This window comes from Camelus bactrianus, chromosome 27 (genome assembly GCF_048773025.1).
Source record: "Camelus bactrianus isolate YW-2024 breed Bactrian camel chromosome 27, ASM4877302v1, whole genome shotgun sequence".
Lineage (NCBI taxonomy): Eukaryota > Metazoa > Chordata > Mammalia > Artiodactyla > Camelidae > Camelus > Camelus bactrianus.
Window position 1 is genome coordinate 21396587 of NC_133565.1, and position 70707 is coordinate 21467293.

The 70707-nt window shown below is 48.9% G+C and overlaps 1 protein-coding gene across 3 annotated transcripts; it reads left to right on the plus strand.

The window, feature by feature from the left end:
- The first annotated feature begins 20522 nt into the window (after positions 1-20522).
- Positions 20523-51658, plus strand: FAM174B (family with sequence similarity 174 member B). Of its 3 annotated transcripts, none has more exons than XM_045522564.2 (4): positions 20523-21052; positions 39218-39349; positions 45067-45172; positions 50339-50544. In XM_045522564.2, exons 1-4 carry the CDS (start codon positions 20706-20708, stop codon positions 50402-50404), a joined length of 651 nt encoding a protein of 216 aa, XP_045378520.2. In that variant the 5' UTR covers positions 20523-20705; the 3' UTR covers positions 50405-50544. The 3 variants fall into 3 exon arrangements, with proteins under 3 accessions (XP_045378520.2, XP_074209984.1, XP_074209985.1); XM_074353883.1 differs by having other exon boundaries at positions 20534-21052; positions 45067-45140; positions 50339-51658; XM_074353884.1 differs by lacking the exon at positions 45067-45172 and having other exon boundaries at positions 20539-21052; positions 50339-50478.
- Positions 51659-70707: the final 19049 nt, after the last annotated feature.

Consider the following 70707-nt stretch of genomic DNA (forward strand, 5'->3'; position numbering starts at 1 on the left):
GTTGGGGAGAATCACAAACTCTCTCTTGGACGTTTTGCATACGAGAAGCCTTCAGAATCAGCCAGTGAAGATTCGAGCCGGGAGTGGCTGCACAGGTCCAGAGCTCAGATGTCGGGCATCGTTAGTGTGTAGGTGGAAATTAAGCTGCAGTGTGGCTGAGATGGCCCAGTGAGAGATGTCAGGGGAGCAGAGAGGAGGTCTGGGCCCAGCCTTGGGGACACCGGTATTGAGTGGTTACGTGGAGGAGAACGAATACGCGAAGGGGACAGAAGGAGCCACTAGAGTTGCAGGAAAAGAAGCAGAGAGCGGGCACCTTGTTCATGGAGGCCATGGGAAGGACGAATTTCAAGATGGGGATCTTGCTCAGCTGAGAGAGAGGTCAGGAAAGAGGAGGAATGAGAACTGTCTGCTAAATTTAGCAGCATGGAGTCATGACCAAGCTTAGTGCCATTTCAGTCAGGAGATGGGCTGGAGTGTGGTGAGGTTGCGGAGGGAGTGGGAAGTGAGGGGATGGGCACTTTGGAGCCTCTGGGCGGCGCTTTCCAGGGGCTAGGATGGTTCCACTGCCATGCTAGCACACGCGCGGCTTCTGCCCTGCTTCCTACTTCCTGCCAGGGACCACGAGGAGGACGAGGAGGAGGCCTAGAGGCCTCGCTGCCTCACACCTAAGCTGCTGAACCCTCCCAGCTCCGGGTATTTCTTTCTATGAGAAAAATAAAATCTTACTTGTAGTTTGCAGCTGAAGATCATTTGTAACTGACAGAGCATGTCACCTGCATGGTCTCATTTCATCCCAGCCATAGCCCTTTGAGGTGGTGCTGTTATTATTCCTATTTTACAGACAAGGAGACTAAAGCACAGAGAGGTTAAGAAATGAGGGCGGCACAACTCAAATGGCAGAGCTGAAATGTAAAGACAGGGTTTCTCTCTAATTCGAAAAGATGCTTGCACCCAGTTGTTCAGAGCTGCACTATTTACAACAGTGGAAGTAACTTAAATGTCCATCTGCAGAGGACTGGATAAAGAAGATGTGGTATATGTACACAATGGAATACTACTCAGCCATAAAAATGAAATCATGCCATTTGCAGCAACATAGGTGGACCTGGAGATGGTCATTCTAAGTGAAGTAAGTCAGAGAGAGAAAGAAAAATACGGTATGATATCACTCATATATGAAATCTTAAAAAAGGACAAAGGGATTCAGACATAGGAAACAAACTTATGGTTGGAGGGGGAATCGGGTAGGGAAGGTTAAATTTGGAGTTTGAGATTTGCAGATACTAACTACTATATATAAAATAGATAAACAACAAGGTCCTACTGTATAGCACAGGGAACTGCATTCAATGCCTTGTGATAGCCAATAATGACAAAAAATATGAAAAGGAATGTATATGTATAAATGTCACTGCTGTACACCAGAAATTAACACAACGTTGTAAATCGACTGTACCTAAAAAAAGACAGGGTTTCTGGCTCAGGACCGTGTTCTTAGCTGCTGTGAGGTTCTCAAGACCTATTACTGGCGATGCTGTAGTTGTCAATGCTGTTGACCATCTCAAGGTCACTGGAGACGTACTGGGGAAAACCCCATCCTTCTGTGTGTGTCTTCTTTGCTCTCACACAACTACCACACTCACAACGCTTCTGACACCGGACATGTGAGTGTTTTCCCCCTCCAAGCAAGTCTCTGACACCAGCTGGTTGTCCTACAATTTAACTCAGTTCTGGCACTACCTCCCAGGAGGTAGCGTCAGAGCCCATGAGGTTAAGGGCTCAGTCGCACAAGACTGCCCCCCACTTCAGATGCCAATTGCAAGTCGTAGGTCCTCAGGTTACCCGCTAAGCTGTAAATTGCATGTTCCAATGACCCCTTCCTTGTGTTCGATGAATTTGCTAGAGCAGCTCACAGAACTCAGGGAAACAATTACATTGCCGGTTTATTAAAGGCTATAATGATACAGATGAACAGCCTGATTTAAAGATACCTAGGGTGAGGTCTGGGCGGGTTCTGCATGCAGAAGCTTCTGTCTCCGTGGGGATGGTGTGTATCACCCCCCTGGTGTGGGTGTTTTCACCCACCCAGAAGCTCTTCAAACCCCGTGCATTTGGGATTTTTACGGTGGCATCATTGTGTAGGCATGATTGATTATGAACTCCATTTCCAACCCTCCTGCCTTCTCAAGAGACTGGGGGCTGGGCTGACAATTCCAAGCTTCTAATCATGGCTTGGTCTTTCCTCCAGGAGTCATCCAGGAGCCCACCCAGAGTCACTCCTTTAGAACAAGAGACACTCCCATCACACAGGATATTATAAGGGTTTTAGGAGCTCTGGGCCAGGAACTGGGGGCAGAGGCCAATATACATGTGTTTTATTATCTCGCAAGAGAATTAACTATACAATAATGCTAAATCCCCTTTCACCGAGGTAGGCTTATAGTAGGTACTTAATACAGGCTTTTAAACACCTAGCAATTCTTTGTGTGCCTCATCTGGTATGTGCTTGTGGAGATGATGTAGGTGGTAAGGATACAGATAGTTGAGGTAGAAAGTAATTTCTGAAACGATAATTCTGCAGTTCCACTATGAACACGCCGTGGTGTAGCTCATATACGAAAATATCTTCCAGCTTAGGATCACGGGGGAGAAGTGCTGAGATCAGAGAATCAGAACAGTCAGTGCAGGGGGACCCGGCGTCATTTCCACAGCTGTAACCCTCCATCAGGCACGGTGAGGAATGCGCACCCTGGGAAGGAATCAGATTTATCGTCGTCCTGTTTAGTGTGGTATCTCTAAGGGGGATTGCAAAATCACCCAGTTCCAAGCAGAAGAGAAAAATCCGTCCAAGTTGTGCAAATATTATTTGAAATCCTAGCCATCAGCCATGAGTAGAATCCCTGCAGTCATATCAAAGAACAGAATAGTTTTCAAAGATGGTTTTTATTACTGAAGTTGTTACTGCAAACATGCTTCCACTCAAACAGAGCCAAAAAACATGCAATTTTCTGAAAATCAGAGCTGTGAAATCAGTTCCCCGGAATTTATAATTACTGGTGGTGATCCACGTATCAGGATTTTGACCTGCACCGTGAGGAGGGAGGACCAGCTCGCCACCGAGAGCACGTACCAACAATTAGAGGAGCTACTATCTTGTCTTAATTTAATTAAAATCTAATTTGAGAAAGAAAATAGCCTGATGGTTTATACCTTTAAAAAGAAGGATTGAATAAAACTTAGAATTTATTAATGCATTTACATCACTGGTAATACTTTAAGCCTTGGTCTAATACATACAAATGAAAATGTTGCAAATAATACATAACAAGTAACTGTGTTTTTCTCCCCCCAATATTAGATTAAATAAAAAATGGACATTTACACTGTTTTTTTTTTCTTTTTCAATCATTGCCCATCAATTTAGAACAAATGAAATTCAATTTATTTCACATTCTGTACCGCCATCACCTTGATCACTGAGAGCTTATTTTAAAAGTGTGTCCATGATGAGTTTGCTGCTACACACATTATGAAGTTAGAGTGAAAAGTTGGGGTGATCTGTGTACCTGCTATTGCTCATCTACTCTGGTTATTCTTGGCTGTTACCTTCCGTGAACAATGCTTTAGAGTTGGTAGGGGGCCGAAATCATTTCTACCAGTCTTGTAAATCATTCGTTTTGGATTCAAATACTAATTACCGTCGCCCTGCTTTCAATATCCTGCATATTTTAAATGGTACATCTCCCTGCAATAGCTGGAATGGGACACCAAGGAAATGTCCTTACTAGGAGAATCTGTGAAATTACACTGTATGCTTTGAGCCCCCACTGTGTGCTAGGAACTTTGGGTTTATTATCAAGACCATCACAACCCTACGAGTAAAGTTTATCAGCTGGGGAAACAGAGTCAAGGTGAAGAAACTTGCCCAAGTTCCCACCCCTAAGAGGGGCCAGAGACATTACTAAGATCTCCCTGTGCTGGTGTGTTTAACACAGAAAGGAGCTACTGGTCGAGGTGATAAGGAAATAAATAAGAGGAGAAAGTGTTGGAGAGGAAGAAATAAAACTGTTTACACAAGATATGAATATCTACATAGGTAATCCAACAGGATTAACCATTAGAACTAAAAGAGGACTTGGCGAGATTTTGCTGCCTACGAGGTCACTAAAATAACATTTCCTACATCAGTCATATTCCATTAGAAATTTCAGTACAAATAAGATACCATTTACAGTATCAACCAATATCTAGATATTGGCATGTCTAAAAATATACATGATCTTTCCAGAAAAAAAAAGTAAGCTTTGAGCATCAGAGGATCATCTGTGGAGATGCAGTCCATGCTCTTGATGGGATAATTTCATATTGGCAAATTTCTGTTAATTAATTTCTAACCTCAATGCAACACCAATAAAAATTCCAGTTGGATTTGTTTATGAACTCAATAATCTATAAATATAAATGATTTAAACTGATATAAACTATCAAAATACAAGGGAGAACAAGGGACCACAAAAAAGTCAGCAAACTAAAAAAGCAAAGAATTGAGGTGGGGGTATGCCCATTAGATATTAGGACAATTTCAAAGCCTTACTAATAAAGGTAACATGGAATGGACTTATGGAAAAATGAATAGACCAATAGAGAAGAGAGGAAAGCTGGGTGAGGGAACCTTGGTATGTGTGGGAACTTAATCCAAAAAAATCAATGGGAAAAGGATGGGCTGTTTAATAGCAGGTGTTGGGAAAACTGGCTCATTACACAGAGAAAAATAAAACTGGATCTCACATAACACTGCATACAAAGGTAGATTCCAGATGAATTAAATATGTAAAATTTAAAGGTGAACAACAAAGTCAATAGGAGTTGATGGTGGAAAGTGTCTGTGATTTAGAGAGAAAGACTTTTTAGACAAAACTTCCCAGTGCAAGACATAGTGGATCATATTAAAATAAAGGACATCACTATAAAGTTAATAGAAAACAGGACAGAGGGAGATACTTGGCAATGCGTAACATGTGACAGGGACTAATATCTAAAAAACTTGAGAAATTCCTACACAAGAAAAAGAAAATACAGGAATTTCCATAGAAAAATGGGCCAAGGATTTAAAGAAGCAATTTATAGAAGTGGAAACCCAAAGTTTACTATGAAAAGATGCTGCAAATCATTAGTAATAAGAGAAATACAACCCAGAACAAGAATGAGTTGACAGTTTATACTTAATAGAGGCAATATGAGACAGGTGGATTTTGCTGCCTGTCAGCAGGGATGTGGGGGACAGGGACTCACGCACTGCTGGCGGGATGCTGACCTACGCAGACTCTCTGGAGAGCAATCTGACATCTTAATCAAATTAAGGATGTGCATACCAAATTTATACATCCAAAAAAAAAAAAAAAGATCACACAGGTCCACTGGGAGGCACAGACAGAGGTGTCTATTGTGGCATTGTTCATGACAGTTGGGAGTTGGAGGGGACTGCGGTGTCCTCATGGGGCCACAGATAATACAAAGTGGTACACAAACATGGTGTTCAGTGTAGCAGCTAGAATAAACTGACAAGGTGTGAAAACAGCAACATGGATGGGTCAACTTAGATCTGAATGAAATAAAAAACGAATTGAAATCTGTAGCATAATATTTATGTAAGTAAGAGTTTTCACTTTACACAGGGTTTCCAGATTAAGCAAAACACACAACAGAAACAAAAAACCCAAACAGAGTGTCCAGTTAAAGTTGGTTTTCAGATAAAGGATGAATAATTATACTAAAAATGATTACTTGTACTGTAAGTTTTTTTTTAACATTTTTTATTTATTTATAATCATTTTACAATATTGTGTCAAATTGCAGTGTAGAGCACAATTGTACTGAAAGTTTTTTATTGTTTATTTGAAACTCAAACTTAACTGGATGTTCTGTATTTTATCTGGCAGTACTAAGTTTACAGGAAAAATACAGAAATCACATAAAAATTCGCATAAAAGGCATTAGAATGGTTGTTTAAGCATGGCAGGTATATGTATGCAAGTGTTTGTCGGTAGGGAAAGGGATAAAAAGGGGAAAAACAAAACAAGAAGTGGTGTTGCACTAACCCAGGATGATATTACGTCTTAATTGAGGTGTGTGATTAATTCAACCCCTGTATCTGAGGTCCAGCTTAAAAAAAAGTAGTGCAAGAATCCAGTCACCATTTCTCCAGTGACAGGCGCCTATCTTTGAGGCCAGATGGAGGTGGGAGGGGCCTTGACCCAGAGGAGTAGGGAGCCAGCGACTCTGGAAGGGAAAAGCTTATCAATTTAATTTCTGAGGCAAGGAAGTTTCTATAAAAGCAACCAATCAATCAATTGAAGAGCATTTAGAATTTAAAAGAGCCAGGGGGACTGGCCTTAGGAAGTGAAACTAAACATCCCGCAGCCCAGGGACGTGTCCTCTGCTCCAGACTCCTGCCTCTAACCGTCGTTTGCCCGGAGCAGGACCTGGGGGCCTGAATTTCTGACAGCGCCCCAGCTGATTCTCATCGCAGCCGGGACACGAGTTCCAGACCAGGAGGGAGAACATGATAGACGGCTGATGTCAATACCCAGAATTATTTTATCATCTCTTAATGACGGATAGGTATAAGCTCTTTATTCTTACCACTCTTGGGCACCTATAAAACCAAAACCAAACTTACAAATTAGAAGCAAAAGAAAGTACATGAGCACAACACCTACACAAGTAACATTATTTTGATGGAATTTGTGATGAGGCTGTATTAAAACTAAGTCACTATTGCGGGCTTAGTCATGGAAAGATGTGTCTCTGGATCTAGTTTTACAATCTGTTTTTGTATTTTCACTTTAAAACCACTAACACAAAGACTGTTCTCGTAAGAATGAGGTACAAATAATAATAGCAAGACTGTATTGGGCATGATGTGGCCAAAATCTGGCCAGTGAGCAATTCCCAATGGCTGATTTTAATGAGATGTTACCTGGCCAATCTGTAGATAACTCACACCGACTAAAAGTTGCAATTAGCTTTATTAAAATCTGCTTTAAATTGGGCTTCTGTTCCTATTGTTTTTGGAATGGGAAATTAAAATACTCTAAATGTAGATTCACTACTCGTTGCAAACTGTTACGTGTAGGCAGGACACACAAACAGCACCCGTTTCTGCAGCTAATTGACACTAACAGCTACTTGCTTGTCACTTCAAACCTGTTTCTACTGCCCTGTGCCTCGGGAGGACCGGGTTTCCTGCCTTGGAACCTCTATTTGTTCAAAATCTGCATATGTGCACTGCGTTTTGTCTACAAAACACAAACATGAGCACTCAGATTTGGCAGGTCGCTTACAAAGGGGCGACCAGATAACGTACAATAGCCATATACTAGCAAATTGAAGATGCAAACGAAAAATTGTCATGCAGAACTGGCAGATCTCTGAGATGTCTGTGGACCCCAGTTGGAGAAACACTGGCTAGAAAATGAAACCATCTGTACCCTTCGGGAAGACACAGATAAAGTGACCTCTTTTTCATTTCCCCAGACTCCTGTGAGGATATCAGGCTGGTTAGACTCTGAAAGGCAGGGAGCAGCAGGTGCCTGGGTGAGGGCTTTGGGAGGGAGGGTTCCAGCCTGGACCAGTTAAGATGAGAGGCAAATACCACTCCCCTCAGGAGGGCAGAGAATTCTCCAGTTCTTGCCCTGAAGACAAAGGGAGGGGGACAAAGGGACTCAAGCACTGGGTGTTGACAACAGCTAGATTAGGGACAACTGTGTGGAAGGACCCAGTACAGCAATTAAGAGTTAAAGAGCAGTAATCCAGTGCCCTAAGGCAGAAGTTCTCAACCTGGTCGCCTATTAGAATCACCAGGGGAGCCCTTTAGAGGAGCTGGTGCATGGATCCATCACTAGAGACTTGAATTAATTGGTCAGGGTTGGGCATCAGTCTTTGTAAAAGCTCCCTGGGGGATTCTAATGTGTAGCCAGGGTGGCCGAACCACTGTTTTAAGGAAAACCTTCTTTGTGGTATAATTACATTTAAGGCCACCTGTATTAATTTATTTAATGGGGGGTGGGGAAGGGAACCAACCCTTATTGGATGCACTGTGCTCACCGTTTAAATAATAATAAATAATAATAGCAGGCAATAACTTATTGAAAGCTTGTCCTATGCCAGGTGTTATATTAACCACTTTCCATCCATTTAATTTTCACAACATCCCTATGAAATGGATGTCATCTTCATTTTACAAATGAGGAAACAGGCTCAGCAAGACCAAGAAATTTGCCTTAAATCATTCAAGGACAAACAAACAAATACATAAAATGAAAGTAATAACGTGCCCAAGGTCATGCAGGAAGGAGGACAGGGTTTGAACCATGGCCTTTAGCTCTTCCACTGCCCAATTAATTGCTACTTCAATGAATATATATATATTTATTGAAGTTCAGTTACAATGTGTCAGTTTCTGGTGTACAGCATAATGTCCCAGTCATGCATAGACATACATATATCTGCTTCCATGTTCTTTTTCATTAAAGGTTATTAAAAGATTCAATGAAAGTATTTAATAAATGTTTATTAACTGTAGACCAAGACAGATGTTGGGGGTGCAAGTGTGAATGAAAAATGTTGCCTGCCATATTAATAATCAAAGGATGTTGCAGCCATCAAGCCATCACATTGCAGTCACCCCCAACGGTGTCTCCTGAGGGAACTCAGGTTGGGAAGCACAAGATTCTGGCTCTAGGGAGCTAAGGTGCATATCAAAGAAATGATTTCAATAAGCCCAGATTTTACATCTTCCCGTACATGGAAAAGTGCTAAATTCCTTAACTTGAGATATCTGGTTCTCTTTAATTAACTGTAATCTTTTGATGTTACGACTACCTGGTCTTTGTTGCAAAGACTCCTGTATATCCTGGCTTCTCCTCTACCTCGTCGGAGCAGTCCCACAGAGTGATCTGAGAGGATGTCATCCTGGGCTTAAGTCCTCAGAAATGTCCGCCGAATAAAACTAACTCTCAACTTTTAGGTTGTGCAATGTTTTATTTGACAAGGATACAGCAGTGAACAAAACTGACAAAATTCCTGACTTGATGGCTATTACGTGTGTGTGTGTTTGTGTGTGTGTGTGTGTGTGTGTTGGGAACATGAATAAGCAAATGAACCAGTCAACGTCACTTACTTGTGGATAGCTTTGGACTCCGTTTCAAGGAAGAAGAGAAAGGATTTGGGGATGTGGCAGTGAGGAGTCAGGGAGGAGTTGGCGGGAGGATCCACCAGTTGTCTGGCTCTGCCAACTGCTATGCAGTGTCAGCAGAGACGTGGAGCCCGGGAGGTGGAACAGACCTGGGAGGAAGAGAAGAGCCCAGTTTTGGACATGTTGCATTGAAGTTTCCTGGGGTCAGAAGCTCTTAATTCTTCATGTGGCAAGTTGAGAGTCATTGAAAGCTGGGGCCATGGTTGGGGACTCAGGGAGGGGGGGCATCATGAGAAGCGGGTCTCAGGTGGAAACCCTGTGGACTGAGCTAAGGGCAGAGGAGAGGAAGACAGGTCAGAGGCAAGAGGGAAACCTGGAGAGAAGGAGGTCCTGGCCCTCCGGGGAGCAGAGTTCTGAGGCAGGAAGACTCAGCATCACCAGATGCCACTTAGAGGTCCAGGGAAGGAGCAGCTAGAGATGCTGGGGGCGAGGACAAGACGCACAAAGTTGAAGGGATTTTTTTGAAAGTGGTAAGAAACCAGAATGGGATGCTTCTGGTGGAGGACTGAAGGCACAGGATCACGTGGAGGCAATCCGTGGAGCAACGCCTTAGAGGAGATGGACGAGACAGGATCCAGAATGAAGGTGGAGGGGAAGGTCTTGAATGAAGGGCATATCCCTGGACTGGAGAAGAGCAGGGAAAGATGGGGAGAGATGCAGAGCTGTGCTTCTTGGGGAGCAGGTGACAAGTCATTCGTGAGATAGAAGGGTTTAGAGTGGGGCTGAGAGGCATCCAGAGAGATGTAAAAGTTTGGAATTCAACCAGTGGGGGTGGGGAGAGGAGCCGTTCAGGACCACCTCAGAACTTATTTTTCTTGTGTCCCACTCCCTCAAAGAGCTCTGCTGGGACTTCAAACATGAATTTGTGCAGATGTGAAACCTAATTCCAGCCTTCACTGAGAGGCTGATGATGCCAGTTGTGGGATCACAGTAGGACAGGCACAGAGGGGATGTCTCTGGACCTGGGGGTGACCCCCGCTTGGAACTGTAGACCCTGAAACACACAGAGACGCTGTTGCTGGTGTGTTTTCACCAAGAAGGCTGGAGTCTGCCTCACATTTGCTGTTTATTTTACAAACAGCCATCGGGAGGGTGTACTGCCCCCCTCCCTGCTCTCCCGCCTCCCCCTCTGCTTTTCTGGAAAAAGAAGTCTGCAGTCTGTTTAGTTCTGCCCAGCTGGTCTTCTCCTCTCAAAATCTACATTTTGAGAAGCAAACGAGTGCATGTGACTTTGATGCGTACAAGACGGATCACTGAACTGCGGGAGGGGCTGTAGACAGATGGTCCGCCGTCAGGTCAGAGACTGGGACTCTTTCCACACATGCACCTCGGGACTTTGTGTCCTATCAAAATCCCATAAAAAGTGTCTCTGTGGGTGGCACTTTTTGCTGCAGCAGGATTGGCTGGGAGGGCTCCATCAGCCAACATTATGTCATCACTCGTTGTTAGCGGGCTCTCCTAGGGGACACTTGAGAAACTTTGATAGAAAAATTTCTCTTTGGCAACCGTCCGCCGTTTCCATGGTTCGACAACACTAACCAGATGTAAAGGAGGCCAGCAAAGACGAGGTGTGCCTCAGGGGAGAGAGGGTCCTCACACACTCATGTCCAGCCCTGGGCAGGTTAGATCACCTGCTGAAGCCCCCTTTTCCTAGTCTTGGAAATGGAGCAATAGAACAAACCCCAATTACCTCTTGTTGTGAGAATAGTGTGAAAGAACTTGGCAAAGTTTTGAGTACTTTTGTAAAGAGTAAATGACCTTGAGAGCTTTTGGGGAGGTTCTGGCAGGGCAGCACAGCTACCTGTACACCTTTGACTGAGAAGAACGGTCCTCCTCTATCGGGGAAGAGCGTCGTCTTCCACTGAGCACCCAGCTTTGGGAGGGACGCACCTGGAGTGGTGAGGGAGGAAGGGGACACCTGCCTAGCCAGCGAGATCAGCCCAACCAACCCTGGAGATCAATGGGGTGACAGATGTCGCAGCCAGATCGCCCTCATATCCTGTAAAGAGTAACTGTAAAGTCCTTTGAGGGTATATTTGAGAAACAAATAATAAACAAAGCAGAACGTAAATGTAATGCTGTCAATTGCACGTGGGCCTAATAAACTATTTGCTATTCTTAGAAATCCACTAATTTTTTTTTATTTAAGTACAGTTGATTTACAATGTTGTGTTAGTTTCTGGTGTACAGCGTAGTGGTTCAGTTACACATATATATTCTTTTTTCATTATAGGTTATTACAAGATATTGAATAAAGTTCCCTGTGTTCTACAGCAGGGCCTTATTGTTTATCTAGAGGTCTACTAATTTAAGTAAAAAATCCTCTTACCTGATGTTGACAGAATATTTTTAAGCTGATTTTTTGAATAGATCAGAAACTCACAGGGTTTAATAGTCCAAACGTGTGAAAGGGTGTAGAGTCACTGTTTTCTCCCCGACCCCGTCTCAGTGACCCAGACTCCCTCTGCATAGATAGGGTGACCAACTGGTCCTGGTTTGCTTAGGACTTTCTAGGTTAAACACTGAAAGTCCTTAGCAAACTGGTTGGTCATCCAATGTCATAAACAACCGATATTATGAGTCTGTTGTGTGTCCTTCTGGTGGTAATTTGATAAGAACAATCTTAGTATTAAAAACATCACAGGTGATGAAACAAAGATGTTGAGAAAGACTAGTGCAAAATATTGGGGAAGGGGGAACCTGTAATAACACAGAGGTGCAAATCTTATTGGGTAACAATTATTTTTAAGAATTTCCAGCTCTGGCATCGCTGTGGCTCTGCAAAAGAAATCTCCCTGTCAGTTTTGGTGAAAAGACTCGTGTACACGGTAACAATCCATCGCCCCATTTCCCAGAGCCGTGGTTGACCAGAGGCTCCATTATCCTCTTGTATATAACTTATTTTTGTGCAATTAAAAAAAGCATTTGTGTACTGGGGGTTTGGATTTCATAAATATGCCTATTTGCCAAGTTATCTTTTAGAGTTCCCTGTGTGAATGCAACTGATTTGGGAAAGCCTGGTTTCAGAGAAAGCATAACACTGTCCTATCATGTATGAAATGAGAAAGACATGGGGAGGCCTTTTCCAGGCTAAAAATAGACCTAGAACTCAGTATATTTTAGCTTTGGGACTTTTACAAACTGTCTGGCAAACCAGCACATTATTATTTTATGAATAAGGCACCAGCGTTCCTTTTAAATGTTCTAGCTTCAGGCTACTTTACTTTTGTGCAATAAAAAAAAGAGATGAATTATTTATAAAAATAGGCATGAATATCATATGATAATACTCTCATTTCTAGCAGGGAATAAAATGAACTGCAGCTGGTGGGCTGTCAGCTCCCCGGGGAGAGCTGAGCGGGAGGGAGTTGAGGATGGGTCTGATTTCTGAGATGCAGCCCGTTCTGCTGGGAGGACGGTCAAGTCTTCCCCTCCCTCACTCATGCTCTGTCTTATCCTCCTTCCCTGCCTCCCTCTTTCTTCCTTCCTCCTTTCCCTCCTCCCCTTCTCTCTCCTTCCTTCCTTCCTCCCTCCCTCCCTCCTTCCCGCCCTCCATCCCTCCATCTCTCTCTGGCAAACTCTGGAAAGCAGAGAACAGAGACCCTTCCTAAACTCAAATGTGGGTGGAAGCTGGTTTGATGGAACTATTTTGTATACAAGTTATTTAACTTCTTGAAGCCTCAGTGTCTTCATCAGTGGCAGGAGGTGATAACTGTGCTTCCCCCCCAGGCCTGTGTTGAGGAGTCAATGAGGTAAATACGTAAAGTGCCTGACGCTGAGGAAACAGGTCATGTGGGCTGTTAGCAGAGCCCGCCCTCCTGGGAGCACACAGGGTGGGGCGTGCATGCGGCAGGGCAGGGCTCACAGCGCTTGAGCACGGGGAGTCTGGGTAAAGTGACCAACTCGTCCTGGTTTGTCCAGGACTGAGCCTGGTTTATTATTTTTAATTTGAATTTGCTTTGAGAATGACTTTTAATCGAGGTAACATTGGTGTATAACGTTATGTAAGTTTCATGTGCACAGCATGATAGCTCTGTATATGGTGTGCCCACCCCCCCAAACTTAGTTTCCATCCATCGCTATACAGGTGCCTGGTTTTATAAGGGAAAGTCCTGCATCCAGGGAACCCTCAGACCAGACACATTCCTGAGTTAGGCTGAGTTGAACGTGCCCTCTTTGAGTCCTCCCCTCTTCTTGGCCGGAGACAGCGTTACACGGCCAGAGCTCCGGCACCCGCTTACCTGTCCTCTGACACCAACTCACCTGACACACAGAAAGGGGAGGAGAGAGCCCTCTTACCTGCCCGGAACCAGCTCTGCATAACTCCCTCTGCCCCGCCTGGCCACTTGGTCATTGAGCATTGCGACAGGTTGACGGTGAAGCTGAGGCATCCTTCTCCCTGCCATCCCCTCCACCCCCAAGTGGGGTTACTCCAAGCCTGCCAGCTGACCTAGGAGAAATGGGAGGAAGTTGTGCAAGCACTTAAACATGAAAGAAATACAATTCCTGTTATTATGTGGATAGCAAAAAATATGTGCAAATGAGCCCATTTTAGAATTTGATTCAAACACAGCATTTCACTGGTCTTCTAGCAGTATGTTTTATACCAGTGCCGAGGCCTGTGCAAAAGAGGTTTTGAACAGGGTTCCAGAAGTTTCTCCCTCTAAGCCAGCCCTGCTCTCCTAAACACACTCTGAGATTCACTGCCTGGTGGAGGCTTCAGTAGCAGAGAATAGGGCACTTCTGATGGAGCAGTGGACGGTGTGGAGAGGGTCTCCGCTTTACTAGGAGTCAGACGGACTGAGGGTAGAGACCTGGCTCCTGGCCCCTGGTGCTGGTGTGACCTCAGACAGTCATTGGACCCCTCAGGCCCTTACCCACCATCCTCCTGGGGTGAGGAGGCGGGGCAGACCACAGAAGGTTGCTGTCAGGGCTAAAGAAATGACATGTGTGAGGTTGAGCCTGGTACACAGTGGGCACTCAATAAATATTAGTTCCCAGTCTGAACTTCTCTAGCAATGATTGTGTCGTACACTCAGAACCTATTACCGACTCTCCCTGACCTTTTCCTCAGGGGCCTGGAAACTTTATTTCCTAGTGATTAGATTACCAGCCAATAGGTCTTGCCTGCAAATTAGAATGGCTTTCGTTAAGGCCAGAGGCCACATGTCATATAGTTCCTCATGCCCTATGCTGCCGAGCCCTTAAAATATCTGGAGCTGCGGTAAGAAGCCTTCCAGAGGATGTGAGCTCTGCTGACGTAACAGAGTTAAATGAAAAACTGACGCAGACACTGTGGGTTGCCTCCCCCTCCAGGTTTCTGGCTGAGTTGCCTCTACTTCTTTGCCACAAGTGCCCCTCAGGAAGATGGGCGGTCACCTGCTTCTCCAAATTGGACTAGAAATAGCTTCCCAAGGCCTATAGAGACCCCCCGCCCCCCAGGACAGACCTCTCTCCCACTGCTGAAGCACATGGTCCCTCTCAAGTCTGTAAACTGAGAAATGGTGGTGAGCCTCAGTTTCCTCATCTGTAAAATGGGGTTGGAAGGTTAAGAGCAATGACGCGTGTAAAATGCAAAGAATAGTGGTCGTTATTATCTGGAACTTCTTTACCCCCATTAAGTCTGTCCTTAAAAATTATTTCTACTGAAGAGTGTTTTGGGGTGTGAGGTGGAACAGGAGGGGAGGTGGCCTGCTCTGAGGTTTTCAAGTCTGCCTTTCACATTTTCCTTATATGCACTCTGAAGTCTGATCTCTGGTCCTCTTTGTAAACCTTTCCCCCAAAAGTTATATTCAAAAGAAGGTGATTTGTGAGGGGAGGGTGTAGCTCAGTGGCAGAGAGTGTGCTTAGCATGCACGAGGCCCTGGGTTCAATCCCCAGTACTTCCATCCAAAAAAGAAAACTGAAAAATAAAAGAGAAGGTGATTCATGTCATTATCCGTTTTAGGCAACAACATCGTTCAGATTAACATATATACTACATGTTAAAAAGATGCCCAAATTAATACGTGCTCATTGTAGAGGCTAGAAAATTCTGGTAGGGAAAAGAAGGAAATACAAATGCCCCATGACAGCGCACTTAGGGACAGCGGCTGTTACCATGTTGGTATATTTCCTTCTAATCTTTTTTTTTCTTGGGTGTCTTTCCATTTTAAGCCAGCAGTTAGTCCCAGAGAATGGAGAATGTTTATCTTCTGAATGGTTAGGTTACTTGCCTGAGACCAATTTCCTTGGGGCTGACGTTTGTAAAACCAGCCAACAGGTGAGAGCTGTCCAGTGGTTGTTCCTGCTCCGGATTCAAAGCGGTCTAGACACAGTTCACTCAGGCAACCTGTTTTGTTTCTCAGCTACTGTCCCTGGAGGCATCCCAAGCGGGATGTTGGAAACTCTCTCCCTTGGTTATTGGTGAGCTTTAAAGGTTGGAAAAACAGTTTACAGTTAAATATTTTCTCCTATTTCAGTGTTCCTTCATTGCTTGATACCTTAATAATTAACAGTTGCTGAGCAAGTAACATCTCTTAGATGCTGTGTTAAGCATGTTACAAGTATTAACTCATTTAGTCCTGGACATACTCTCATGAAGTAGGTTCTTCCTCTTTTTTTTTTCCCCAGTTTTTTACTTTTATTTTATAGTTGATTAACAATGTTATGTTAGTTTCTGGTGTACAGCATAGTGATTCAGTTATACATATATATATATATATATATTTTTTTTTTTTTCCATATTCTCTACATTATGGTTTATTATAGGATATTGAAGATAATTCTCTGTGTTGTACAGTTAGGACCTTGTTGTTTATCTATTCTGTGTGTAATAGTTTGTATCTGCTGATCTCAAACTCCTTGTTTATCCCTCCCCAACTTCCCCTTTGGTAACCATAAGTTTGTTTTCTATGTCTGTGAGTCTGTGATAAGTTCATTTGTATCACGTTTTATATTCCATATATAAGTGATAGCACATGATATTTGTCTTTCTCTGGCTGACTTACTTCATTTAGTATGATAATCTCTAGGTCTATCTATGTTGCTGCAAATGACATTATTACAATATTTCACTCTTTTTTATGGCTGATTAATACATATATATATCACATCTTCTTTATCCATTCATCAGTTGATGGACACTTAGGTTGCTTCCATGTTTTGCCTATTGTAAATAGATGAGATAGAGTCTCTTAATATCTTTATTTTATTGATGAGGAAACAGGCATAAGAGATTTAAGCAAGGTGACACAGCTAATAAATGGTGTGCTGGGATTAAATTACTTCTCTTGTGTTGGCATATGAGGATTATATCAAGGATGCAAGAATAGATTATCATTCAAAAACTACTGTGTTTCATAACATTAATAGACTAAGAATATTATTTATTTCAATAGAGGCAAGGAAAGCATTGACAAGGTAAAGTATACATTTTTGATGAAATATCTCAGCAAATTATGAATAGAAGGATGTTTTCTCAACCTGATAAACGCATCAATGACGAGGCCATAGCTAATATTTTATGCCTTAGAAATTTAAAATGGAAAAACCTTTAAAATATCTATTAATTCAATTAGAAACAAAGTCACAAATATAATAACATGTTAACCTTGACACATTGTTATGAAAATAACTGTATTTTCTCAAAAAATTAGAAGAGTGGCATTGTTTTAACACTTTTGGGTAAACCTCTTAATGTCTAAAAATAGCTGGATTCTCATATCTGCTTTAAAAAATATTTATTTATTTATTTTTTTGTGGGAGGAGGTAATTAGGTTTATTTATTTATTTATTTTAATGGAGGTACTGGGGATTGAACCCAGGACCTCATGCATGCTAGCTAGGCATGCACTCTACCACTGAGCTATACCCTACCCTCCATATCTGCTTTTGCATTCAATCTGCTGCAATTGGTAGTTTTGGTTGAAAAACATGAAGAAAATCCAGCCTCACCCAGATATGCAGCTGGAAAAGGGAGAAGCATTTTAGTAGCCTTTTGATGGTATGGATATATTTCTTTAAATAGCAAAACTTGCAAATAGTAATTTGTTAAAGATTAGTTGCAGTGTAAAATCTGGAACTGTATCAATGAACCACTGTACTCTGTCTCATCAAAATCCATTAGTCTGTCTTGCACTTTGAATGAATATTCTTACCCAAGCGCAATTATGTAACATTGTGCTTTGGCCATGTGGAAAAATTGTTTTGCTGATTTACACAGATCTTCCAAATTTTGACTTATTTCATCATATAATATCAAAACCCCCCATACTTTTTAGTATCACCACCGAGCTCATCAGAAAAGTCTTGAAGTCCTGAGAAGCAGTCCAGCTCACAGCAGAAAGCATCCTAATTGACAAGTTTTCTTCAAATTCAGATTTTAGCTTGAAGGTTCAGATTTTATCATTGACTACAATACTGTCAGTTGCTATCCTTGAAGTGACAGGCTCATTCTTGTTCCTTTTTGAGAAAGTGCCTGCCAAAGACGAGGTCTGAAGTTTGTCAGGCACTCTTTTGATTAGAAATAGTATCCCATGAAAAAAGTGGCTAGTTCAGTGTGAGACTCTGAGAACTGTACATGTGCTTTTTCTCAAGACAGTTCAAAGTGCCATAGAAATGACTTATGCCTACTTCTCGTTCATCACCTCTAATAGTAGTAAAATGTTCTGTTCTCAAGGGTCAAGATTTAATAATTTCATGGCTCTACTAAAAACACTATAAAGTGAAACTGGATCTTTTTTATTTTCCTGTTATGCATAGTTGTGAAGACTACAGTTACTATGAGTAGGGTTTGTCTTGATTTGTGCTAAGGCACCATCAGTTTTCATCATCATTGCTTTTGTACCATCAGTGAAAAAGTCAAATGACATCTTACTATTATGATAGAATTAGTTTTGACTTTATAGTTTCCCTGAAAGGGTCTTAGAGACCCCAGACCACACTTTTAGAACTTCTACTCGAACTTACAGTTGATTCTAGAAGCAGACCAACCTGCTTCCAATAAACTCCCTTTTTCTGAAATCAGCCCAAGTTGGTTTCTGTTGTCTGTCACCAGTGTTCCATGTTAAAAATGTCTTTGTTTATGGTTTGGGTTAATTTAAAATGTTTAAGCAACTCTAATTTAGGGCAGTTTGTAAGTTAATTCTTTGTTGTGATGATTTGCACAGCAAATAAACAGGAAAAGTGAAAGATTCTGAAGTTTCACTTTACTAAAAGAAACTAACACTTATGCTTCCTACTTTCTTGGTGTTAAGTCAATATTAAACAGTTGAGCAAGTCTACCACAGTCCATGAATTGTGGCAAAAGAAGACAAGGATACTAATGTTTTCTCCCTTCTTCTGCATGCTTCCAGTGACTTTACTGAGCTAAGTATGATTGTCCTCATTTTAGACGTTAAAAAGACTTGGATTCTGTGGTTTGTCTGTGGTCAAGGCCACTCAGTGGTCAAACCTCTCATCCTGGCTGAGAGGCTCTAAAGCCCAGGACCTATTTACCATGGCATGAATTTCTAATGAGGACTAAAATATGATCCCGTGATGTCTGAGGTTTATGCCTTAGAGGGCAGTGCAGCAAATGCATGGACGCCAGCAGTGGTTCTTTAAGAAATTTCTTTTCTGAATTCTATCATGATAATATGATAATACTGGCTTTTTACCAGTGTAACATTTTTGACATAATGTCAAGTGGTATTTTCGAGTTGGAAGAGACCTAAATCATGTGACCTCTCCAGATTTCTTACCACTAAGGCAAGCTGGACTATTCAACGTGCATTTCAAATAGTACCTCCTGGGTGATGACTTCTGATAAGCTGATTATTGTTCATCCCACTAAATCAAAATGTATCACACTGTATGTGGCAGGCACCTTCTTAGATGCTCCAGTAAATCCTGCTTCCTGATTTTCACACCCTTGTACCCTCCCCTTTCCCTGAGTGCAGATGAGATCTCTGACTTGCTTCTAACCAACAGAATATAGACAGCGTAGGTGTTGGCATGTCACTTCTGTGATCAGGTTTCCTAAGATAGTGACTTCTGTCTTACTCAGAGAGTCTCCCTGTTGGCGTCTAGACTTGCACATACTGATGAGGACAGCTGCCATGCTGGAAAGGTCCACGTGGCAAGACATCCTTGAGCCAACAGCCAGTGGGGAACTGAGGCTCTCAGTCCAACAGCCCATGAAGAGCTGAATCTGGTCAGTGACCACTGATTGAGCTTGGAAGCAGATCTGTCCTCAGGTGAGCATTCAGATGAGACCCCCAGCCCCAGATGATACCTTGACTGCACCTTTGTGAGAGACCCTGAAACAGAGGATGCTGCTATATGCTCAGATTCCTAAACTACAGAAATTGATATAATTTATGTGTGTTGTAAGCCATAAAGATTTGGGATAATTTGTTAGGCAGCAATAGCTAACTAATACACTGTACTATCTTTATTTATCTGCCACTTTCTCTAGTAGGGCAAGGAGTGAGTTGTTAAGGTCACTGAGTACTTGTCATGTGTGTTTACCTGTTTACCCGCCACTGAAGAGCTTCCTGCCAGGATCCATCCTCATGTTGAAAAGTGGAACTTGAGGACCTCAGTGTAGTTCCTAGTGCTCCAGGAAAGCCCTCTATGCCCTCCATCAGTTCCCACCTTTGGGCCTCACACTAGAACCTCTATAATTGTCTTTGTCCACTGAAGCATAATTTAGCTTACGAACCAGAGGCAGCAAGGCAGTTGCACCCTGGGGTCTGAAACTTCAATCCGGGAGGGAGACTGTTAATTCTGTGAATGCAGAAACACACATCCTAATCCAGTTCATAAGCAGAGGCGCAAAATGTCTGAAAAATTGAAGCCATGAAATAAACTCTTTTTGAGAAAAAGAAGGAAATTGAAGGTATATTGAACTATATGCACTGCACAGGGAATTGGGCAACCCACTTCATTCACTCTCGAGGCATTAGTTTCTGAAAACTGTAAAATGGAGGTTTACGCCAGGTTGCATAGTCTTTGATTCTTAGTCTGACAGAATCTGGGTTGCTGTGAGCCAGCTCTCTGGGTCCTAAATCAACCATTAAAGGAGGATAACAGAAATACCTGTCTCCTAAGGGAGTCGTAGATAAATAGAAATAGATAAAAAACGCAATGTGCAGCACGGCACCTGGCCATCATTACTTCTCCAAGGGGTCCCAAGTCCTGGGGGAACTGGGGCCGCCGGGAGCGCAGCGCGGCCCGCACCCGGCCTGGTGGCCGGCCCCGCCCACGTGGGGCCCCGGCCCCGTCGAATGACTCGGTGCAACGTGTTGGTGGCGGCGGCGGCGGCGACGGGCGGCGCGGACTCTTCCGGGCGCCGCAGCTTCCTGCCGAGCACCGCGCAGCCGCCTCGCTTCGCCGCGGGAGCCCCCGGTGCAGGCCTCGGCGCGGGTGCGGGATCCCGGGCTCCGCCGCCCGCGCCCCGCCCGGCCCCGCGCCTCCCGACCGCACCATGCGCGCCGCGCCGCCGCCTCCCGCGCGGCCCCTGCGGCTGCTGCTGCTGCTGCTCGCGCTTCTGGCCGCGCCCGCCGCCCGCGCCAGCAGAGCCGAGTCCGCCGCCGCGCCGCAGCCCGGACCCGAGCTCCCGCCGCAGCCGCCGCCCGGCCCGGGGCCCGGGAACGCCACCTGGGCGGGATCCGGAGCGGCGGCGGGCGGCGGCGGCCCCAGCAGCAGCGGCAACGCCCTGGTGACCCGCATCTCCAGCCTGCTCCGCGACCTGCCCACCCTGAAGGCGGCCGTGATCGTGGCGTGCGCCTTCATCGCCCTCCTCATCGCCTGCCTGGTGCTGCGTGTCTTCAGGTGGGTCCGCCGCCCCTTTCCAACCCCCGCGGGCCAACCTGCGCCGCCAACCTGCTGTCACCGCCCGCCCGCCGCACCTGCGCGCAGGGATGCTCTGGCCTGGCGCCTGGGTGCGCTCAGACTAGCCAGAGTCTCCTGGCCTTGCCCCGCAGGGCGGCGCTCGGCCGGCTTCCCTGCTATACACACTCTAGGAATTTTCTCGCCTTTTAACGATATAATATAAATTCCTTTATACATAATTCCTTTTAACTCTTCGGTAATGCTTTATACTAACACTAGCGCTCCGAATTCTGACATCTTACACGGAATTTACGGTTATACCCATTTCATAGATGAGGAAAAAATTTCCAGAGACTTATCCAAGTGAACTCAGTGGTGGAAGTAGGATTTGAACCCAGGTCCCTCTGACTTTAACCTTACCCACCTTGCTACTTCTCCCTCTGAGGGCACCTGCTCCACCTGCCTTTTTTTTTTTTTTCCTTTCATTGGTTCTGCTACCGAAAGAAGCAATGTCTAGCGTGTGGGGATGCCCCCGGGGAAACCTGCTGGAGGCAGCTTTGCGCCAAGGTTTGGAGCTGGGCTCCAGAATGTTTGGTGACCTTTGGTGGCCTCAGGGAATTTCTGCCTACACCCCTGTCTGAATGAACTGCTAGAATGAAGATTTACAGGGTCATAAGGCATCTTGGAGAGGCTTTTGTAGGTTGCTCAAGTTCAGGGAGAAAGTGGGAAGTTAGGAAGGATGGCGGGGGTTCCTGGAGTAGTGAGATGGAAGGGCTACACCCCTGGGCAGGTAGGACATTATCACCAACACCTGGGAAATTCTGGTTTTGCAGGAAATGAACCAAATGTGTCCTGTTACTCAGGCAGGCCGCTGGGAAATCTGGGTGCGTGCGTGTCTGTGTGTGTGTGTGTGTGTGTGTTTGTGTAAATTACTCACAGCCAGTTCCCTCCCCTTCCAAGTGTACACAGTGTGCTTGAGTGTTTGATCAGCTGTTGGAGGTTTGAGGCCAGGGGCTTGCTCTCTCCAGGGAAGCATTTGCAGAGCAGGAGCAGAAACTAGATCTGGAAAGGCAGGATGGGGAGCTGTCCCTTGAGGTTTGCTGTTGGTTGCTGTGTGACTTTGAGTCAAGGTGTTTCTTTGTGGATCTACAGGATGAAATGTCAGTGGTCCTGAGAAAATGGAGAAGGGGGACCTGTGGGCCCACATCCACCCCACCATCCCCTGTCCTGGCTCAGGCCACATTGTTCTTCACTGAGCTGGTCCCTGATGTGCAGCAGGCATTGAATTGACCTCTTTCCACCCCATCCTTCCCACCGCCCTCCATCCTCCGCTACCAAACCTCCATGGCTCCTGGTAGCTGCTATCTGGATATGGCATTCAGAACCCTTGCAAACTGGCCTGAGTGCACCTTGTGGACATTAGCCAGCCCTTCCGAGCCTCCCCTCTGTTGCTTCCCTCCTAACGCTCCACGCAACTGGTGTGTGCTTTCCTGCTTCGGGGCCGGTTCCCTCCGCACACTCGCCGTGACTGCCTGCAGCCCCAGGGCCCCGCTCCCACACTCCTTCCTCTGGGTAGTTCTCCTGGACATCCGAGCCAGGCTGTTGCTTCCTCTTCTGGCCTCCCCCAGCCCCGGCTTTGTGCATCCTCTGCGCAGCTGGGCGTCCCGGTGTGATGCCCAGCACTCACGCCCAGCAGGCAGTCCTGGAGGGTGGGGGTGTCGGGTCCCCGTGCCCGACACTGGCCTGGCATTCAGTGGGTGCGCCGCAGTCCTCTGCTGACTTCCTGATGGTTCACTCGGAGTAAACGTTGATGCCCAGAGCAGCTCTGAGCCTGGAGGTTTGAAACATTTCGCTCAAAATAGGCCATCAAGCCCACAAGGCGGTGTACTGTTTAAGAAGGTATTTGAACTATTTTGCCAGTCTGCTCCTTATTATCCAGGAGTGGGGGAGAAAAGCAAGCAGCGTGGGGCCAGATGCGAGGGTACTGAGCCGCGTGTTTGAGCAGCAGGGCCGGCGCTTGGGACTGGAAAGGATGGGTCCTTGCTGGCCTTGTGAGCTGTGTTGAGAGAAGGTCTGACTCCTTAGGAGAAGCCGGTTATGGACGTGATCTGCTGTTTTTCCCCAGCAGGGTGTTCTGATTGGGGCGAGTTTGCAGGTGGACAGCTGCCACCCTGGGTTCTGATGTGGATAGGAACTTACAGCATTTTACAGCTGGGAAGGGCCTGGGTGGTACACAGTCCCCATGTGCTCCTTTGTAGAGGAGAAGTTTGCATCCCAGGGAGTGGAGTAAGTCATCCAGTGGATTCTGTAACACTCCCAAGTCTGTGGCCGAGGTAGGGCCAGCGCCCCATCTCTACCCCATGGTCTGTACTGCAGCCTTTCCACAGTCCTCTGAAGGCTTCCTGAGGGCCCGCTGCCCTGGCTGGATCTTCTCCCCACCTGCTCCCTCTCCTAGCACACAGTCTCCATGTCCTGGCCATTCTGCCCCGAGAAGTCTCCCTGAGAGTGTCTCACCTGTACCACCCCCTCCCCCACAGGAGTTTCCCCACCTGCCAGCGCTTCGGCCTAGCTCGCCTCCCTCATCTCCAGAACCACAGCATCTCCTTCATACTGGTGCCAGCCTTGTCCCCGCTCGGTCCATCTTCCCTCTTCTGGTCTCATCCTCTTACTGCCCACTCATCCCTCCCAAGCACAGGCTCCTTAGCTTTTCATGAGCAGGGCCCTGCCTCCCTCCTGAGCCCCCATCTCGACTCTCCCCACCACCCCATCCCTGCTGGACCTCCAGGCATTCTCCAGAGGCAGCCTGTGGTGTTGGTGCTGCATGTCACTCTGACCCTCTGCCTGGCATCCCCTCTGCCACCAAGACTATCTGACCAGCCCATTGCTGTTTGCCTGCCTGTGTCCTCTGAGATGCCTCCCAGCCAGGCCCCCTCTCCCCCAGTGCTCCCAGAGCTCACTCAAGGTTTGAAGTTTCTACTTGGAGTCAAGAGGGTCGCTGAACATGCCAGGTGGAGGGCTCCCGAGAGCAGGGCCTGTCCTTCGTCATTTGTGTCTCTCTAACACCTACTGGGGCTCCAAGCACAGGCTGGCATCTAATGAAGATACCTTGAGCAAATGAATGTTGAATTCCTAAGGATTTTACCTTCCTGATGCTTCTCAAAATGTCCTCGTTGACTAGACGTAGGACTGACGCTGGGGACCTGTGAGGTAGGGACCTGTTTGGATGGTGGCCCTCTGTTTCCTTAATGATGGATACAGAGAAGAGAGGAAGGTAAGGGAGGAAGGATGTCATAAGTGTTACTCCTTATTAATAACCCTTGCCCAGTTGTCTGTTTTCCCTGAAGGAGTCACTTTGCCAGACAGCAGAAAAAATGTGGATCCAAGGAAACTGTTCAAATTAGGAGCAAAGAATGTGTGTGGTGGTGAAAAAATATATACCTTTGATAAGCAACTCCATTTCTAAGGCATACACATTTTTCACTGTGATACCTATTCTTTGCTTCTGACTTTATGCAGTAGAAGAGGAAGCAAAGATGCATGAGCAGTGAAGTCCAGAGCAGTTCTGTTTGATAGTGAAAAGGTTTAAATAACCTCACGATCCAACAATTGGGCATTGGTTAAATACATTACGGTCATCCTGGCAGTGCAGTACTGTGCAGCTGGTAAAAATGATGATGGTGGTGGTGGGGTGCGCATAGCTCAGTGGTAGAGTGTGTGCTTAGCATGTACGAGGTCCTGGGTTCCATCCCTGGTACCTCCATTGAAAAATTTTTTTTGAAAAGTGGTGATGTTAGTACTTACTATATATTGCTGAGTGGAACAGGTTACAAAACAGTTATGTGTAGCGTCAACTCATTACAATAAATTACATGTATCTCTACATATGAATGTGCAAAGCAGTTTTTTTGTGTGTGCACATGTGTGACTGTGGGTGATTCTTACTTATTTATTGGTACTTACTCATTATTCATGATGTGTTTCTACATTGTCTGAATTGCCTTACAATGGACATTTTTTCAGTTTCTCTTTCCCTGTCGGTACTCTCAGATCCTTGCTGCATCCTTAGACGTGCCTTCCCGAGGACCTGTACAAGAGCGTCTGGGGTGCACACCTACGGGTGGGATGTCTGGGTCCCAGGGGTACTCATACTTGGCTTCCTTGAGTTCGTACCAGTTTGTCTCCTCATCGGCAGTGCCTGTGGGTTCTCAGCTCCTCCCATCGTATCTGACACTTAGCATTATCTGACTTTCTAACGTTTTCCAACCAGATGGGTATAGCTGAGTATCTCTTTGCTTGCTTTTGCTGACCTCCATTTCCTACTGAAGTTGAGCAGCTGTCTCTTCCCAGACTTATTAATCTATCTGATGTTCCCATCTGCGGAATCATTTACAGCTTTCTCATGTATTTTAATGATTAAGGAAAACTATTTTAAGACTGCAGACAAAATTGGAAGGAGGGAAAGGGAGTTTGGAGGCAGATGCCCTCCAGCGACGGTACCTTCATGCGTGTGTGTATGTGTGTGTGTGTGTGCGCACGTGTGTGTGCGTGTGCATGTGTGTGTGTGTGCGCCATTTTGCCTGGCTCCCAGTAGGGCGGTCCCCGCTGGGGTCTGTTACTGGACATGTTTGTGAGAGCTGGAAGGGAACGAACACAGAAGCTGTGTTTAGGAAGTAGAAAACAGCACGTCCTCCAGTTTTTGGACGTTGGGAAGCACCTCACGGGGTTGTATGGATTCAGGGATGACACGTGTAAGCCAGTGGCTGCTTTTCTCAGTATCTTCTGCCCCATGTGCTCTCTGAGGTCTGACTTTACCCCTTGAGATCTAGGGGGGAATCTGACTTTGCTTTCTGGTGTCTCATGAACAAGGTGAAGGCAAGTCGGAAACTCCCACCTGAAACTACAGCTTTCCTTTCCTCCTGGGGAGCCGTTCCCCGTCCTGGCAAATCTCCCAGCTTAACTGCCCAGGCCACATTTCTCCCAGATCTCTCTTGGCTGCATGCCCAGCCGCTTCTTTCAAAAGCTGTGTAAAAGCCTCTTATCTGAAAGGAGGGTTGGTCTTGGTGCTTCTTGGGGGAGGAGGAGGAAGATGAATTCTAGGTGATCGGACATTATCATTCTTGAATCAGTGGCAAAGGTGCCCACCGCCATGTCCTGAAGACTCTGGACCCGAGGACGCTTAGTTAATTACTAAGCCACATCTTTGAAAAGGAACGAAAACTTCCCTGCTTATCCTGGACTCCGAGGTTTCCCATTGTCTGTGTATTTACATTTGTACTAAGAATGAAAGTTATTTAAGAGAAAATATAGAAGCTTAGTACTTTCATGGTTTGGGGCAAGTGTTCTGAAACGTTTTTTTGTGATTGCTCATTAATATATCAATATTATTTTAATAAATTGGAGCTTTGGGCAGAGCCCTGGTTAGAAAGCTGAGCCCCTTTTTTCTGACCTTTGAGATTGTGGCACTTGTGTTGCCCCAGGAGGTCATTTTTGATTGTTTGACCAAGCTTTTGCACTGGGGGAAAAGCTATAGAAGTGAAACATATTTATCCTCATTTTTATTTTTCAAGTGGATTTTCTTTTTCCTTTGTTTACCCGTTTTATTGAGATAAAACTGACACACAGCCCTGTGTAAGTTTTTAACGTAATGACTGGATTACATGTATTGTGACATGATTAGCACAATAAGTGTAGTTGATATCCGTCATCTCATATAGATGCCAAGCAAAAGGAAAAAAATCACTTTTCTCCCTCATGATGAGAACTTTTGCAGTCTAGTCTCTTAGCATCTTTCTTACGTATCACACAGCAGTGATACAGTCACGCTGCCCATTCCATCCCCAGGACTTACTGGTCTTATTGGAAGTTGGTACTTTCACCCAATTCCCTTGGATATTTGATTTTATATACCACAGTGACGAGTGTTAAATAAATCTAACCCAGCAAAAATCTAGATAAAAAAGGAGAGTAAAGAGCGTGCTCTTGATTCAGTTCTCCACCAACTTAAGAGAGAAGTCACGGCACGCGGGAGGAATAGGATCCCTCAAGTGTTCTTTCCTAGGGGGTGGATTCTGCCCGCTTTGGGGTCACTTGGCAACTTCTGGAGGCGTTTTTATTTGTCATGACTTGGGATGGGGGATGCTACTGGCATCTTGTGCGTAGAGGCCAGAGATGCTGCCGGGCATCCTGCAGTGCCCAGGACAGACCCCTCAGCAAAGAATGATGCAGCCCCAGATGTTGGTAGTGCAGGTGGGAGCCTGCTGGTTGTCTGATGTGAGCAGTTACTGAACCTTTCTGGGCATCTGCTTCCCAGCACTAATTAAAGTATCAGCTTCCGAGGGCTGTTGGGATGTTTAGAATGAGATCGGGTCTCTCGAGTGCCTGTCTCCCCTTTAAGCATCCAAGTGTCCTCTTGTATTTTAAAAAACAATCTTGAAAACAGATGTAATTTACACCCAACCTTTTTGGGTCTTGCTTCTGCCTGTAAATAAGGCTACAGCCATATGGCCAAGATAATCAGGCAGGTGCAGCTGCTTCTGAGTCTTTAAAAAATGAAATTGGTGAGTCTTCAGCCCGCGTGAGCCTCCCTGGGCACATAGGGCCCCATGCAGGACCCCCCCACTACTGAATTCCCCCGGTGCCTCATGACTGCCCTTATGAACAGGCCTATGGGACCTGGGATCTGCCCCTGATTCCTTCTATTAAATTGCAGAGGGAGGGAAATCCCTCTTTAATTGAACCCCGAGCCCTCTGGCTTACCTGGCTTTGCCTGTAACCTCTCATGCCCACATACTCATTGTGTCTGGGAGCTTTGCAAACATAGGCCCTTCTAGGGTGGGGTGCAGGTCATTGCGTCTGGAGGCTTTGATTCACATCTAGGGTCGGGTGGGGGTCTCCAGTGCCCAGGAGGGAAACTTTCCCAGATTTAATCAGAGAAGGCTTTGTGGGTGGTGTCTGGAATTTTAGTTTTACCACTGGTGTTTTGGTTCTAACTCTTCTCAAAGGGAAATCCTGGGGCCGTGAATTAGAACATGTTGTCATGGTTTCACTTTAAAAACCTGTACTTAATCTAAGGCGATCTGCCAGGAGCCCAGAGTTGATATTTATTTTCCTGAGGGCACAGGGAGCAGGCAGCCCCCTCTCACTGGCAGGTGAGGAGCAGAGGAGGGGGCCGTGGTGAGGAGCGTGGACGGAGTGGTCTTCCCAGTGTATGTAGTGAGACCCACTGGGAGCCTGGAGGGTGCCATGGGGAACACGGCCAATTCTGCAGGGGAGTCATGTATCAAAAGCAGCACTCAATAAGCCACAAAGGAGGACTTTGGCAGGAGACAGAGTGGTCAGGGAAGGCCCGGGGGGAGGAGGAGGAGGACTAGGACCTGCTGGAGTGGGAGGAGGAGTTTCTCCCAGGACCAGCTGGCCACGCAGGATTTGATGTGGGGAGGGTTTGTGAACACGGTCACTTGGAAATCATGATGACGACAACAATAATAATAGCAACTAATTTTTGCAAAGCCCTCACTGTGTACTGGACTCTGTGCTAAGCATTTTGTACGTGTTTGTTCATCCCCTGTGACAAGTGCACTGTCGGAATCCCATTGTACAGATGAGTCAGTCAAGGTGCAGAGTAATGACGTGCCTTGTGGCTGGTGAAGGGCAGTGTATGATTTCTGATCCACTGTCTGCCATCCACCCCTCCCCAACCCCACGCCATTTTCTGTTGCCTCCATGGCGTTTTGGAAGACGGGAATTCCAGCCAGAGGACTTTGGGATTTGTAGTGGGTCAGAGGAGCAAAGGGAGGATTTGAATACAGGAGTGAAATCATGAAAGGGCTGCTTTAGTCATCCTGACCCCTTTTAGGTGCTTAATACGTATTTGCAGAGTGAATGGGGGTATAGTGATGTGGCTGCCTGGGGGAACGCGGCGGGGAGTTGGGGGAGACCCGTGGAAGGACCAATAGGGAGAGCAGGAGGTTCGAGTGGAGGCGGAGGAAGAGGAGGAAGAGGAAAGTGTCAGGATGACTGAAGGGCCTGGAGAGGCGGGTGTGGGGAAGGGGATGGTCCGGCAGGGGAGAAGGCTAGGTGAGAGAGAGGGTGACATACAGGTGCGACTTGCTCACCGAAGCGCCAACCATGTGGCTGGTCATCTTGGCTTGAGGTGGAGAGGTGGGGAGTTCTGTTGAGAAGTGACCGTCCCTGAAGTGGGGGTGGTGGTGGCAAGGACTGACGTTCCTGCCTCCCCTACCACGTGGCAGGGACAAGTAGATGCTGAAAGGGTCACTTGTGACGTGTGTCCCAAAGCACAGTGACTCCAGAACTTCCAGGCTGTGGTTGAGTCCCTCTGGGTCATCTTGCTGCTGCCCTTGAACCAGCAGAGCTGTCCCTAGAGGCTTCCTGCCTCGCTTTCAGCCTGGCTTCCCTCTCCTGGCTCCGCACATACAGGTGAAGTGGGCCCAACCCTCTGCAAACACACTTGGGAGCTGGAGGAACAGGTCTGGGGGCATGTGCTGTTGCCGTATCTCATGGGGCTCCCTAAACAGGTCAACCCTGGGTTGTGCTTATTTCTGTCTTGGAGGAATGAGGGTTGGATCTGACCCTCGGGGACTGAGGGAAGGAAGGAGAAACAAGGGTGGGGAGCGGATGGAGGCATAGCCCTGTAGTGTTATGAAGAGGAACCCTGACCTGTAATGGAGCTGGTTGGGGTTGTCGGGCCGGTGTTGTGTGATCCTATGTGAAGTGTAAACCCGGAGCATGATGTGTTGGGTGCTGGGTTCCGGCATTGGGCTCAGTCAACAATGGTTTCATTTTGTTAATCTGGAGGGGACGGTCCCCGGGAGGGGAGAGGAGCAGCTTGGTTGTATAGATAATGACCAGCACCCCCTAATCGTGGCTGAACTGCTGGTGAACAGGTGGAAGGAAGACCTTGGTTGACCGTACGTCATTCCATCTCTCTAGGCTCGTGGTTTTAGCTGAATTACTCAGTGTCACTCATGCTTGGCACCCACGACCAAATAAACCACGGCCGGGAAACAGGCTGCAGACTGAAGGCCCATGGATGTGTTTGTTTGTTTTGTTTTGTTTTGTTTTGATCTGCAGTGTTTTTAACAACTGAGATAGCTGAGAACACTTTAAACTGGGAGTCTTCCCATCAAAGTCCAGACGGGACTTGGGAAGCGCAGGGCCTGTGCAATGAGTGGGAGTCACGGGTGGGAGCGGGGTAGCCGCCGTCCCACCTCGTCTGGGTGTGTGAGTGCCACGTCTTCCTGACCCGAAGTCCCAGCTTTGGCTGCTGTTGGTGACCGGGTTTGCTCTTGTGTCCACGTCGCACCAGGCTCGCTTCCCTGGTTTCCCGTGCCTGTGGGCTCTCGGGCATTTGAGTTCTGATGTGGTGCTTCGAGTCACTGCGCTTGCCTGGATGCTGGTCCTGGAGCAGAGGGCCCGGCCCGGTGGGGAGGGGCAGCCCCCGGGGCAGGGGGCAGGTGCCGCAGCCCGTGTCCCTGTTACCGGACATTAGGCTCTTGTCTCGCTGCAGAAAGAATTCACAAGATGAGACACGGAGGTTAAGAAAGTAAAGTGGGGATGTATTAAGGGATGGAGAGTGGACAGGCTCAGGTGAGCAGAGGCACCGAGTTTCTTTGACAAGCTGGTTACATAAAGTGTGAAAATGACTGGGTGGAATATTCATTGGGGAGGAAAGGGTTTGGGGTCATATTTCCTGATTTTCACCCCAACTCCACCTTCCTGAAGGGAGGAGGGATTTTTGTCCTTGTTTAGTCTGGGTCAGAAGTGTCATGGCATCGGCGCATGATGGGTACTTCTAATCTGCAAAGCTAATTTTATTGAAATGAGGGCATAATGAGCAAAAGGTTACATTCGGGCACTGGAGATTCCTGCCTCTTCCCACCTTTCTTTGTTGGCCTCTAGGCTGCTTGTGACCCAAAACGTGTGACCACTTATCAGCCTGGAGGGTCCTGATTTTCTTTCTTGCACAGGGAACCCTGGTGTTTACATGATGTAGGGTTTCCTGCATTTGGCCCCATGCCCCTCCTTTTTGCCCAGCGTCCCCCTTTCTCTTCTCATACCTGGTTATCTGCCTGCTCTGACATACCTGGGTGGGTCTCGAGCACCTGCATCCAGGAGGGCTTGGCCGTAGCCCTGTTCGAGCAGGGCTGCCTGAGATCTTGAAGCTCTTGCTGCGCTGGAGGAAATGCTTTTGTCTCATGTAACTGAGTCTCAAGTTGCTCACGTGGAGCAGAGCGAGATGCGATTCAGATTCCAACGGCACTGGGCTTGTTTAAGTTGCTTTGGAAGGAAGGTGATGGGAGGAGTGCGGGAGCCGTGCCAAGGCAGGAAAGGGAGGAGGCTGGTTCTTGGGAATTGTTCCCTGGTCACCGGCCTTGGGTTTGCCTCTGAGCCTGGGGCCAGTCTCAGGTCATCGCCCCTTCTCGGGGAACACAGTGCTGTTGTCACTGCCTCTTGGGCATCTGCTTCCCTACCTGGTGGGGCTGGAAAGTGGGTTTTGCGGGTCACGTTCTTTCTCCAGGTTTGCTTGGTTTTCTAGGGAAGGCTCGAGTGTGTCATGCTTTGAGGAAGAAGATGCTCGGTAAAGATCAGAGGTTAAAAACAGGGGAGGCCTCTGTCCTCAGAGCGCAGGCTTTGTCTGGGCATAAAGCCACGGCATCTGCCTCCCAGCAGCTGCGTGATTCGGCCTCTACCCCACATTCCATTTTCATCTACTTAATTTTCTAAATGTCAAAGGTAACGTGCCCTGTGGGACGAGTCGTGTGGTTTCAGCAGAAAGCTGGTCCTTGAGCTATGTTAATGCGCTTCAGAGAGAAAACAGCTAGGGTGGAGGGAAGGCCTGAGGTGCTGGGTTTGGCTCCTGAAGTCACCAGGTGAGCAGGAGGCCTCTGGGTGGGACAGAGTCACCCCTGGGCCTCTCCCGGATGAGGGTCTGCTGCCCGAGAGGCAGGCCTGACACACTTGGTCCATTTAGAATGTTCTCTTATGATCTTTGAATTTTATTTATGTATTTACTTGTTTATTACTGTTTTAAAAATAGCTCATATACTCACATGGTTTGAAATTTGAGGAGCCAGAGTGCGAAGTGAACAACCGCCTTCTTACCCCTGTCCCTTGGCCACCCAGCTTCCTTCCCCAGATGCTGTCAATTTCTTGTGACTCTTTCCAGAGAGACTTTATAAGTGGAGAAACAAATGTGATTTAGACAGATACCTATATAAATATATCTATAAATCTTTCCCTGTTTTTAATGACAGCTTTGTAAGATATAATTCACATACCGTGCAATCTGTCCATTTGGAGTGTCCAGCTCATGGTTTTTAGTGCTTTCACGGAATTGTGCGCCATCACCTCACCAAGGATGGAAGTTTCTCGTCACTCCAGAAAGACACCAGAACCCACTGTCAGCCACTGCCTACTTCCTCCCCGCCCCAGGCTCGGGTAAACCCCACGTGGGGTCAGTTTCTCCTTATCACTCCTCCTCCCCAGAATTTTCCCGGCGGTTCTTTCTGCCCTTCTCCTCTCTGAACTTTGGAATCACCTTGTCTAGATTCCCCAGCAAAAAATCTATTGGTGTTTTGTTGGATATTGTTCATTTTGTAGACTGATTTAGGAGGCATGGCCTGACTGGAGGTTGAAACTTGCCCGCCCGGAGCCTGGCGTGCCCTCTTTCTGTGGGCGCAGTCTTCTCTTGGTTGCTTTTGGTGGTGGCAGGAGATGGCTGGCAACCAGGACGACCTGTAGTTGGACTTCTAGTGGCCTGAGAGGGACCCAGTGAGTGTCCACTCCGAGGGCGTGGGGCGAGCAGGTGTCTGAGGCGGGCGTCCTGCCCTCTCGTTGGGATGCGAAGAGCCCGGGTTCTGGAGTGAGGTGGACCTGGCTGGGAGTCCACTTGGCCCCTCAGCGCCTCCTGGCTTCTGTGTCCTTGACTCACGAAGCGTCACGGGCTGGGGCTGCCGTGAGACTGCAGTGCCTGGCACTGAGGGCTGCCCACGGTGCTGGCTGCTGTCGCCGACACCCCAGTGGAGCCATGATGCAGGAGGGCCACCCGTGTTTCACAGTCACACGAAGCCTGTGAACAGAGATCACGGGATTCTGAAGAAGGGGGAACCTGGCCTGTCTGGGGTGTCCTGGGAGGCCTGGTCGGGGAACGGGAATGCTGTGGCCCCTTGCAGCGGTGGGGCAGGGAGAAACCGTGAGATCTGCCACTGGCACCCCAGCTGCACCTGGCAGGCAGGAGACGTGGATACAAAATTCATGTTCAGGGTGAGTGACCTGCTCTGAGGCTCACAGACAGAGGAATTGCAGGGCTGAGATCAGAATCTCATGTCTGAACGGCGGCCTATGGATCTGACCAGTGCATCCTCACACTGAACTTCTGACATCAGACTGACCCGTCCGGGTTTGTGTTGTTTTGTGTCCCTGTGCGGAAGAGGGCGGGGAGGGCAGGCCTCTCTCCAAGTGGGTCCTCTGGGCTCCGTGTCCCGCTCCCCAGCCTTCGTGTCTCCCTGAGCCGTGCACCGGGGCGCACTGGGAAACCCGTTTCTGACCTGCTGCAGAGGGCCTTTGAGTAAACAAACCCTCTGGCTTTAGGATTACATTTCATAGTGAAAGAATTTTGAGCTGCTGCTCTGTCTTGTTAGCATTGTGTGTCTCGGCTCCAGTGGAAGGCTCCTTTTTCTCTTGTAGACCTTCTCCGGTCTTGCTGGGCCCTGCGAAGCACCATGTGGGCATCTACTTAAAACCATCATTTGCCGTCTCTTCCTGGAAGCTGCCTGGCTTGGCGGGATCTTGTACCAGCAAAGAAAAAGTGCAGCACAGGGGCCGACTGTTGAGGGTGGGCCAGCCACATCTTTTGCCTTCCTGCCCCTGAATCTCCTCATTGGCCGGGGAGCACTGTGACAGTTTTGGCAAGCTGCCCTCCTGCCTGCTGCCTCCATCTACCCCCTGGGTAGGCAAGGGAGCAGGTCTGGAAGTAGAAATACCAGGTAAACAAACCATCTGGCTTTAGGATTGCATTTCAGGGTGAAAGAATTTTGAGCTGCAACCCCAGGCTGACCCTAAACCCGGGCTCTGTCTAAAGCCAGGTGCTACTTCTCAAGCTGTGTCCCCGGGTCTGACCCACTGCCTCCTGGGGAGACTCAGGCGACTTCAGTCTCTGTGGCCGCGTAGCCCTTGGCTTTTCCCTCAGGCCCGGGGGGCTCATGAACAGCCCTGTGGCAAGAGTCACCAGGATGTCTGTCTTCTTGGAAAACCTGTTTACAGGTAGCCCTGAGCAGACACTCTCACAACACTGTCACTGAGGCACTGAGTATATACGGTTCTTTGTTTCTAGAAGCAGAAACAGGGATGAGTCCTCGGGGTTTAAATGGTTTGGCAAAATGGGAAAATTAGACTTACACATGGAAGGTTTGTGATTAAAATTTGGGAAAATCCCAAGATGGTGTTTCTTATTACAGGGATGCCTTCGTTCCTCCAAGACCCTGTGGCAGGATTCTTTCGTGTGTGTGTGTGTGAGACAGAACACCCTGCCCAGACTGGCTTTGGTGACAGTGTTGTTGCAGTCAAGGAGAGCTGGCTTCATAGCAAATTTGGAACTTGGTCTCTCTCCCTCCAGTCTGTCCTCTACCATCTTGGCTCTATTTTCTGTTTCTGGAAGGCGGCAAGGCAACTCTCACCTGCGTGATTTACTGCCCCTCTTTCTGCCCTCCTAGCAAAGGTCACTGGCTCCCATTAGTTACCCCCCCCTCCCCCCGGCCACCCAGCTGTGGCCTGAAGGTTGCAATACACGGATTGACTCAGGCTTAAGTGCCTCCTGGAACTGGGGGTGTGGCCAGTGGTCAGGCCTCCTCACCCACAGGGACCAGGGTGGAGGGGGTTCACTGAGGATACAGGTGCCCTAAAGAGGCAGTAGATGGATGCTGGCCTGCTCCAGAACAACACCTGTCCCGAGGCAGTCACCATGAGAAAGGTGCCTTATGAGAAGTGTGCCCAGATCAGTTTGAATTAGGAACACATGAGCTGTGTTAGGCGACATGTTCCAGAAAACTTATAACGAATGCAAAGAGTTTCTTAATGTTAAAGTCAAATGGGAGCAGAGTCTGGTGGCAGAGCGTGGGGCTTGCAGTGGGAGTGAGTGAGGAGCTGGCACCTTGCCTCTTGGCTGGCAACGAAGTGACCCCTGGGGAGGTTTGTGCGCGGGGCAGCCTGTGGTCCTTGGCCGTGGGGATGTCAGCCTCTTTGAGCCTCAGTTTCCTCTTCGGTAACCCAGAGGTAACAGCACTGCCTTACAGGGTGACTTATACGTTTTACATGCAGTCGTATGTGTGAATTGCTTGATTAGCTTCTAGGAGGAGCTCAGCTCTTGTGGACTATTACTGGTCAGAAAAGATGTGTTAGAACATCCACACGCAGAAGAGACAGCAGGACTCGGTGAGGTTATCTGGGCTTTGAGCAAACCTGTTTTTCCCTTTTCTCACATCTCCATCCCCGAGGCAGGATGGCCTGTTCTCTGACCCCAGGACGGTGAGGCTCAGGAATCTGAGGGTCTGCGGGAAATGCCAACTGACCCTGGTCATACATTTCCTGCTTCTGACTCGCACACAACTAGTAAAGGAAGAGCTCACCTTTTCCTGTGAGAAATATGTGAGTCCCCTGCATCCCACCCCACCCGACTCCATTCATACGTTGTGGGTCTCCTCCTGCCCGCCAGCCCACGGGGCGCCAATCAACACGGCCAGTCAGCTTCTGCCACGGACCAGCCTAAGTCTCTTTCAGCTTCGCACAAGTCCTGGTTTTCCCTTATGAACACGCCTGGTAGAGAAACAGCAGAAGTTACTCCTTTTCTGTGAAGGGGGTTGTGTCTCAGAGAGCTGATTGTTTGCACTGTAATCTCTTCAGCTCACTGTGTCAGAACTGGCATTTGGTGCATGCATGAGAGTTCTTGCTAATTGCCTTTTGGATTAGGCAGTGTTGTGCAGAGCAATGGAACCCACAGGGTGTGAGTGTGTGTGTGCGCGTGTGCGTGTGCGTGTGTATTATAATTGGTTCATGTGATTGTGGAGGTTGAAAAGTCCCAAGTTCTGCAGGGTGTGTGGGCAAGCTGGAGACCCAGGAGAACCAGTGGTGTAAGTTCCAGTCCCATGGCCAGCAGGCTAGAGGTCCAAGAGGAGCTAAGATTTCAGTCTGAGTTTGAAGGCAGGAGTTAAAAAAAAAAAAAAGAATGATGCCCCAACTCAAAAGCAGTCAGGCAGGAAGCATTCTCTCTTACTTGTGGGAGGTCAGTCTTTCTGTTCTATTCTGGCCTTCAACTGATTGGGTGAGGCCCACCTGCACTGGAGATGACACTCTGCTTTACTCAGTCTACATTCCGTTGTTAATCTTATCCAGAAACACTCTCACAGACACATCCAGACATAATGCTTGACCAGATGTCTGGGTACTTCATGGCCCAGTCAAGTCGACACCTAAAATGAACCATCACACCTTTGGTGGAATCTTGGAGTTTAAAATTATTTCCTGAGGTGACATGGTTGGGATGACTGGCATTAAAGCAGGTCGGCTGTGATGTTCTAGAGGCTGGGTTGTGTTCCAGCTTCTCCCACAGGTAAGTGTTCAAGGATCTTATTTTAATTTCAATCGGTTAATTTTCTCACCATGAGACTTCATAAGCAATCAGGAAGAAGGAAGGTGATTTGATGGGTGATGAGCATCCACTCCTCTGAAGGAGGGCTGAAGTCAGTGCCTTCCAGGCCCTTCTCCCAGCGTCAGCAGTCAGTCCTGCTCAAGGGCCAATGACTGAGCGAGGTTTCAAGTTCCAAGTGCAGAATGAGATTTTCCAATCAGATTTTGCATTTTTCAGGCCTCATGGTATTTGAAAAACAGTTGCAAACAACTGTGACTCTTCAGCCAGAAACCATCTGGGCGCCAGTCTCTTTGGACACCTGCAAGAGCTTCCTCAAGCCCTCGGGTTCATAGGACGTCTCCTATTCTTGCGTTCCAGATGCTCACTCAAATGTGTGTTGGGGATGGGCAGCCCTGGCACTTGGCACGGTTAACAGAAGGGCGAGTCCATCTCCTTTGCAAAGCCAGGTGCTTCATCCCAACAGCTGTGCATCGTCAGGGCAGAGATAGTGGACTTCCTGAGAAGGGTGTGTTGTGTGCGTCTGTAGATCCAGGGCGGGACCCTACTCTTGGGGATGAGTGGCTTTCCTTGTGGCTTTATCTTGGGTTGTTTGTGGCATACGGGCTTAAATTTCCCCCATCCGATATTGGAGATTGAATTGGTCAGGGATTGTAAATCATCGAAGGCAGAACATAAAGATCTATTTTATTCCTTTGGGGGGAGGGGAGAGAAAACAAGAATCTGTTGATGGTGAGAATCTGGGGCCAGTGATGTTTATAAGGTTAGCTTATAACAGTCCTGCACAAAGCCTGTTCCCCAAGTACTGTTGTCCCTCCACTTTGCCCCTCTTACCTCTTAACCACCTGGCTTAATGTTTGCACTGTCCTTCATTGTGTTTGAAATCCATGCAGTTTCACACCCACCCCTGTGTGTGTGTGTGTGTGTGTGTGTGTGTGCCTATGATAAAAGCGGGGAGGATAAATTGATTTGTAATGAGGCTGGGGGATCACCCAGCTTTATAACTGGTTTCTCCATATAACTGGTTTCTGTCCTTTATAGCTGGTCTCCCAAAGTCTCTACCCAAAGAACCACAAGGAGCAGGTACTACAGTGGTATAAGTTCCTTTATGCCAAAGATATGGATAAATACATATATTCTCTATGTAAATGATCTTTTCATAAATCATGTTTTTGGTAAATCGTACTAGATAAGAAAAGAGCAAGTTGCTGTTGCTAAGAAATTCTTAGAAAACTTGAAGGTGAACCTCTGTTTTCATTATTTTGCAAACTTATTGAAGAGTTTCTGTGCTCTGAGGACAGAGAGATCCCGCATGCACCTTTGATGTGGCCTCCATCCTGGTACAGCTTACAGTCTGCAGGGAGCACGTTCAGAGCATATGGTAATTCAGTGCCTCCATTTATGATTCTTTTGGGTTTGGCTGGTTTCTCATGGACAGTTTCAAATATTTTTTTTTTTTTTAAAAGGAGGGACATCAGAGAATACAAGGTAGTTAGGGAAAAGTTCAAGATAGTGGAGAGATAAATGCAAAGAGCATCAATAGTCATAATAGCAGTATTGTTCCTGGTGGCGTCATAAACTTTCAGCCGCGCCCTGGCAAATCCTGCATCCTCTGTGCAGAGGGGTCTGATGCTGGGGACCGAAAGGCTTGCTCAGCACTTTCCTTGTGGCCCCTAGTGAGCAGCTACCGCCCAGAGGTAAAAGTGTAGTGTTGTAACTCCCTATTCTCATAAATCCTCAGGATGGAAACAATACTGGCTCATATTTACAACTCCTTGTCATACAAGAGAGGCTGTATCATGCTTAACTCCTATTTGTTGATTGTTTTCACTAACAGTAATTTTGGCCAACAGTCTGCTGTGTGCAAGCTTGTTAAATGCATCATCTCATTTAATCCTCCCTCGCCTGTGAGGGACAGATACTCTTTGTATCCCATTTTGTTTATGAGGAAATTGAGGCTTAGGGAGAGTACCTGACTTGTGCATGATTGCACAGGTAGAGAGTGGCTAAGCCTGGGTTCTAATCCCGCCTGGTGGGCCTGTGGGGCCGTGCATATGGCCCCGACTGTACTGCCTGTGCTTGGAGCAGTGACCCGCTGACACAGCAGGGCTGGGACGAGGGCCAGGGGGCCGGGGAATAAGGGGACGAGGTGCATCGATCGTGCCTGCACACAGGCAGGGCTGGACCCCCTTCTCACTGAATGTTTTGATCTTGTACTCATGGTAGATTTTCTTTGCACTAATTTTGCCTTTTAAAAATATTGCACTTGGGTGTTATACATCTTGATTACTGGATTCTGCAGTGCTCAGGGCAGGTGTAATCATCTTTGCTTTGTGGGTGAGGACCAGGAGGGTTGGTGAGGTCAGGAACCCGCCCAAGGTCCCATGGCCGGAAGTGGAGGTGCTGGGGTGTTTGCCAGATGTCTTGGGAGCCGGGCTGGGGGCAGCAGCGTGGCTCACCTCAGCGGGCATCGCTAGGTCCTCAGGAATGTGCTTCCCCTTTTCCAGGTCGGGGAAGAGGTTGAAGAAGACCCGCAAGTATGACATCATCACCACTCCGGCCGAGCGAGTGGAAATGGCCCCGCTGAACGAAGAGGATGACGAGGATGAGGACTCCACAGTATTTGACATCAAATACAGGTACGGGGTGAGACAGTGCCTTCCTCCTGGGCTCAGTGGCTTGGGAGGGTGGGGCGGTTCACCTTTGAAAAAACCGAGCAGCCAGGCATGTATTCTTGTTCTTGGGCTGCGTGTCTGACCGTGGGGCCTTCTGCTTATGGGGGGAACTGCTCTGATCCCTTCCTGGAACGCACGGCGCCCAGAAAGCCAGCAGGGAAATGCTTGCAGAGAAATGCTTGTTCTCAACTCTTTTCCAATGCGAACGCTTGAGAAGTCAGCTTGATGTGAGCGAAAGGAGGGCTGAATTTCACGCAACAAGCTTGTCATGCGCTGGCTGTGGGGAATCTAAGCACACGTGTGTGCCACTAATCGTGCACGTGAATGGAAACTTCTCTTTCAGCCTTGCTTAGCTGGTAGCTGAGGGCATGGGGAGGGGGTAACTCCTTGGATGGAGTTTATTGCTGAATTCCAAAGGCACACGTGTTTCTGTCATGTAGCTTAGAGGAAAGTCAGAATGACTTTGTGACTTCAGGATTGTAGTTTGGCTTTTGGCCCCTTTTGGGATGCACTACTTCGGATATGTGAGATTCTCAGCGTAAGAGGTGGGGGTGAACGTAGCTAAGAGAAGGGGGCTTGGAGGCCCAGAGAGGGGCCATTGCTTGCCCAAGGTCTCAGTTATCCATAGCAAAGGTGAGAGACAAATCCAGGCTGGACCCAATCCAGAGATTCTCCTCAAGGTTCTAAGGAGAAACAGAACCAATAGGAGACATAACTACATACAGAAAGAGATTTATCATAAAGCTCCAAGTCTGAAAGCCTGAGAACCAAGAGAGCCGACGATGTGAGTCCCAGTGCAAGTGCAGAAGAAGACTGATGTCCCAGCTTGAGCACAGTCTGGCCGAGAGGGCGCATTCCCCCCAGTCCACTTTGTGTTCTCTGCAGGCCCCCAGTGCACTGGATGAGGCCCACCCATGCTGGGGAGGGCAGTCTGCTTTACTCGGCTGACCCAGACAGTAGTTAATCTCAGCCCAACCACCCTGCCAGACACATCTGGAAGAATGTTTGACCAAATTTCTGGCCACAGTATGATGCAATCAAGTGGACCTGTGAGATGAACATCATGCACGGCTTTTTGTTCCTGAGAGGGGAGGTCTTCCGTACCTCACCTGACCTGTCCTTTTCCGGCACAGCGTTGGGTATTCTTGGCTATAGATGAGTTGTCAGGATCAGGAAAACAGTGTTTGGGACTTTGATCAGAACTGCATTGATTCTGTAGGTCAATTTAAAGAGAATCAGCCCCTCTATGTTGACTCTTTCCATCCATGAACATGGGATGCCTTTCTGGTTTTTTTAGCTATTTAAAATTTTTTTTCAATTTTATGTTTTTGAGGGGGCACCTAGGTTTGTATGTATGTATGTACATATTTATTTGTTTGTTTATTATTGATGGAGGTACTAGGAATTGAATCCAGGACCTCATGCATGCTAAGCATGCACTCTACCACTGAGCTATACCCTCCCCACCTTTTTAAGCTATTTTTTTAAAATGTCTTTCAAAAATTCCTCCAAAAATGTGCTATATATTTTTGTTATATGTATTCCCAGGTGTTTTACATTTTGACATATATATGCATAGTATAAATACTATTTATACTGCCTAAAAAATGACTGTATTATCATGTTTACATATATGCTGATATTGGAAATAGAGTTTGTTAATGAATTATACCTGAATTTTATGAAGAACGCACAACATTAAAACGTGGATTGGTTGTAGATAGAGTGGGGCAATAAACCATTAGCTATAATTTGCATTTTAGGTAGAGAGCAGCCCCCTTTGAGGAGAATGAAAACACACTTTGGGATTAATAGATACACATTACTGCATATAAGCTAGATAAACAACAAGGACTTACTGTATAGCATAGGGAACTGTAGTCAGTTTCTTGTAATCAGCTGTAATGGAAAAGAATCTGAGAAAATATATAGGTATGTGTATGTATAACTGAATCGCCTTGTTTTACACTTGAAATTAACATTGTAAATCAACTATACTTCAACAAAAAATAAGAAAAAAAAACCCCACTTAGTATTATGCATCCTACTGCAAAATACTATGTGCATAAGAAAGTGATTACGCTGATTTTATTGCTAAGCCATTTTGTCCGTCTCACATTCAAGACACAGAAATAAAATGTGAAGACAGTGATGTCCTCATTATTAGTCATGATGGAAAGGTTCTCCTGCATCCTGCAGACCTGGAGTTATTGTACAGTAGGGAGCCCTTGATGGCTTAAGTGGATCAATGGACTGTTTCGATTCTGAGCCACAGAATAGAATCTTGTCCATATTTGGTGACTGAGCTAACTCCATGGGGGCTCTGAGAGACGGAGACACTTTTGTGGTGGCCTCAGACTTGACTACATCAGAAAAGACCCTAAGCAAAGAAATATAATGATCAGTCTGTCCAGAAATTCTATCTGCAGGCTCTTCCTTGAGTGTAAGGTGGAAAAGGGATCCCCTCTAGTGTACCTGGATACAAGTATCATTGTGGTCTAAAGACTTCAGGGTGGATGTCATCTCTGGTGTGATGAAGAGAAGGTACTTACGGAAACCACGGGCAGGTTAAGAAACGGCCACAGCATGTCTCAGTTCTTCAGATAATGGAGCAGTTGCCTTTTCTAGGCTGACAGTGCTGTATTAGCATTGCTGCTGGCTATGAAACTCACCCAAAGGCAAACAACTTAAAAATTAATTTTTTTCAATTTTATTGCAATTGAGATGTAACTGACATACAGCACTGTGAAAGTTTAAGGTATACAGTGTAATGACATACATATATTGTGAAATGATCACCATTTACAAAAAAAATACCAATTAGCAGTGTTAGCTGTAGTCATCATGTTGTATAGTACATCCCCAGGACTTATTTATCTCTTAACTGGAAGTTTGTACCTTTTGCCGCCCAATTCCCCCACCCTTTACCCGCTATGTCTGATAACTGCAAATCTGATCTCTTTTTCTATGAGTTTGGTTTTTCAGTTTTCACACGTAAGTGAGATCACACAGTATTTGTCTTTCTCAGTCTGACTTATTTCGCTTAGCATAATGCCCTCGTGGTCCATCCATGTCATTGCAAATGGCAGGATTCCCTTCTATTGTATGCTGAAGAGTATACATTGTGTATACGTGTGTGTGCAGTGTGTGTGTGTGTGTGTGAGTGCGCACGTGTGTACCACAATCTCTTTTTTTATTTGTCTGTTGGTGGACACTTAGGTAGTTTCCATGTCTTGGCTATTGTAAATAATGCTACTGTGAACATTGGGGTGCAGATACCTCCTCAACAGAGTCAATTTGCTTCCAAAGGCAAATGATTACTTTGAACCACTTGGTAGGTGTTAAGGTAGCAGATCACACTTTTGCTTTTTCAAAGTCTGAGTTTGCTGGCGGTCTGTTGCAGTGCTCTGGAGCATTTCAGTTGGCCCCTTCACAAGTGGTCATTTTTAATACAGGAATCGCTTAAGGTTCCTCAGGCACCTCTGGGCCTCTCCTCCACCCCCAATCTGGGCAGAAACTCAGGACACGACAAGTCCATTCCTGTTAGTCTTTCCTCCCAGACCATCTGCCGTAATGAACCCCTGTGTCCCACAGGATCAAGCTCCATGCTTGTGTTTCTGCTTTTTCTGCTTCTGGGGCAGCTGCTAACTTCTCTCTGCTGTCACTGTGGGGACAGCTTCAAACACGGGTTCTATGGCAAACTCCTGCCACACAATTCATGACCTTGATCTGGTATCTTTTTGAAAATCGAATTTTCTCACTTTTTGTTTGCAGTCTAGAAATGCAGTTGATTTTTAAAAAAAAAATACGGATTTTTAAAAATCCAGCAACCTCATTAAACTCTTATGAATTCTAATAGTATGAATGTGGATTCTGTGGGGTTTTTTGCTGTAGATATATCACTTGAGACTAATCAGAGTGCCTCTCCTCCCCTCAAGTCCTTCAACATTTTATCTCTCTCTTTTTCTTTTCTTTTTTTTTAGCCTTTTTATACTCACCCTTGGCCTCTTGGCCTCTAAGTCATTGTTAAACAGAAGAGATGAGAATAGGCATTCCATCTTGTTCTTGCTCTTAAAGGTCATGCTTTCAATATTGACATTAAGAGGAGTGTTTAATATGGGGTTTTGTATATCCCCCCCCCCCCCCCAGGAAGCTGCCTTCTATTCCTAGTTTGCTAATGTCAAGGTTTATTAAATGCTTTTTCTAGCCTTATTGAGAATATTATGCCTTTTCCTTCAATCTGTTAAGGGGGTAAAATTATATTATTATATCATTGATTTTTTTTTTCCCTAATATTAAACCAACTTTGCATTACTGGGATAAGACCAGCTTGGTCAGGGTCATGTTACTTTTTACACACATTGCTACATTCAGTGTGCTCTTTGGCTTAGAACTTTCTTGTTTCTCTTCCTAACTGAGACTGCTGGTTTGGCGTTTTCCTATTTTGTAATATCCTTGTCAGGCTTTGGTGAAACTTTTACTAACTTCATAAAAACAAGTTGGAATGTGTTCCTCATTTTCCTTTTCTCTGGAATAGTTAGTATCAGATGAGAATGATTTGTTTCCTAAGTGTTGTAGGGGAATGTGCTAAAACTGGCTGGGCCCTGGTGCTTGCTTTGTTTGAAGACTGGAGAAAGCTACTGATGCACAATTCTTTGAATAGTCATAGGACTATTTGGTCTTTGTCTAGTTCTTCTTGGGTCAGTTTTGATGGGTTATATTCTTCTGGCATTTTGTTCCTTTCATCTAAGTGTTCAAATGTATTGTCCTAAAGTTGTTCACAGCATTCTCTTATTATCATCCTTTTTAATCTTTGTCATGTGTAATCATGGTCCTCTTTTCATTCTCAATATTGATTATGTTTGCCTTTTCTCCTGTTTCTTGATCAGTCTTGCTGCAAGTTTAATTTTATTCTCCTACACCAAGAACCAGCTATTATATTATCATTTTCAGTTTTAGTTGATTTCTGCTTCTCTCCCTCCTGGTTTCTTTCTCTTCTTCTGTTCTTCTGTGCGTTCTGTTCTTGCTCACTAACTTCTTCCATTGGATGTTCAGCTCATTCTTTTTCAGCCATTTTAAAAATTAAAAAAAGTTTTTTCTAGATTCTTTTCCATTACAAGGTATTGAATATAGTTCCCTGTGCTGTACAGTAGGACTTTGTTGTTTATCTATCTTATATAGAGTAATGTGTATCTATTAATCCCAAACTCCTAGTCTATCCGTCTCTGCCCCTTTCCGCCCTGGGTACTGCAGTTTGTTTTCTATGTCCGTGAGTGTCTTTCTTCAGCTTTCTTTTCTGGTATAAGCATTTATTCTGTAAACTTACCTACTTCAGCTGCCTCCTACAGGCTTTCCTTCTCAATACCAGGCTCTGTCCTGCCTCCTTGTTTGTGGTGAAGGACTGACTTCAAGTAGTTCACGTGGGAAGTCTGTGCTGTATGTGAGAATGTGAGCGGACTTGGGGGTGAGGCACTGGGCACAAGACCATGCTGGTCCTCGGGCCCAGAGACAGCTGACCATTTAGAAAGAGCGAGCGATCACTTTTCTTAGTTCAGATGCCATGTATGGTATAGAAATTACAGATAAGAAAAAGGGGAAATGAAATTACCTTTGATCTCATGACTTAACAATAACCACTAGAGTGTGTGTGAGTCTGTGTGTGCAATTTTCTTTTCTTACAGAACTAGGACCACGTTGCAGAGTCTGCTTTGGAACTTTATCCCACCTAAACAGCGTATCATGAACAGCTTCTCAGGTCAATGCGTCCGAAAGAACAAACATTTTAAGGCCAGTTTTATGTTGGGTTTAGTGTTTTGGGGAACTTCTCTGCCTGCACATGATAATTTGCTCACAGGTACTCGTTGTTTCCTGTTTAGACACAACGCAACTACATTTTGTGGTTCCCCTGGGAAACAGGCTACATTTAAATCGGGTGCAGCTGAATCATGACCTTGGATTGTTTTTTTGAGTGAGTGCAAAGAGGAAAATCACATTTTTGGCACCTGAGCAGTAAGGCAGTAACCGGCCTCGTATCACACGGGCCATTCTCCGATGACATCTCCTGACTTCGAGCCTGTGTGCGTCAGCCAGGCAGGAAGCAGGGTGGAGAGAAGGCAGGCAGGGCAAGGTCTCGGCGGACAGACAGCCCTCCTCCTCGGCTCCCACGCAGCTGCGATGTTATAACTCATGAGGTTATGTTTGGGGCCAGAGGTGGGGAGGGAAAAGAGTCTTCAGGAATGAGTCTCCAGCTCAATACTTAAAAAGCCTAATTAGAAGAGAAATGATGGCTAAGTGGCAAGCAGAGAACCCTGGGGTTTTGAAATGGTTCCATATTTCAAAAGGCGTTTGCATTCCAGCTGCATGTGTTTTGAGCTTGGTTGGCCTAGCGTGCAGCTGTGGCTGATGTTTTGGGCCTCTGTACATCCCCAGTTGATCACCCGAGACTTCTGTGACACCCTCGAGGCGTTCCCCAAAGCAAGTCAGATGCTGGCTCTTCCTCCTGTTTGTCTGGTGAGCGGCACCGGAAAGTGTGACAAGCGTGGCCCAAAGTTTAGCTGCTGGGAGACACGCCCCTCCTGCCAGCCCTGGTCCCCCCCAGGAGGGGAGGGCCCTGTTCCTCTGTGTCTGAAGTTTGAAAAAGATGTGGCCCATGGGGGATGCCGATGTGCGTTGTAGAAATGCCCGCCTCCCACCCTCTTGTGGACAGCGCTTCCGGAGGGAATATAAGCAGAAACGGATGAGGTGTCCGCCGTGCCCCCCCCGGGGCCGTGCCTGGCAGCTTGTCTTTGGAACAAAAGGCTTTCAGTGGCTGTTTGCAGGGAGGGATCCTTGGAGGCTGGGCTGGGAGTGAGAGAAGACACACTTGCTTTATCCTAGACTGAGTCCCCGGGTCAGGGTCCCCATGGACACCTGATGGCAGTGACAAAGCTAAGTCCCTGCACTTAGGGCAATGGCTTCTACAATGGTCAGGGCCCCTGCCCACCCCGTGCTAACCCATCTCCCAGGAGGGGGAGTGAAGCTGTTAGGCGTGTCAGCTGCAGAAGCAATGGGTATCCCGAGCTTCTGGGACCCGGAAGGAATCAGAGGGGACCTGATGACCTGCAGGCTCCCCAGGAGTGCTGGAGCATCCTCTGTGGGTCGGAAGCAGCATCAGAGGCCATCCCCGAACGAGTCTGAATAACTCTGTGCCAGACCTCTTGTTTGAAGAACGCCGAGCTTCTGTGTGATATAGAAATGAGCATCTCATGAGGCATTTTTGTTTCTTTGAAAAGCAATATTGGCATTCTGAGGGCAGTTCTCAGCTAAGGTATCATGCACCTGACAACTATTTGAGTTTTATGTCTATGAGGAGGGAGCCTATGCAAACAGGAATTTATGTGGCAGTGAAAATTCACTGGTAAGTGAATCTGACTTACTCAATTCTCTGCCTACACGCACATGCAGTTCTTGTGCTGTGTAAGTATCAGGCAAAAAATTAAATTAAAAAAAATGAGGGAAAGGAAAACAGCACAGATAATTCTAACTAGTGATGCTTTTGCAAAAGCTAGCCATGTTATTCAGTTTCTTCCTGTGTTCAGTGTCCTGGGGTGAAAGTTGTAGGATGGCTGAGGGCTCCCCTGGCACGTGGTGGGTGGTGTGGTCCTCATGCCTGTCTGTCTCAGGAACACTCACACATGGGGCCCAGCCTCCTCCCTTGCCTTCTTCGTCCTTTATTCCCGGGGCTGCTGTACCGCCTTCTGAGGTGTCCTTGTCTGCTGCCCCGAGAGGTCAGCTGCCAGGGTGCAGGACAGGTGCGGGACAGGTGCTCTCCTGTTGAGGGCTCTTCCTGCTGACAGACAAGCTTCTTACAAAACATGAGACAGGCACAGGGTGGGGCATGTCCCCTTTCCTCTCTGGGATGGCTGTAACCCAACGTTGCTGTCCAGGACAGTTGGAAATCTGAACGTAGACATGCCTTCACTTCTCCTGGAGTTTCCAGGGAGGGTGGGGGCGGGGTCCGCCTTAACCCCCTTTCTGGTTTGTCTTAATGACGTTTGGCTGTTCTGGAGGAGGGAGAGGGCTCAGAGAGTCCTCTTAGAAATCTCTGCTTGGCACCTTCTACGTGTGCCCAGCCCAGGAGCCCCCCTAAGTCCGTTCACTCTGAGTGCAGGACGGGTGAGCCTGGCCCTGCCCTCCAGGAGCTCGTGTCGAGCTGGGGAGACAGCCAGGAACACGCATTCTTACAAAATGACCTGGTAAACGACACAGGGAGGAGAGAACAGGGTGCTGTGGGCAGCCAGGAGGGGCCCCTCTCCCAGGCTGGGCATGCTTCCCAGAGGACATGAGGCTTTGGGTGGGTTTGGAAGGAGCAGAAAGTGAGCCCAGAGCAGATTGAAGGGCAGGGTGGCGTGGGGGCATTTGAGGAAGAAGTTAATCGCATGTTAGCAAGTTGGAGCGAGCGTAGGGCTAACCCAGCGAGATGCAGCTGTGCATCGCTGTGCCCCAGGGCCCTCTGCAGGGGAGAACCCCAAAGCCTCAGGGCCTCAGGGCATCAGCGGGATGAAATGAGATGAGCCGGGACTTTACAGCCAGCCTCCTCAGCCCAGTCCCCATATTGGTTTTCCCCAGACCTTCCTGAGTCAAGTCCCACCAGAGAGTGTGCAGGGCAGCCAACCGCGTCACTCAGACTTGAGATCCGGAGCTGGTGGCCTCTGCGGTGCTGGCCTGGGGGTGCGAGGGGATCTGTTTCCTTTCTCCGGGAGCATTCCCCAAGGTTTACTTCCGCCAAGGAGGGAGCCTGAGGAATCCTGATGTGCTTGATGATTCGTGGTGGGCTCCCCTCCTGCTCCATTTCCGCCCGCCTGCTGTGTGTGTGCCTGTGGGCGCTCAATCCTATAAGCACAGGGGATGTCAACGGCCGCACACGTGCACACGGGGATGGGGCGCAGGCAGGGAACCTGGCGGAGCACCCCGGGGCCGTGCCCTCAGGACACCTGGGAGACGCAGTTCCACAGAAGGGCCGCAGTGGGACGCCTGCAGACGTGACTTTTCAGCGCCCTGGTGGTGCAGTTTACATCTCTGCTCCTGGCGGTCTGCTCTTCCCAGGTTCAGCAGGCTCGGCTGTGGCCTGCTTCTGTTCACATGTGCGCCTGCCCTGGGGTCGCTCTTGGAAGTCGGGTCCCTTTACTCTGGTCTGATTCCTGGTTTTTTGGAAGCTTTGCTACTCCGGCCCTTATCCTCAGCGTTGACCGTGCACTGGGATGCAGTGGAAGGCCCGGGGGCGGGGTCAAGGCTACTCACGGTCTTAACAGTTGAGGTCCTCAGGCTGCATCAGTCAGTGGAGCTGAGCCCCCCACTCCCCAGCCCAGAGGAGGGGGCACGTGGGTGCTCTGCAAGAGCCAGCTTTCACGATGTGGCCACGGTCTTGGGGATTTATCTTTTCTTCCTCTAATATGTTAAGTACGTGTCCCTAGTTGTCAATACAAGGATTCCCATATCTATTAGTTTTTCTTTAAAAAGTTTTTTTAAGTTATTTTCACCTGATCCTTTTAGCTTTTTTAAAAAATTTTATTTAATTTTTTTTCTGTAGGGGAGGTAATTAGTTTTTTTTTTTTTTTTAAGTGATGTACTGGAGATTGAACCCAGGACCTCATGCATGTTAAGCACGCCCTCTACCACTGAGCCTTACCCTCCCCACACTTAAAAAAGTTACCTGGAAATAATTTCAAAGTTGCAAAAACTAAAACAGTATAGGGAACACCCATATACCCTTACCCAGATTTTCCTGTTTTAATATTTTACCTCATTGCCTTATGATAGCTCTGTGTGTGCACAGATTTTTTTTTCTGAGCCATTTGAAGATAAGTTACATTTGTCATGTCCCTTTCGAAACTGCAAATATTTGTTTATTTCCTAAAAATAGGACGTCCATATCTTTCAGTAAATGGTGACCTGATACTTATATTTGGGATCACGTAACATCATGGAAAGAAGGTTGTTACTTTGTAAATTCTGTTAAGTCCCCACTGTTTTTCCAGATGTGATTCTACAATGTCCATGTTCAAACATTAAAAGGTGATGGTGAGCTCTCAGGTTTTCCCTCCTTTTCTGAGTCCCTTTGGATGATGCCTTGAATAGATTTAGTTTTTCAGCTTTCTTTCACATTCAAGTTTTGCACAAACACTTCTTGTACCCCTACATTGTCCGACACCGCTCAGTGCTGAGGTGTAAAGGTGAGCAGGCTCAGACAAAGGTCTTGCCTGCAAGGAGCTCCCAGTCTGAGCAAGAGACAAACGGAAGTCAGAGAATTACATAAATCAGGGGTCATAAACCATAAACCAGGGACCAGCAAGAACAATTTTTATGTTTTCGACGGTTGAAAAAGAATCAAAAGAAGAATGACATTTCATGACATGAAAAAATTAAATGCAGTTCAAACGTCAGTGTCCACAAACAAAATTTTATTGGAACACAGCCCTGCCAAGCATTTGTAGCAGCAGGGTTGAGCCATTGTCACAGAAACTTATAGGCCCTGCAAAGTAAAAAATATTCAGTACTCTCTAGACTTCTGCAGGGAATGTTTGCTGAGCCCTGGTGTAACAACACCAGTAGCATCGCTAGGAAGGAGGGGTACAAGGAGGAAGAGGTTGTGTACTAGGGATGTGTGTGGGGTGCTAGGAAAGGATCCTGAGCTGGGAACTGGGAAAAGGGAAGGAGTTACCTGGAGGAGAGGGCATGCCTTTCAGACAGCATGTTCAAAGGTCCTGTGGTTGAGGAGGGTGGAATTTTCAAGGACTGAAAACGGCTTGTGGGGCAGGAATGGAGATGGGGGCGAGAGAGCGGGAGGTGCTGCTGGAGAGGCCGGGAGAGGGATGGCAGCTGCAGTGTTCCCACAGGAGAACGGACACAGTCGGGGAGGGGTCAGAATGGGTGCGCGGCTCTGCCAGAGGCCACTGACTTGCTCTTTTCTTTTAGGTAAAACCTGTTCTCCAGTGTGTTGGCATCCCGTGGAAAGTTGGTCAGCTGAAGCCGGGGGCATAAAGGATCTGGAAGCTGTCCCGCCTGAGGCGTTGAAACCAAAACCAACGTTATTTATAAGACTCTGGCATAGTTGTGCGTGTGGATGTCAGCTCAGAATGCCACCGCCGGGACGCCACTCTCCAGGCGCCCCTTTAAAATGTCACCCTTTCTCCCTCCCCGAGAGGGCTTTTGCCTTGCTAAGGGGCAAGGGGCTGAAACATTGCTGATTTAAAAAATAATAATTTTAAAGTCACTGTTGACAAAAGTAAAAGAGATCAGAAGTTATCAAGAACCTAAAAAAAAAAAAGTCTTAAGAGCTGTTCAGCCGTATCTTTGGGGTTTCTGACATTCAGCCTTCCTGGGTCTATGACTTGTTAGATGTCTGACCCCTCTGCATTCTTTCTGGGCCTGGTGCGGGTGGTGGCTTATTTCAGAACTCAGGTGCCCCCACTTGCCGGCTTCTGGAAGCAGGGCCTTGGCAGACTTCTCAGGATGATAGAGGCCTGCGCTTCCCGGCTCCCCAGGGGTTATTCGCTCCAGTCTCCTAGCAGTGCCTTTGGGGCCGGGGGACTCTGTTCTCTCTGGAAAGGGGTTTTGTCTTTTGTTATCTCCTCTTTTCTTGTCTGGCAGTCTGCAGGGTGTGCATATTTGTCTGTTTATTGTCTGTTCCACCGCCTGGGGATGAAAACGCTGGCCTTTCCCCACTCTCCCCTATTTTCAGATTTTTCAGTTTCCTGAGAAGGGGCTGCCAGTGCTTTGGGGTCCCCGGTTCCCTGGGCCCACTGGCCAGTTAGGCTGGTACGTTGGCCTTTACCAGAGAAGGGGGATGCTTGGGGGCGGCCATCCTGAGCAGAGTGCTCTGCCGCCCCTCTGCTTCTGTGATTTCACTTTCTTTTGTTGACCTTTTCCGCCTTTTCTCCACCCTGTTTGCCGGGGGTGGGGTGTGGTTGGGGTGTGGGTGGGGCTTGCTTTCCCTCTCCCCTCCACAGTGTCCTCATGGACCAGGGTGATGAGCAAACGGGACGGGCCACCGAGCAGCTGTGCGCCCTCTGAACCTTTGACTGGAACTGCTGCTCACGCTTGCCTTCCCGACCGCTGCGGCTGCATCATCTGCAGAAAGCTGGCTTCTTCTGCCTCCCGAGTAGACGCCGGCCTCCATCTGCCAGGTGCTTGCCACCGGGTCTGGCAGAGGCGGCTACTGAGAATGACCTTCCAGATGCCAGAGCTTGCGCACTATGGGCTCTAAAATAAAAGGCCTTTCTGGCGTGAACCGTGGACGCGTTGGCTTTAATGTTTTCTGAGATGGAGGCCAGCGAGGTGCCTTTTCATGATGACGGGTGTGGGCGCGAGGCTTGGAGGAGGACAGAGGTGGGACCCAGGGTGGGGAGGTACCTGGTCCCCTAGAAAAAAACTCAGGAATGAAACGGTACAGGGGGAGAACGGGGCATGCTGTTTCTCCAGCTACATTTGTTCATGCATCTGATTATTTCCTGGGGGCTGCCTCTTCGTGGCAGCCCTCATTGTGTTTGGAGAGTCTGGGGGTGTCCCCCCAAAATAATCACCTGTGTCAGAAACTACTGGCTGACTATTGCTCCCTCCCTGGCTTGGCTTAGGGGCCAAGGAGCAGGGGGAGAAGTCCAAGCTGGGATAACGAATGAGTGAGTAAATGCGGGAAAGGAAAGCCTGTTAATTTCCATTCTAACGCGGTGTCCTCGGAAATGATGGAGAAGCTGTAGGTGGTCTGCCCCGCTCTTCCCAGAGGGGCTGCTCCTGTTCTGGTCTTCTCTAAACCAGAGCAGCAGCTGGAGGTGCCCAGGGTGGCTCTTCCTCCCAGCAGGGCCATGGGACAGCGAGCCCCTGGGTAAAGGGGGGGCCTGTCAGGGAGGTGGGTTCCTTCACACCCCCCCAAAGGGCTGGCTTGCTGGCTTGAGGAGGAGAGGAGGCGAGTTCTGGCGTTGGCGGGGCCCCAGGAGTTGGCTGATCCTGCACCTCGCAGCCCCCACCACGCCCCCTTCTACACACAGAAACCTGCCTTCCCCAGCACGCCCTGTGGGACAGTCAGTACATCGGTAATTGAAGATAATCTGTAATATCAAAGCCCTTTCCTCTACAGCCTGCATTTTCTATCACAAAAGTACTAATTATGTGGCGAGTCTCACACAGCGTGGGGGTTGGGGAGAGACTGGGGTGTCACTGGGAAATGATGTTTTGTAAGAACTTTGGCACGTTATCCCCAAAAGGCCCCCCGGTGAACTCTTGTGTTTGCGTCCATGCCCAGCCCCCTTCAGTGGGGTTCCTTCCTACGTTTGGGTACCTATTCAATGGAATCAGGGAGATGGCCCAGGGGAACAGCATTCAGGGGATGGGGAGTTCCAGTGCCCCACACTTGCCAGCGGGAGGCCAGCAGCCAGAGCCATTTCCAGAGACTGGGATATTTGGGTTGTCATTTCCTGGAGAGAGAAAGGGAAGGGATGGAAGAGGAGGGGAGTAGAGGGAAAGGAAGGGGGGGAGGGTAAGAGAAGGGAGAGGAAGAGAAAGCAGGACAAGGGAGGGAGGAAGAGAAGGGGAGGAGAGAGAAGGGTAGGGGAAGAGAGGGGAAGAGAGGGGAAGAGAGGGGAAGGGAGGGGAAGGGAGGAGAGCCTTCCGCAACCACCCACCCTCCCTGCAACCCCCTTTCTAGGGCAGCGTCATGAATCTGCAGGTCCCAATACTGCTGACATTTCTCACCACTGACAGCTTCCTGGGTCTTCTGAAGGTACTGGGGTTAGGTCTTGCCTGATCCGATCAAATGGTTTCATCCTTTGGGGGTGAGGGGTGAGCGAGCTCTAGGGGGCCCGGGTGGTGTCTCCTCCAGCCCGCCTGGGCGGACGCAGGGCCTGCCCGCTGAGACTGGTGGGGGCAATGCCTTCCTTGGGGAAATACTCTTGCGGTTGTTACCAGTCAGAGAATTCAAGAGCGCTCGCTGTGGACTCAGTGTGTACATCACACAGCTTGGGAAAACAGGGTTTATTTTGCATGACTGTTGGGAACCCAGCGGACGTGAATGTGCCAGATGGCTGTCTGGAGTGCCCTTGCATTGCTACCTGAACTCCCCGGGCCTTTGATCCGCGAGGCACCTGGTGTGACCCTTGCCTGTAAAGGACCTTGGAATGGGCTGCGATTGCAGGCGAGGCCTCCACTGGGCTTAGCTGGCTGGTTTCTCATGAGAGCCCCCTCTTCCCGGGGATGGGCTTTTGATGCGTCAGGGTGACGTGGATGGGGAGCCTGGTGAGCTCTGTGTGTCTGTGGGCAAAGCTGGAGCGGCCTCTGGCTGAAACGTTTAAGTGTCCGAGCCGCGCGGGGCGCTGCGAGCAGGGGGAGTACTGCGGGTGAGTTATCGTCGGGGGCTGCAGACAGCCCCGCGTGCCCTTCCTGGCCTCGCTGCTCGTGAGCTGTGTGAGCTTGGCCTCACTTCCCTCATCTGTAATATGGGAGCAGGCCAACTTCTTTACTCACTGTGAGCATTCACAGGCATCATTCAGCGGAGTGCACGCTGCATGCGCACAGGGTCACTAGGGAAGTTGCTGCCTCCACCGCTGGACACTGTCTGAGGCCCTCCTGGGTGCCAGGTGCTTTTGCCTCTGCTTTCTTAGTTGGGTCTTGGGAGAGTCCTTTAGGGTAGACATCATTCCTGCAACTGACCGGGAATTTTCTGCCATCATCTCCACGGCCCCGGGCTATTTCCACGGAGAACCCCATCCCCCTCCCTGGCTCCCCATAAGAAAGTAAATCTCACATTGGCCCAGCACTTCAGTGCCCTCTGAGTCTAGCCAACAGCGTGATGGGGCTACTGACTGTCTTCATTCTGTACTTGGGGGAACGGGGCGAGGAAGGTCCAGTCCCTGTACAGGGTCACCTGGTTCCAAGGGACAGGTCATGGATGATGAATCTCCTCCCCTTTCCAGCACTTTCCTCTGAAGGGAGGAGGCACGGGGCTCCCCTTCTAAGACCATAGCAGCTCACTGATGGGACAGCTTAAGACGTCTGAGCTCCGGGTCATGGACACACGTGTGAAAATCAGCTGGCATCCCCGCCACCCCAGAGGGCTCTGCTCTAGCTGTGGCCTCCTAATGGGGAAAAGAACCTACTGGCTGAGGGGATGTGCCCCCTGGGGTCCCTGCCCTTCCCTATCCAGATGTCATCCTAGAATTTTCTGCCCGAATGTGCTGGCTTCCAGGGCGTCCTGCCTATGGCCACTTGTGTGCCTGCACCTCAGCTAAAGAGTGGCCAGATGTAACTGGGGTGTGTGTGTGTGTGTGCGGCCCGCAGTGTCTACAGGCATGTGGGAGGCCGGAAGGGGTGGCAAGAGAAGGGGGAATGGGCTGTGGGCCAGGGCCTCCACGAAAGTCCTGACTCAGGCCCAGCAAACGTCGGGAGTGAGTCGGCTCAGCTGGAACTGACTCTGGCGTGCACTGGGGAAGACGCTGCATATGGGCTCAATTTTCGTCCTGACGTCATCAGCATCCTTGCACAACAGTACAACCGGGGGCGGAGGGATGCGCAGACACACGCCACCAAGCGCCTGCTCCTGATGTCTGCGAGGTTAGGAAGGACTGTTTGCCAAACTGGGGTCTGGTTCCTGGGGAGATTTTCCCATGTTTTCTTTTCTTGTCAAAGAGATAGTAGGGACATGCCCTGAGATCGCCACTGCTCCGAGCTCGCACTGGTTGACTTTGTAATGATTCTGTCTCTCATGCTGATAAGGTTTTGAGACCACGATTGGGTCCACTGGGCCTGACCTCAACTCCATTCGTCTATGCTCTGGCCCTCCTTCCCAGCTCCCACGAGGTTTGGCGGGCATCAGCGTGCTTTCCCCTCCTGCCTTTTCTTGGAATCATTGTCCCTGGAAAATAATTACTGGCAATGTCCTGGAATGGAAAGTGAAGAACAAGTGTGGTAGGAGCACCGCATAAAGTAACACGTGAAATGGAATCATCTCCTCTTCATTGGCCAGCCTCCCCCAGGGGCCCGCGCATTGCCTGGAGCATCAGTCCCTCTTTGTCCGCTGCTCCCTCCTCCCTGGTGGAGAGGCGGAGAGGTGAGGCAGGCTGGCCTGGAGACGCCTGGAAGGGCCACCTACTGGCTGAGTCCCTTTGGCCGAGACACGGAGACTCACAGATGCCCACAAGGTGGGCTGTGTGCATGTGGTGATGATGGATAAATGGCATGTCACCGTATGGTACATTCACCAGGGTTCTAGGGAGCCTCCAGGCACGATGTGGGGCCCCTTGGGTTACAGAGGTGGTGACTGGTGCTGGGGAGGCTGGGATCCTGGGCAGAGGGGAGAGGGGAGAAGGGAGGATGGGGTGGGGAGAGGAGCCTGCAGGGGGCCTTCGTTTACCTGGACAATCAAGCTCCTTCTCTGAGAAGACAAGATCCACTTCTTGGAAGCAGAGTGAGTTCGGCCTTGGGGAAGCAGAGCTGGGCTGGAAGGAATGTCGGATCTGGGCAGGACGTCTTCTCCTCTGATGCCTCCCTCTTTCTGTTCTCATCATGGGCACTTCAGAGTGGCCAACTTTGGGGCAAAACAGGCCCACTGTCCAGAGGGATCCCACACCCCCAGCATCACTGCATTCTTCCCTGAGCAGAAGGTTAGATTGTTCCTTAGCTTCTTTGACAAGCCTTTGGGGACTTGTCAGATCACATGTCCAAGAGCCCCCGTGGTCCTCACAGGCAGAGAGGGTTCAGGAGCGCTGGGACCCCTGAGCCCTGTCCCTGAAGCGGCTGTCATGTGAGGTTTGGCTTCAGTTTTTTTGTTCTCAGATGTCTATCCAGTTGTCCCAGCGCCACTGACTTGGGAGGCTGCCTCTGTCAGACACGAAGTTCTCTGATCTCGGAGGTTTATGTTGAAAGCTTTTGCATCTCCTCTCTGTGGTGTTAACTGTTAACACTCCTCCCCGGGCCTGGGCCCTCAGCCCTGGAAAGATCCAACCCAAAGTTGGCCCCTTGAAGGCTGGGTGCTGCCGAGTAGGGGGACACCAGAATTTGGAAAGGTGGGCGTGTTCCAGCTGGAGGGGCACTTGGGGGCCATCGAGTCCAGCATCTTCATTCTACACTTGAGGAAGCTTGGACTCCTGCAGTTTGTGGGAACTCCAATTGTTTCCTCCCCGGAGGCTAAGTTCCATCTGAGCCTGAGAGTCTGTACCCAGAGCTTTAAGCAAGACCCAGCTGGAGGCGGCTGCCTTCCTCTCCCTCCAGTGCTTCCCTTTAGACCTGTGCCCCACTCAGCGGGCAGGTGAGGCTGAGGGGTGTGTCAGGGGCACCCCTCACCCACATCCAAACTGGAGATGGTGTGCCAACTGTGCATGAGGCGGAGAGTGGATTTGGACCCATCTATAAAAAATCTCCCAGATTCACAACATGGTGCCACTGAGGGAGACTGCCGTAAGGTGTTTCCCCAAAGCGGTAAGCTCTGGGAATCCAAAAGCCTTGAATGTCACCAAGAGGGGTGGGGAACAAAATGGACTGTGGAGAGTGGTAAGCCGGGCATGGCCCTGGCTGCTGGAAGCCCCAGCAGAGCACGCCCAGCTGGGGGCAGGAGGCAGTGCAAGGGTCCAGTGGGAGGCGGCGGTGGCCGGCCCGGCAAGCCCCAAGGTGAGGTCCTCTGAGACCAAGGCCACACATCCCAGGAGCCCAGAAGGATTCAGCAAGCCTGTGGTCTGAGACTCTGCATTTCCAACAAACTCCCAGGAGAGCCCACACCTTGAAGAGCAAGAGTCCGAGGCTTTTTTTCCCCCCCTACATCCTGCCTTCTGAATTCTAGCCATGGAGGTTTAGGCCACAGGCCTGCAGTGGCCCTGGACTTGCCCCCTCTTTTGTGATGGCCCTCAGTGACCATGACGCCTCCTGGATGCTGGAGGCCAGAAGGCCGGGATAAGGCTCTCACTCGTGCCCCGGAGGAGAGCGGGGACTTGGCAGGGTGACGATGTCCTCCCCGTGCCCAGGAGAATGACCCTGCTTGGAGGAGCAGGGTTTCCAGGAAGGGGGTGAGTACCAGGAAGATGGTCGTGATGTCTGAGAAAGGACTGACTAGTCTAAGAGGAGGGGTGGTTATCAACTCACATGAATACTCACATGGGGAGCAGAAAAACTTCAAAAAGTACTACAGAGTTTCCTTTTCTTCTCAGCAACCTACAGGTAAAAAAAATTCCAATTCGGGAAGAGGGTCCAGCCCTTGAGGAAACCAGACGCCCCCTGCAGGGACCATCTGGTACTGCAGGTGGGATTGTGGAAGAGAAACTCTTGGCGGTGGCATCCATCCCAGCTGAGTCCCAGTGCCCTCCAAGTGTGACAGGGGCAGGTCCCAGGCAAAACAAGCCACGGGTGGGATCACCAGTAATTGGTGAGGCATGGACAAGCCAGAGCTTGGGGCGAGGGTGGTGGGGAGAGTTAAAATAAAAGAAAATGCTGCGAGATTCTAGGATTCCTGTTGCGAGAGTTTGGTTTTGGGCAAGGGAAAGATGGGATATGGGGTAATTTTAGGGTTTTAGGCCAAATCTAATCACTGTCCATCCAGGGGAATGATGACCATAGAGAGGATGAATACAGCAAAGTGTCTGGAAACTAGCCAAACAGGGAGGCAAATTTTCTGAAGAAATAGGCACAGAGAAGAGAAGGTGCTTCAGAACCTTCAGTGACATCTAAAATGTGACAAGTTCAAACTTCGCAAGTAGAGAGGATCATGAACCAAGTATAAGAGGCTGGGAAACACATGGGTGGGGTACTTTAAATGCCTCGGAGAATTTCAGACGTTTGCCCATGGGATGTATGTGGGGGTCTAAAATGGTGTAAGAAAACACAAAAAGGAAAAAAGAAGAAGACATGGGTCGATGGCTGGCTGTGTAGATTCTAAGTTGCGTCAGAAGGGAGGACAGCAGGGTGGTGGACCCCCGCCTGACTCCCCAGAGAAGCTGGCAAGGAGGGTCTGAGGCAGGTGAGAGCTACCTGGCTCAGCCTCCCTGTGAGTGCAGGGAACCAACCAGTGGGGCGTGAATGGTGCCGAGTAGACATTTTTGGGGGTGGTATGTGTCTCCATCCAATGAGACATAGCTACCTCTCTCAGTGAAGGGCAAGATGGTGCACTGCCTCTGTGCACTTGAGAAGACAGAGGAGTGGCACAGCATGTTCACACACAAGAAAAGCAGTGTGAGGGTCTAGAACGTTTCCCACCTGTCTCCCCGCAAATGAGCTCCTCTGGTGCATTTCCCAGCAGGTGTGCCCCTAGCCACACCTGCCTCTCTCCAGGGTCCTCTGGGCTTCCCCACCTTCCTCCTGGGCACTGACACCATCCGAGTCATCTTTGACTCGATGCCTGTCTTCCCCCCCGCCTCCCCAACCATCTGCTCGCCGGTCCTGGTCACCTCTCAAGACATTGTAAGTTTCCGTCCTTCCTCCCCACCCACAGCCCCTGATCCTGTCCTGTTCCTCCTGTCAGAAGCCTGAAGTCCTGCAAAGCTTCCTAACTGGTCTCTCTCAGCCCCTAGGCACTCCCTGCTCTGCCCGCCTTCAGGGGGTGGGTGGGGGTTGTCTCAAACACACTGTGGCCCGGATGATCCTTTGGTCAATAAACCTTCAGTGCCTCCCCATTGCCAACAGATTAAAAGTCCAAACTCTTTAACTTAGCTTAGGAGACTCTCGGCAGCCTGCTCCCGGCTCCTCCCGCCTCCTCACCCTCCAGTTGCCTCCACAGTCCTCTTGTTTGTGTCCAGCCAGTCTCCTCAATTGCTCCTGGACATGCCACAGGCCCTCCCTCTCCCATCGGATCCAGTTCAAGTGCCACTTTTACATGGTGTGGTCGCCCCACCAGGGCAGGGGCGATATTTACTCTCCGAGGTCGCCGGGCCCCTGTTGAGAGTAAGAGCAAGGGAGCTCAGAGGCCGTCTCCCTTTGCCTGCTTTTTTTGGAGGCCTGAGGGCTCGTGACCACGGGGTCACCTTGGCCTCCTGGTTTCTGCCTTCTGTATATCTGCTCTCTCTGTTTACTGGGTCACTCTGGGTGTGAGATGCCATCAAAACTCAATCACATAAAATACTCAGGGGCAGTGTTTTGACTTTCTGGAGGAAGTGGGGATGTCTGGGGAGAGCTAATCATGTGTACCGCAGACGCATGTGCACACACTTTCACAAGGGGGTCCGGCTCCTAAGCGTTCTTTCCGCCTCCTTCCCTTGGCCCAGGTCAGCGTCCAGCCTCATACTCTCTCTGCCCGCCCTCTCTTGCCTCTGTGTACTTCTCCCATCCCTCCCTGCCAACCAGGATAAAAAAAAAAACCCCAACCCCCCTGCGTGTTGCTTGCAGATGGTTCACTCTCTTCTCCGAGCCTCGGAATGCTCCACCTCAGGCTCTCGGGACCTGTCTCCTGCTGTGAGCACTGATCACACTCTCCCGCCCTGCCCTGCCCTGCCCCAAGCAAATAGGAACTCTTTGTCTCAGAAGGTGCCGGTTATTCAACCTCCCCCAGGTACTTGTTTACGTAACTTCAAGGTCATCAGAGCACTCACTCACCGGTCCAGCCTTCCCCAGGAAGCTCCAGCTTCTAGGCAGGCAAGGACTGTTAATTCTTCTTGTGCTAAGTGTGGGGTTTGCACTTGGGCGGAGGGGCAGTGATAACTTTTGATAGTGACAATGATGGTAGTATGAAGACTTGCCGGTAAGGGATGACCAGAGTGTTTTTAGGGTGAAAAATAGAGTTGATGAGCACTTCACTATCAAAGTACTCTAAGAGCACCCGATGATCCAGGCACCTGGAAAATCTTGTACAAAAGGAGGAGACAAAAGAAGAGGAAAATGAAGCGAGCTATGGGGGAGGGCTTCCCAGTATTCGTAAAGGAAGGGAGAGTCCCTCACGGCGGCAAAGGTGGGGGTGAAGCCCCACAGCTGGCTGTCCCGAGTCTCCGGGCTTCGTAGGAAATGCTGCGATTTCATTCATTCACTCAGCCATGCCCTACTCTGTGCCAGACACTGTTCTAGGAACTGGGAACACCCCAGTGGACCAAACAGACTTAAGTCTGAGCTTCCTTGGAATTTATACGAAGCAACAGACAGACGTCAAGCAAATAAAAATCCCACCATCCTGCTGAGAGTTCTAAGGGATGACAGAGCACAGGCGGGGGTCAGCCCTGAATCGAGCTGGAAGGGACAAAAGGACAAGAGGAGACCTGGGCTGGATGAGGGAGGACCAGGAGTGTGGCTCAGGAGGAATGGCTGCGAAGTGGGAGGTGTCCTGAGATCATCATAGGGGCTACTTTCCTAGTAAAGTGCCTGAAGCTGATGTCCCAGCGTCAGATACGCTGTCTGGGGCAGGGCTCCTCGAATCCTAAGAGAGCCTCATGGCCCCTTGCAAAGAAAAATGTGGGAGGAGAGGGTGATGGGTTTTGATGGTTCTAATCTGGATTTTTAAGTTTCACTTAGCAAGAAGAGGCCTCCAGCAATAATACAGTTGATTTTTGCAGAGAAGCTACATCTGGGTCCAGTTTCATCCCAGAAAAGGGCACAGTGAGGGCTTGCTGCAGCGTGGGGTGGGGTCAGGTGTGGGTCTGCACCACGGCTCAGACATTTCAGCTTCCTTGCGAGGTGACTCCCATGAGTCTTTTTGGGAAGGGGGAGCTGCCAGGAGTTCCCGGCGAGGAAGGACTTACAGGAATGACTTTTTTCTTTGTAGGAATAGTTTGAGGTCTAGGGTGGTGTTATCTTCTTCCAGAGACGGCTTTCCCTCTGCTTCTGACACATGCCTGCAGGCAGTACCGGACGGGGACCACATAATCCAAGTTCACAGCTGGAGGTCCCCTGAATCAACCTCATGACATGGGACTGAGATGTAGGTCTGGGGGGGGGCTGGCTCAATTCTGGGTCACCTTTACTCCCAGACCGTAGCCCTCCAGGGTCAGCATAAATGAGGTAGGGGAGAGCTCGCTAGGGTCCCCAACTTTGATGGGTACTGGGTGGTGACTTTTGTCTACAAGCCCATTGGAAGCACAGCTGAGTTTCTAAGCAGATTTATCTGGGTCTCAAAGCAAAAGCAGCTTTGAGAGCTGGGTTTACTGTTCTGGATTCTTCATGACTGCCCAGTAATTCCCCACTATCTTGTTATCTCTTTGATGCTATTAAGAAGATTGTTCATTTTTATAATATTCTACCTTTTTTTTTTTTTTAACTGTCTTCAGGGGATAGTTTCAATGGCCCAGTGGGCTGTTTCCAGCAGCGGATGTCTTGGTTACTTCCCTTGATAGCTTCTTACAATGGGGCTTCTTAGGTTCAGAGATGCCCACCCTGGGAAAACAGAGCTGGAGGTGGGGAAAGGGGAGGCGGAGGCAGGCTGGGCCTTGGGGCAGTGCACCTGGGCCTTTGGGGAAAGGAAGAACTCAGAGGGCCAGCCTCAAGTCAGAGACCCGCCCGCCTTCCCAGGGGAGCGTCCAGAACTGGCATCTTCATTCACTGGCTGTTGGGTTCACACTTGTCTCAGGGGCTCTGGGGACAGGAAGAGCCCAGAAGGAGAGAAGAGAAGTCATGAGCACTGGAGGGGCCTGCAGACCTCAGAGGGTCGGAGAGGAGGGATCAAATTGCCTGAAGAAATAAGGAGCCCACATATTCCTAGGGGACCCCCACCTAAGTGTTTAAGTGGGGTATTCTGTTTTTTTATTTCTGAACTTAGGTGATGTTATAAAAAGAGAGGCCTAAGTGGAAATCATTTTTTTTTTATTTTTGAGGGGGGTAGTTAATTATGTTTATTTATTTTATTGGAGGGACTGGGGGTCGAACCCAGGACCTCGGGCATGCTGAACAGAGCTACCCTCCCCCTCAAGTGGAAATCAAATTGCATTTCCATTTTTTCAAATTCAGTCCAATTATTTCCCATATTTCTCTATATAATGTATTTTATTTATCTATTTATCTATCTATATACCTATTTATTTAGTTATCTATCTCTTGATGTTGCTGTGGTCAGCTGGGGCCTCCTGACCCGTGGCCTGCTTCTGCTGTGTTTCATGGGCACCTGTGCCCATGACCTTATTTGGAACAGGATACACTGTATTTGGTCTCTCTTGTTACCCGTATCTCTTAAGGAGGAAGAGTGAGGCAATGGGGATGCTGAGTCCAGAGTATCTAGATGATGGCTGGGCGCCCAGGGGGCGGGAGGTGAGCGCGGGGAGACCCGCAGGGACAAAAGCCAAGTACAGGAATTTTTTCTGTTTTGAGTCAAATGCTGCACACTCTGCAATGTAAATCAGCCCCACCAACCCTTACACTTCCTGCAGATTTACCGAGCCCGCTGCAGGCTCGGTTTGGTTGAAGCTGAGGTTCCTGCCATCCCTTAGTCCTGCAGCGTTCCTGAGGGCGTGGATGGTTTTCCCGACGAATGTGCTGTCCAATTTATCTGATGATCCTCCTGTCCTGGGGACCTTTACTTGGCTTTCACGTTTTCGCCGTTACAACTAACACTTTGAAAAACATCCTTTTATGAGCATCTTATGATTGCCTTCTCTTGTTATTTCTAAGGAAAGATTCCTGAAAGTAGGATCTCAGGGCAAAAGGTTTTGGTGTATAAATCCATTGCTTTTGTTTCTCCACCGAGTTTCTACCAGCTTACACTCCAAGAAGCCGCAGATGGTAGCGTGAGTCTCAGGCCCCTGCTCCTGCTAATGTGCCTCGTCCAGATTCCATACTTCCTAACCCTGTGGACAACTCCAGGTGTGTCCTGGAGACAGCCCAGGAGAAGAGAGGAGTCAGGATTGGTGGAGGGGCCTGTAGACCCCAGAGGATCAGAGAGGAGGGTGCAGGGACCAGGGAGGTATGCCTGCAGCCCATGCCGATGCTCCCTGGGACAGTCTTTCTCTCTTTTTTTCTTAATGATTACCTTGGCCTTTGAGTTTATCATTTTTGGGTACAAAGGAAAACCAGGCTTCTGAGCTTGCAAAGCCAGGGTGGAGGCCTTTCTGGTAACTACCTATGGCAGCTCGGCTGGCATGGACCCTCCCCTTAACTTCATAATCGCACAGGTCTCCATCCGTCTATCCATTCATTCATTCATTCATTTCACAAATATTTACTGAGCACCTACTGTATGTCAAGCCCTATTTTGAGCAGTGGGGACACACCAGCCTGCAAAACAGACCTCAGAAAGCCCTGCCTGTCTAGATGTCACATCCTCAGAAATGCTTTCCTGGGGGAGGATGTGTTGGGGATCTTTTCATCTCTTCAGCCCTCGGACCAGGATTTCCCTTGCCCTGTGCCACAGAATCCCCCTCTCTCCGCAGGATTACTTGTTCCTGAACTAGGGTGGTTCCCCTCAAGACTTGCATTTGCTGGCAGCTCAGGGTGCATGGAGTTTCTTTAGCTTCTATCACTAGCCTTGGGGAGCTGAGCAGGCCTCCTGTCAAGTTTACACCTGCAGCGTGCGGCAAACTGCAGGGAAACGAGAGCTCAGTGTTGGCACCAGCCGGCTTGCTCGGGGGTGGGACGGGGGAGGTAGGAATTCGGGGCTGGAGGCTGGCCAGATGCAGGCGGCCTACTGCCCGGGGCGGGGGCCCGGATGTCAGCTCTGAGAACTACAGCAGAAGTCCCTTCGGCTGGACGTGGGGACCTGAGGTCGTGCCGTCGCTGGGGTTTAGAAGTCTATCCTCAGAATCTGCGACGATTGAGAAAAGACTTAATCCAGTTGTACTGTCTTCTGGATACATTCGTGTACATTTTCGTTCTGTTACGTGGATTAAGAAATGCGATGTACAACGTATTTGTGTGATTGTGATTTAGCACTTCTCAAAATCTGTTAAGTGACTGAGCTCCGCCAAGACGTGCCTGTCACCAGCAGGGCTGCCGTGGGGGATGGCGGAGGGGGCCCGCCCTCCTGCCCGTCCTGGGAGGGGGTCTCCACGTCCTCTGCAGCCCGAGGGACCCATGATCACCACTGCTCCAGGCCTCAGGTCAACAGAAGGCCAAAGCACCCCTGTGTGTCTCCTGCCGCTTTCAGGAAGGGGCTGCTCACTGTGCCCCCGCCTCAGACTTCTGCTTGCATGAGCAAATGTGAAACACAGCCCCTTCACCCTTTCTGCTGGACAAGCCAATCCCACCAGACATTTCTTAGTCTCTTCTAGGTTCTGTGCAGACGTGGCTCGTTGAGCCATAGACAGTCCTTACAAACGTCACCAGTGGCCTCCCCCTCCTCCCGCCCCATTACTCCTCCTTCTCTCTCAGGCCTGTCCTGTGAGGAGGGGAAGTTCTCCTGTCAGTCTAAGCTTTGACTTTCAAACCCCCAGTGGCACTCAGTGAGGGGAGGGGCTGTCCATTCACTGAGCCACCCCTTCCCTCAGGAGGTAACAGAGGTGATGATGAGAACTGTGGGGGGTGGAGAAGGGGAAGACAGCCAGGATGTTCACACGACAATGTCTTTCCCAGGATGCAATACACCTGTGCCTAGTCACCTGCTAAGTCTGGCCGGGAGCCTGTCGCCAGGCAGTCTCTCTGAATTGACAAGGAGTCACAGCTCTGCAGGGGGCTGGGCTGGGGCTCCGTCCCCATCCCCTCAGAAAACAGTTTCCTAGGAGTACGGAGTAGCCTCAGGTCTGGTGACCCTCCTGTGTCCCAGAGTTAGGGGCAGATAAGTAAGGTGAAGGTGGTTTCGTGTCTGCCTTGAGGCAAGATGTCCTCTTCTAGACAAGGGGGCAGTTGGTGTGTTGTCACTATTAATGAATAAAGCAGTTGGGGAGGCTTCCCCTCTCCCTGCCCCAGGTGTGGGCATATTTTGGGATATTTTAATGAGGCCTGGGGAGAGGATGTCTAGCAGGTTTCCGTGGTGTACAACGTGCTGAGACATGCTTCACGTGTGTTTTAAACTGTAAGCGCCAGAAGCCTCCAAGATGTGCCTGTCACCAGCAGGGCTGCCGTGGGGGATGGCAGAGGGGGCCCACCCTCCTGCCCGTCCTGGGAGGGGGCCGCCATGTCCTCTGCAGCCCAAGGGACATCTCAGCAGGGACATCTCAGCGGCTGACTGAGGGAAAGCATCTGTCCCCAGCCCCGGGGACCCCCTTGCATTCCCACTGGTCACGAACGGGGCTCAGGCGACCACATCTTCATCTTAAGACACACTCTTTCTCCTCCAAAAGAGAATTCTAAGGGTGGAGGGAAAGCACCATTCCTCCTTCCAGAACTTCTTGGTTTTTCTCTTTTATACTCCACGTTGGCACCTCATCAGTCCTCTCCGGGGTCCAGAGAAGGAGCTTGGCAGACAGGAATGGGTTGGGTTGCTGTATTTGATTGCTTTTTTCTGAGCTTGATAAAGGGTATCATTGTTTCTAGGTCACTTTGCAATAGAGGAGAACAAATCTGACTCTATGTTAGATATGTTCCTTTTGGCTTTGATCGCCATCTCTGCCCTCACGTAAAGATAACAAGTTGCAGAATAGAGAACATTTGTTGGAGATTTTGCAGGAGCACCATGACCTGGCTCACGTGGAGAACTTCAGGAACAAAGAATTCCTACTCCAAGAAGTTTGCAACAACCAACCACACCCCCTCCTCTTTTTTTTTTTTTTTTTTGTATAAAAGGAGCCTGTGTTCTGTCTGGAGGAGGATGGTTCTCCAAGACATTAGTCTGCCCTCCTCTCGGTCTGCCAGCTTTCTGAATAAAGTCGCTATTCCTTGCCCCAACACCTCGTCTCCCGACTTATTAGCCTGTTGTGCGGCGAGCAGAACAAGTTTGGACTCAGTAACAACTTGAAACATACATAAGGCTCTCTGGTAACCACAATGTCAAGGCCAGCGTGAGGCTGGGCACTGTGAACACCTGCTCTGATCCCTGCACCTCCCTCCCCAACCCCCAGGCTCAGCCGACTCCTGTTAACAGCTTCAGTCAGAATCAAACAAGGTGTGCCCCAAGCCGGGAAGCAGCTAGGTCGGGCGGGAAGCAAAGGGCAGAGTCCTACGATAAAGTCTCGATACTTATCTATCATATGGCAGCCACACTGGGGCAGGGGCTGGCTGCTGCCTCCGTTCTGTGTCCAGTTCCCTTTCCAGGAGCTGGTCTACCTGACTCTCAGGTGATGTTCACGGAACTGGAAAACAATCCTCAGTATTTCCAAATCTGCCTTCAAATTCAAATGGAGATACAGCAAGCCAAGGCTGACTCCTCCAAAAGGTGTCAGAGAATGTTTATGAATGTGTAACCCTTCATTTAAATCACCACCGAGTTGCCTCTTTACCTAGGTTGTCAACACCCATGTATGTTTGTAAGTAATCGGGTCTCCAGTCACTTAGTGGACGGGATAAAGGAAAGCTCAGGTCTTTGAGCTTGTGTTAGGGTAGGCCAAACTGCTATAACAAATAGACCCAAAATATAACAGCTCAAACACAATAGACGTTTACTTCTTTCTCACATAACAGTCCAGAGCAGGTGCTCCGCGTTGTTGGACCTGGGGGAGGAGGTTCTGCTGTATGGATTTCCCTGAGGGACCCAGGCTGATCGGTGGCTTCCAAGGTTGCCATCATTGTCAGCATCATTCCAGGCATGTGACGTGGGAAAACATGGAGGAGGACACCTGGGGAGTTTCACGGGCTACCTGGAAGTGGTACACACCCCTCCTGATCACTTTGGGAAGAACATAGGCGCGTGGCCACACCTAACGTCGTGCCTGGAACACGGGGTGGCAGCTGGGCAGCCCTACATGTAGCAACCTTGGAAACGGGGGATGCATTTGGGTGGGAGAAGAGAGATTTACAGATTTTGGATTTGGAAAAGATCTCAGTTGTCTCCTTGTCCAGTGGCCAGCCCAGTACAAGCAGTAATCTTGCTGCTGGGAGTGCTCTATGCCCCCATGACTTATCTGAGCTGACTTTCTCATCTGGGGCCCTGAGGACCCCTGAGCACCGGTCTATGGGAAGAAAACAGGAAGGGTCTCTTCCTTCACATTCTTTGTGGTCCTGGGAGACAGAGGTTGTGCCCTCCCTGTGCCTTAGTTATCCCAGGGCTCCTGGAAACGTGCTATGTCACTGATGCTGTCACAGGGTCCCTGGAAACCGTGGTCACTTGAACTGTAACTGCTGCTTCTGGATGGCTGTGGTTGCTGCTTCTAGAAGGGTGATTTGTGTGTGTGTGTGTGTGTGTGTGTGTGTGTTTGTGTGTGTGTGTGTGTGTGTGTGTGTGTGTGTGTGTGTGTGATTCTGGAGAAAAGGCAACATCAACCCCCAGATGACTAGAAGGCTTCCTTGCCTTGCATCCTGATGCCTACCCTGTGGGAAGTCTTTTTCCTTAGCTTGGCTGACCTTACTTCCTCACGTTCCCTCTCCCCATACCCCCCTCCCTGCCAGCCCATTAACTTTCTTACACAAACCCTCCAGTTCTGGCCTTGTGTGGCTTCAGCTGTGCTTGGACTGGCATATTCCTCCCACTGCCCTTGAGATCGTGCTCCACTCCCTGTGCAGAGCACCCTAGTCATCCTGCCCAACTCTCCCTCCCCAGACTCCTCTCTTGGCCTCTTGCGGGCACTTATACGTTGCTTGGATGGCTGTGTATGTTTTTCCAATGTTAACTGTGTCTTCCGAGCTTCCGTTGTAAGCTCCTTGAGTGTTTGGAATTTGTCCTTTGTTGCCTCCTCAGGCTTGAGTGTGGTGGAGTGAGCATTCTGTAAATGCTTGTGGATGACAGTGGTCTATAAGAACGTGGGAGAGTCTGCAGTGACTCCAGCTGGGGATGTAAGTATATTCAACTCTTGGATGGCAGGGATTGATAAAATCCCTTTACTGGGCCCATTCCAGGGGAGACCCGACAAGAAGAGAGAACAAAAACAAGGGCTCTCATCTTTACTCAGTAAGCTCAGACCCTAGTGTGCAGCACCCTGGGGCTTGGGCTGCCCTGGCCATGCCGGGGTGCTGGCCATCTGAGGATGCTACTGGAAACACTCAGCTCCATGGATAGGGCGACAGCTTCCCAGAGAAGGGGAGGCGAGGCAAAGCAAGGATGGAGACAGTGGGCCGCAGCCAGAGAGCAGGGCTGGTGGCCGCTTCGGCCCCCTTCTCTGCTTCCTTCCCCCAGGACCTTTCTGACGGTGCTTCTTGCCCTGAGAGAGCAGAGGGTGGAGCGGGGGGGGGCAGTCATTTATAACTTGTGTACGAAGTAAGAGGGTGTCAGGTCAACTTGGTCTCACCTTCTTCAAGCTGGAATTTAAAGGCATCCCAGGTGACCCTCAATTCCAGTTGTGGAGGAAGTGTGGCAAGCTCAGCTCTGTTGGAGACTCAGGATCTGGGAGCCCAGGGTTCCCTGAGTGATTCATGGGGGAAATGGTGTTTCTCCAGCAGTGGGGAGTGGGGAGGTTCTGCTGTGCCAACTGGCCTGCGACATGGATGTGGGTCATACCTCCAAGCAGGGTCCCTTGGAAATTTCCTCTTCTCCCAGGGTCCTTCCCACAGGCACTGGCCCTCCACCCCCTACCCGGGGGCCCTGAGACTTTGCCTCCTCAACCTAAAAAGTGACAGAAAGTATGCAGGGGTGGATGCTGGAGAAACATGAGGTTCTGGAAGGACATCCATAGAATAGGCTCTCTGCTGAGACCACTCATCTTGCACCTTTCTTGTGGTCCATTTACCAGAAGCGAAGTTTCAAGTATCTGATTCCCCTTCCCGGGGTGCTCTTCCAGGGCCGCAGGTGTTTACTGCGACCTGCCGCGGAGAAACAGGGAAAGAGGGGAGTCCCATCACCAAGCCCGTCTAATTCAGGTCGTTTCTAACACCTAAGACGAGGCCGCCAGAATGAGGCAAGGGGTAACACCCATCTCCTAGGGCAGCCCTTCTTAAAGTGTCAGCTGCCACCCAATAGTGAGTTGTGAAATAATTTAGTAGGTCGTGGACAATGCTAGAATAACAACAGAAAACATCAGAGTGCTCTGCACCTAGTAGGGTAAGTATTATTGTGTGAAACTTATGTTTCATCTTTAAGTGCATCAATGTATGTGATGGGATGGATGCGTCTACGTAAGATATATTTCTTACTGTTGTCCTGATTAAAAAAAAATCTGAAAAACTCTCCCAGAGTGTCTTGGTCAATCCCGATTAATCCTGGAGTTATGCAGTCCGAGAGTGAATGCAGAATGGTGGTGGAGGTGGGGAGGGGTGAGAGGTCCCAAGGAAAGGGGTGAGCCCTTTTATTTGCTGTCTGGAATAAATGTGGAACATTTGCTCTGCTCCTGGAGGGTCTAAGGTCCTTTCTGGGCCTGGGGGTCACCTTGAGCCTTGCGCCCCCATCACTGCTTGGAGCAGGCCCTGCCAAGGGTACCTGGGTAGGAGGGGCTGCCCTTTGGGAATTTAATTAAAAGGGATTCAGCAGTTGGCTGTGAAAGTGTAAACGGCACGTCCAAAGCTTTTCTTCTGAGATGCACAGACTGGAAGAAGAGAGCCCTGCTATGGCTTGGAAGGAAGGAAAGAGATGAGGTTAGGCTGCCAGGCTCCTGCCTCCCCACTCCCACCACTCCCTCCCTGTTGAGCACCACCCCCCTCCCCCACAGAGGGAGGGAGATTGAAAAAGACAGCCTTTGGGAGTATCTGGGAACCCCCTTCCTGGTAGGTCAGACCCACGGTGGCCCAGGAAGACCCTACGAAGGGGTTGGCGGCTGGAGATCTCTTCCAGAACAGGAGCTCATGGTTTCTGTCTAAGAGAGACAGGTGTGGCTTTCTACAAGATACAGGAGTAAAAAAAAAAAAAAAAAGGCAGAAAAGAGAGGGCAGAGGTGGGTCCTCAGGGGTCCTAAGAGTCAAAAAGGAAAATGAGAGCAGATTAACCAGTAAGGGAGATTTTCTTGGCACAGGCATTCCAGCAGGGACCAGGGCTTTGCTATTAGTTTCCCAAACTGAGGCAACCTTTGAAGATCGTTTGTCATAATTCGCCCAAGCCACAGGCTAAAACATGGCTGAGAAACATGGCCTGAGGTCATTTCCAGAAATACATTCTTCCTTCCAGTCTTCAGCATCAGGGCCGGGAACTTCTTTTCTGTTCCCGTTTTCCTTCTTTTTCGTTTGCTCATCTTTGAGCTAGAAGAAGCCTCTGTTTACAAGAAGATGGGGAGAGCGGAAAAGTCCTCAGCCCCCTTCCTCTCAGAAGCCTCCTGGGTCTCAGCGAGGAGACCTCACTGGACAGGGGTGGGGGGGAGGGGCTCGGGGATGGGTCTCTGCTCCTTGTCCATCTGAGGGACAGCGAGGGGTGCTTGTATCAGAAAGAGCTCTCCGAGAGATGAACACTCCAGAGGGGCACCTATGCCGGCTCTGTTTACCATGACCTTCCTCCCACCTTCTGAATATTTCTTAGGGTC

Excerpts from the sequence above, each read along its gene's own strand:
- FAM174B (XM_074353883.1), top strand. The coding sequence starts at position 20,706 with ATGCGCGCCGCGCCGCCGCCTCCCGCGCGGCCCCTGCGGCTGCTGCTG. Across the intron at positions 39,350-45,066 it reads GTATTTGACATCAAATACAG|AACTAGGACCACGTTGCAGA; the intron begins GTACGGGGTGAG and ends CTTTTCTTACAG. Across the intron at positions 45,141-50,338 it reads TATCATGAACAGCTTCTCAG|GTAAAACCTGTTCTCCAGTG; the intron begins GTCAATGCGTCC and ends CTTTTCTTTTAG.